The following is a 72,089-nucleotide window of genomic DNA, read 5'->3' on the forward strand; positions in this document are numbered from 1 at the left end:
CCATCTTGGATTTTGACAATTGAAGTTTGTTATCGCTATTTCTCAGAAAGTAATGAAGGGATCTTTCTCAAATTTCTTATGTAGGTTCCCCTCAGTGCCTTGTTATGCATATTGCATTTTGAGACCAATCGGAAAACAACTTGGCCGACAGGCAGCCATCTTGGATTTTGACAATTGAAGTTTGTTATCGCTATTTCTCATAAAGTACTGAAGGGATCTTTCTCAAATTTCATATGTAGGTTCCCTTTGGTGCCTAATTATGCATATTGCATTTTGAGAACAATCGGAAAACAACATGGCCGACAGGCAGCCATCTTGGATTTTGACAATTGAAGTTTGTTATCGCTATTTCTCAGAAAGTACTGAAGGGATCTTTCTCAAATTTCATATGTAGGTTCCCCTCAGTGCCTAGCTATATATAGTTTTGCATATTGGGACCAATCGGAAAACAACATGGCCAACAGACAGCCATTATCGCTAAATCTTAAATTTTATATATAGGTTCCCCTTGTTGGAAAAGTACTAGCTATAGAGGGCTGTTTCTGAATTTACACAGATTAGTAAGACTTAGAGGAAGGGAAAAGTAGAGAAAAGGTCAATCTGACATGGAACCTTTAAAGATCATTCAATGGTGGGCGCCAAGATCCCTCTGGTTGTTTTATATGTTCATTCTTCAAACCACATACGAGCCTATCAGGTTGAGAGTCTGACAAAGCTTCACCAAATTCACAGTGTCTAGTTAATTTTCTTATCGCAGCTAAGTATTCAGCTATGTTTTCGCCGTCTTTCTTCTCAACCTTGATGTCGTTACAAATGAAATATTGCACTAGTCTTTCACTGTAAGAGTCCCAGCTCTCCAGACTATGATCAAATGTGTCTAAATAATCCATTATGCCTGACATGTTGATATCCTAAAATCATATAAAAGTCTTGACAAAATCTTGACTGATATTTCAAACAAACTTGACTGTCTGGGTTCCACGTGTTTCAAACCTGTGTGTCATGTGGTTGTAGAAACAATAATTTGCCGTCACCTTTGCCAATTAACTTTCCAAACTCAATTCAATAAATTGGACTGTTCATTAGTGTCACTACTAATTGTAGAACGTACTTGCATCAGGCTTTTACTCTGACAAGTCGTCCTTGTCTCCATAATGTTGTGTTTGTAGTTCACCTGACAGAGACTTTGGAAGTGAACTTTATTACCTTATTGATTGAAGAGCTTCAATGCAAGGTGTGATTAATATCAAACTCTCTGAAACCAGACAAGGACTAGAGAAATACATCTAGTTTTCTTTTTCTGTACTCAGCAGCATACAGTACCCTGATACATGTAACTTTGACAAGAAAGCCAAGTCACAGATCTACCGCGGTTACATCCAGAAGGTAGCAGAGTTAGTCGGCAGTGATGAGGTCAGCTCTGCAGGGAGGGTGTTGATCAATATGGCCAACACAACACTGAACGGTAAAGTCTCAGCACTGTTTCATCACAAACCCTAACAATGGCATACAATGATTTACAAAAGACCCATACAAGTATATACTGCATTACATAATTGGACAACCAAACCTAAAAATTGTTTTAAAGTGATTGTACAACCAAACCTATTGTTTTAGAGTGATTGGACAACCAAACCTATTGTTTTAGAATGATCAGACAACCAAACCTATTGTTCTTAATTGATTGGATAATCAAACTTAATCTTTTAGTATGATTGGTTCTATGTTCATGTACAGTGGAATGAATTTAATTCACCAATTTTTTATTAGGTGAGAGCCTCAAGTGACATTTTCTAATCGACTTTTGTCTGTCGTCTTGCGTCTTCCATCGTCCATTCATAAACAATTTACATTTTCAACTTCTTTTCAATAACCAAGAGGCCTAGAGACCTGATATTGGGCATGAAGCATGCTGAGGTGAAGGGCTATCAAGATTGTTCAAATAAATAACCTTGACCTTCATTCAAGGTCACAGGGATCAAATATGCTAAAATCTTTAAACAACTTCTCAATAACCATGAGGCTCAGAGACCTGATATTGGCCTCTAGCATACGGAGATAAAGGGCTATTAAGATTGTTCAAATTAATAACCTTGACCTTCATTTAAATTCACAGGGGTCAAATATGCTAAAATATTTAAATTATTTAAATTGATTACCCATGAGGCCTAGAGACCTGATATTAGACATAAAGCATGCTGTAGTAAAGGGCTATCAAGGTTGTTGAAACGAATGACCTTGACCTTCATTTAAGGTCACAGGGGTAAAATATGCTTAAATCATCAAACAACTTCTCATTAACCAAGATGCCAAGAGATCTGATTAAAGACCTACAGCATGCTGGGGTAAAGGAGCATGACCTTTACCTTCATTTAAGGCCACCAGACTCACAAAAAATGCTTAAATCTTCAAACAACATCTTCTGGAGGACCAACACATAGAAATGATATATTTTGCCTGCAGCATGCTGAAGTGCACACATTGACTTCATATTCAAGGTCACAGGAATCAAATCTACTAAAATATGTTAAAATTCAGGTGACTGTTAAGGCCCATGGGCCTCTTGTTTGAATTGCTCCCTTGCATATTCATTTTCCCTGTAACCTCTGTATATAGTATTTACACTGGTGATAAAATAAAAGTATCTCTAAGGTCATTGACAGTTAAAAATATGTTTTCTTTTGTAATTTGATAAAGCGTCCTTAACATTTATTTGTGTGTACAGAAATCAGCACCCAGAGACCTTCAGCGTGTTTGAACAGACTGTTCCATGACATAGAGCGACTCTTTACCTGTTTTATCCCCAGTTTTAAAGGGCAGATCAGGGAGGAACTGATCCAAACTGCCGTTGATATTAACAGGTCTGTATATAAACCCAACACTTTTGTCATTAACACCTTACCACTTGTTTTACACCCATCAAATTTCATTGAACATATTATGATAACTCACCTGTGTCCATCCTTCTGTCCATTCATTGGTCATTAATAATTGATTGAAGTTTTGCTGCAAGTTTCATCAGTGGTCAGTTAAATCAGATAATGTTTTGTTAGGTTTTATGTCTCAAGTGACCTATTCTAATCGCCTTTTGTCCATCATCGTTCGTCCGTAAACAATTTACATTTTTGACTTCTTCTCCAAAACCACTTAACCAAATTCAATAAAATTTAGCAGAAAGCTTCTATGGCTGAAGGTCAACCAAAACTGTGAATTATATGGTCCACACCCCCCAGGGGCCTGACGGGTTGGGGCTTATAAAAAGGGTCAAATTGACTGAGATTTCAAAAATCTTCTTCTCTACTCTCAGATATGGTAGAATTAAACACTCTTCATAGATGGAAGGGTCTTATGGTGCTTTACTTAAATTATGAATTTCATAACCCTGGGATCTCACGTTTGCCTCTGGGGAGGGGGTAAACTTTACTATAGTTTATATAGGGAAATCACATTTTTGACTATATTTTGTTGGATTTGTATTAGAATTCATTTTAACCTGGTTAACATTATCAGCCTGGGATAACAGTTTAATGATATGCACATGTTGGCCCTGAATGACCCCCAGGGGCTGATGGGTGGGGCTAAAAAGGGTCAAATTGACTGAAATTTCAAAAATCTTCTTCTCTACTCTAAGATATGGTAGAATCAAATACTTTTCATAGATGGAAGGGTCTTATGGTGCTTTACTTAAATTATAAATTTCATGACCCTGGGGTCACACGTTTGCCCCTGGGGAGGGGGTAAACTTTACTATAGTTTATATAGGGAAATCACATTTTTGACAATTGTTTGTTTTATTTCTATTGGAATTCATTCTAACTTTCTTAAAATTATCAGCATGGGATGACAGCTTAATGATATGCACATGTTGGCCCTGACCGGCCCCTTGGACTGATGGGTTGGGCCAAAAGGGTTAATTAGATTAACTGAAATATTTCAAATCTCAGGTGACCATTAAGGCCCATGGGCCTCTTGTTGTCTCAAGTTTTGTCCTGAATGTTCTTATTGGGCCTACCTATGATAATTTGAGGATAAGAGGCCTACCTATGGTAATTTGAGGATAGGAGGATCACAGTGTGGATTCAATGTCTGAAAATGATTTCTATTTTTAGCTTGTCTCTTCGGAGAAGAGGAAGAGCTTATGTTGTCACCCCAGCGTCGGCGTTGGGTTTTATAATGTTAAGTTTTTGGTGCAAGTGTTGAAATGCATAGTAATTTATCATAATATGGTCCCTGTGGGGGTTAAACTATCCCCTGCTGGAGTCAAACTAAAAGATTTTTTCGGGAAAAAAACAGATTTTTGGATATTTTTTAAGTTAAGTTTTTGGTGCAAGTGTTGGAAGGTATTTATGCATCATCTTATAATTGTACTTGGGTGCTGATATTTGGTAATAGGGTCCCTCTGGAGTCACATGCTGATATTTGGTAATAGGGTCCCTCTGGAGTCACATGCTGATATTTGGTAATAGGGTCCCTCTGGAGTCACACTAGTGAAAATGCTCACATGAGACAATTTATACGGTTCCACATTTTTCAAGGGAGACTACTCTCATTAGGATCTGGTCTGCCAGTGGCCTGAGGGATGGGCCCAATAAGGCATATAGCGTTATCTTTAAAACCCCTCTAAGAGAACTAAACAAGGCGTCAACTGACCGAAGGTCAAGGTCACAGGGTCCAATGGTTCAAAGTCAATGACAGGTTCAGTATTTTTTCACTGATGAACATTTTCTTATGACACTTTGAGACAAGATAAGTCTGCTTTAAAGGATAAGTCACCTGACCAAAGATCAATGTCATTAGATATACCCGGGTAGTTTGTTTGTTGGGTTTATTGTCCTGGGAACAGTTAGGGGTATGTTGTGGCGGGGTCTCCTTGTAATAGATTGTTGCTAACTCACTACACAGCATAAGGGAGGCCCTTGAGAAGGCCTAGGGTATGAGCACCTATATAGTTACTGTATAATGTGACCTTTATAGTGCCAGCTTGGACAGATACAACCTGAGGCACGTTATCAGTACAATTTGTGTTTGTTTTCCAGCATCACTCAGAACATAGACAATCCTGATAGGTTTATAACTGCCTCCGAGTGGTCGGATTTAGATTCCATCCCACTGGAAAACTACATATCAAGTTCTTCCATGAATTGTGATGACAGCAGTTCTCAGGGCATCTTGGGGGCTTCAAGACGGGCACCTTTCTACCAGTCTTTGTGTGCCAGTCTTTTACCCGATCCTCCTGATTCACTGGATGAACTGCTGTGTGGGAGACAGAAACCTCTTACCACGTACGTACATTGTAACATCTTGTGACAGTTTAGTAACTTAAGAAGCTGATGACCTATTAGATATCTGGTATTCCATCGTACAGTAGTCATGTTTTTGTTTGTGGTATTTCCAGAATATTTGAGTCTTTGTCTACATTTGTTCGTTTCCCACAAACTTACATTTTCATTAGCCTAGCAACAAATTAAGGAGGGGGAAAGAAACAAGATTCATATCAAAGTAATGTATGTTTTGCTTCCTTGCGATTGTATTTGAAGTCCAAATGTCAAACATCAGCCTTTGGATAGGGGAAGATGGCTCAATGATTATGGGGGATATATAGCCACATCACAGGCTGATCTGTCAGTATTCTAGTTGTTTTTGTCTTATGATGAGAAATGGTTAAGACCAATTAATGGGCATAATTATCTACATACCGTAAATATTCGGGTATAGTGCGCACTCGCATATAGTGCGCAGGTACGTTTTTGAGGTTCATTTTCAAAAAAAAAAAATTAACAATTTTTTTTTTTCAATTTTCAACTGAGCGGTAGATGAATTCTAAAGCATAAGATGATAGGAATTTGTAAGCTAATTTTCACGCAGGTATGGTCTCTTGTGGTATCTTTCCACGAACATACAAAGCTAATTAAGCTCAATTATAACAAGATTGACTAGTAAGCTGACTGCTACGTAATGTAACACAGGCCGCCATTTTGTATACAGTACAGTACAGAAACAAGTCTGCAGTCGTCATGCTGGTCACAACTTTTATATCAATGAATTAACATGTGTAATGAATAAATCTACAGTGCAGACGATAAATAAGAGTACCCCGGTAGTTTTCACAGTCATATCGTATTTTATAAGGCCAGTTGGTCAGTGACTGCCGCACGAGATCAAGGCATTAGTGTTACCCGTGCCTAATTGCGCATGCGTGCTGTTACAGCTTCCGTAAATAAACAAGTTGAACGTTATCAGTTTCTGGCAACATTCTGGATTTATAAGGTGATTAATTTAGAAGTATGAAATAACTAAGTACTGCTATATCATTTCAAGTTTTGTTTGATGTTAATTGAGATGTTATACATCGTTTTGGACCTGAATACGGGAACATGCTCAAGTGAGATCGTATGTGTACGGAACATGTGGCTCACGATCGACTTAGATAAATCCACGTAATTGCTGATAAATACACAATTTCAAGGAATTAAACATTAAAATAACTATTCATTTCTTTGATTATTTGTTAACTATTACTTTCTTAATGCTTTATATATGTTATATATAAGTATTAAATCAATCCTGCTGTGAAAGGAAACGATCACAAATCTCAGTCAAATCACATCCATTCTGACTGGGAAAAGGCTTGTACTTGCGTATAGTGCGCAGTGGTCTTTTTCACTTGTCAATTTTTTAAAAAAAGTGCGCACTATACGCGAATATTTACGGTACTTACCAAACTGAAGATAATGTTTCAGTGTGAAGATTTGATTTGAATATACTTCCTACGTCTTACTGAATTTTAACTTGGGCAATTATAATACATTTATACAATTCCTGTTTCAGATCTTATGAGGAACAGCTTCCTGTGATGTTGTTGAGGTTTGAGACATTGATGCACTTCGGAACGAAGAAAATAGACAAAAAGCTGTACAATTTAGGGGTGGTCATATTGAGGAAACTATTATGTTTATCTAGAAAGGTATTGTGATTAATATAGTGTACAACTTGAAATGTTTATGTGTTCTTTTTTTTTTTAGCTCACCTGGACCGAGGTTCCGGTGAGCTTGTCATGGTGCGGCGTCAGTCGTCCATTCATCAACATTTGCTTCAAAACGCATTCGCTACAATTTACAAACAGACTTTCGCATAAATGGTGCCTCTGACCCCAAGGGGCCGGAGGGGCGGGGCCCAATCGGGGAAATTGAGGCAATTCCTTTAAATCGCTATTTGTCATAAAGTTATGGATGGATATGAACCAAATTTAGTCTAAAAGATCCTTGGGGGAAAGGAAACAGATTTTGCATTAATGATGATTCTGACTCCAAAGGGGCCAGAGGGGTGGGGTCCAATAGTGGAAACAGGTAATTACTTTTAATCACTACTAGTCATAAAGTTATGGATAGATTTGAACCCAATATGGTCAGAAACATCCTTAGGAAGTTTATACACAAGGAATGTTTCATGATAAACGGTAGTGTGTTATCAGCTGCAGTAGGATTGGTGTGGCTTGTTATCAAATATAGGGTTATAGATACCAGTAGGAATGGTGTGGTTAGTTATCAAATATAGGGTTATAGATATCAGTAGGATTGGTGTGGCTTGTTATCATATATAGGGTTATAGATATCAGTAGGATTGGTGTGGCTTGTTATCAAATATAGGGTTATAGATATCAGTAGGATTGGTGTGGCTTGTTATCAAATACAGGGTTATAGATATCAGTAGGATTGGTGTGGCTTGTTATCAAATACAGGGTTATAGATATCAGTAGGATTGGTGTGGCTTGTTATCAAATATATGGTTATATATATCAGTAGGATTGGTGTGGCTTGTTATCAAATATAGGGTTATATATATCAGTAGGATTGGTGTGGCTTGTTATCAAATATAGGGTTATAGATATCAGTAGGATTGGTGTGGCTTGTTATCAAATATAGGGTTATATATATCAGTAGGATTGGTGTGGCTTGTTATCAAATACAGGGTTATAGATATCAGTAGGATTGGGGTGGCTTGTTATCAAATATAGGGTTATAGATATCAGTAGGATTGGTGTGGCTTGTTATCAAATATATGGTTATATATATCAGTAGGATTGGTGTGGCTTGTTATCAAATATAGGGTTATATATATCAGTAGGATTGGGGTGGCTTGTTATCAAATATGGGGTTATAGATATCAGTAGGATTGGTGTGGCTTGTTATCAAATATAGGGTTATATATATCAGTAGGATTGGTGTGGCTTGTTATCAAATATAGGGTTATAGATATCAGTAGGATTGGTGTGGCTTGTTATCAAATATAGGGTTATAGATATCAGTAGGATTGGTGTGGCTTGTTATCAAATATAGGGTTATAGATATCAGTAGGATTGGTGTGGCTTGTTATCAAATATAGGGTTATAGATATCAGTAGGATTGGGGTGGCTTGTTATCAAATATAGGGTTATAGATATCAGTAGGATTGGTGTGGCTTGTTATCAAATATAGGGTTATAGATATCAGTAGGATTGGTGTGGCTTGTTATCAAATATAGGGTTATAGATATCAGTAGGATTGGGGTGGCTTGTTATCAAATATAGGGTTATAGATATCAGTAGGATTGGTGTGGCTTGTTATCAAATATAGGGTTATAGATATCAGTAGGATTGGTGTGGCTTGTTATCAAATATAGGGTTATGTATATCAGTAGGATTGGTGTGGCTTGTTATCAAATATAGGGTTATAGATATCAGTAGGATTGGTGTGGCTTGTTATCAAATATAGGGTTATAGATATCAGTAGGATTGGTGTGGCTTGTTATCAAATATAGGGTTATATATATCAGTAGGATTGGTGTGGCTTGTTATCAAATATAGGGTTATAGATATCAGTAGGATTAAGATAAATGTTGGTGTGGCTTATTTGTTATCAAAGAGAAGGTTATATATATCAGATAAAGAATAAATTCACAATGTGGCTAGGTGAATACTGCCTTTAAGATTTAAACAGTATTAAGAGATGATTCTTAAATAAATTGTAACATTTTAATACAGAGATCTACAAATTGTTGTTTCAGTACTCCGTCATTGGTTGTAACAAGGTCCTGGACAGTGAAGGTAGCTATGTGTTTTATTGTTCTATGTGTTTTATTGTTTTTATTATGCCTCAAAATATGTATGTTTTTGTGTGCGAGTTTTCAGCATACTTTTACTTTTGAGTATCTTATGAGAGTCTTTGCAATGGGCCGTTATCATTTATCACAGTCCAAACAGTTGGTTCCGTTAGACCCAGGTTGTTCCCGACATAAGGACAGACCTGGTGATGGTATGTTGTTTTCAGATGAACTTTGACAAAGATTTTCAATTCCTATGTTATCATCGACAGGTACATCAAGATCTTTGCCTGAAATAATACACTTTAAGAAAGATAAAAAAATTAATCCACATCAGCAAAAAGGCCTACAGTTTAGCTTTTTTTCACATATAATTTAATGGATTCAATGTAAATGAAATATTCTATTTCAATGTCACAAACCACATATACAATAAGAAAATAGTAATGTTCTACTTCAATGTTACAAACCACATATACAATAAGAAAATAGTAATGTTCTACTTCAATGTTACAAACCACATATACAATAAGAAAATAGTAATGTTCTATTTCAATGTCACAAACCACATATACAATAAGAAAATAGTAATGTTCTATTTCAATGTCACAAACCACATATACAATAAGAAAATAGTAATGTTCTTTTTGTAAAATATTTTAGTAGATACCATCACCTTGTAAAAAGAGAAACAAGAGGACCATGGCCCCTAATGATCATTTGAATCATTACACATGTATATTGAAAGCAAAGTCTCAGCAAAGTTTTCCTTTTAGGACCCAGTTCCTTTGTCCCCAGGTGTTGGACCAGCCTAATTTACATAAATATGATTGCCCTTCCTGACGATGTTTCACACCAAATTTGGTTGTAATCCACCCAAGGATTAATTAGGAATAGAGTTTTAAAGCAAACATTCAGCAAAGTTCCCCTTTTGGAGCCCGCCGGTCTGTCCCTAGTGGTTAAACCAGCCTCATTTATATAAAATTTGATTGCCCTCCCCAAATGATGTTTCACAACAAATTTTCACCCAAGGGTTAAGAAAGAGTAGAGTTTTAAAGCAAAATATCCAGTATTCCCCAATTAAAGCCCCGCACGTCCGGCCCTATGGGTCACACCAGTATCATTTATATAAAATATGATTGACCTTCCTAAAGGATGTTTCACATCAAATTTAGGTGTAATCCACTCCAAAGTGAAAAGTGAAAGCAAAATGACACCACTCAGGCCCCATGGGTCACACCAACCTCTTTTATATAAAATATGATTCTTATGAAATATGAATGGATGTTTCACACCAAATTTGGTTGTGATCTACTCAAAAGTGTAGGAGGAATAGGGTTTTAAAGCAAAATTTCAGCAAAGTTTTCATTTTGGAGCCTTTCCCTTCTATCCACAGGGGTCAGATCAGCCTCATTTATATAATATATGATTGCCCTCCCCCAATGATGTTTTACACCAAATTTGGTAGTAATCTGTTTTGGAGTTAAGGAGGAGTAGCATTTTGAAAGTAAAAGTTTAATGGTGCATAACGCACGGCGCATGACAGATAGTGCACGACAGGCAGAGCATGATGCCTATAGATCATCGAGACCCTTTGGGTCAGATGACCTAAAAAATGAATGATTTAATGAGATGAATTCAGACCTTGTTAAGATTCATCGATTACGCATTTCGCGATTACATGAGTTTTCAAAAGTAATTGATGGTACCTTATAAAAATCTAAATTTGTTTTTCAATTTTCTTGTTAATGATTGTTTTTATAAAAACAAATGCACATGGAATGATTGTTTTTTCCTTAGAAGTGTTGATGTACAAAAATAAATCACTTCAATTGATTTATTCTAATGTTAATCCTGAATTACTACTGTTGGTTTCAGCCTCATCCTCAGAGAGTGACGAATCAGAGAACGACTGTGTTTCCAGTGCAGTGCCCATGAAGCGATCACGTAAACAGAAAAACAGACCAAAGAAGAAACCCTGCTCTGTGCCTCGTCTAGAAACCATAGAGGTCGATATGGAGGGCATGTCTAAGGTGGTGTTCTAGATTTAATATGTCAGGTCAAAGGTCATGTAAGATTTGTCACTGTTCAAAATTATCAACATAGCATATTGGAATACTGTAAATCATGATACTTTGATATGGGGAAAATTTGGCGGTTTTTGGTCAAAATAGAATGGTTTAATTTTGGTCTAATTTTGGCGTTTTTGTCATCCTTTAATTTTGGCGTTTCTGTCACCCTTGTGTCATTTTTGAAGCCATGTTTATGTAAGTATCCACTCGGAGATCTACAAGAACTAAGACACGTACAATGGACCAACTCCTTTTGTATAAACTACAAAGAAGTGATTACTTTTCACCTTTATTAGACACCGTCATACTGGTACACGTAGATACCAGACATACCTACGTCTGTATCGAACAAGGAATGGTACATGTAGATACCAGACATACCTACGTCTGTATCGAACAAGGAATGGTACACGTAGATACCAGACATACCTACGTCTGTATCGAACAAGGAATCAATACGGGGGCAGGTGAACTTACCTGGATTTCCAATATACTCTATAACTTTAGTTAGTTGCATTTTCCAGGCAAGTTTTTGCTTCACCTCTGACAAAGCAGTGAAAGTTTTAGTGTTACTTTTCTTTTAGCAGCAGTGATGTTGTTGTCATCAACATTTCACTTTTTATCTCACCTGCTTGAAGGGCAAGTGAGCTTATTTAAACGGCTTCTTCTCAATAACCAAGGAGCCCAGGAATTTGATATTAGGTGTGTAACATGCTCAATTGAAGGGTGATCAAGTTTGTTCAAATGAATGACCTTGACCCACATTCGAGGTCACAGAGGTCAAATAGGCTAAAACCTTTTAAACGACTTCCTCTAAATAACCAAAAGTCTCATGGAGTTAATATTGGGCCTATAGCCATCAGCCACTGAACTTTTATTTTCAAAACGCTGCTCCTTTATCAATAACGCTATTACTTTAACATTAAAGGAGACTTCAACAGAATTTGGTGTGAAGCATTCTTAGAGGGAGGGAAATCATATTTTATGTAAATGAGGCTGGTGTGATCCCTGTAGCTAGAGGGGCAGGGCCTCAAACAAGGAGTTTTGGTGATTGTTTGCTTCAAACCTCTACTCCATCTTAACCCTTGGTTGGATCACAACCAAATTTGATGTGAAACATCATTGGGGGAAGGGTGGTTATATTTGATATAAATGAGACTGGTGTGACCCATGGGCTTGAGTGGCGGGGGACTTTGGTGACCTCTTAATTGCTCTAGTACATGATGTAATGGAGGATACTGATTTCCTATGTTGTGTTCTACAGGCCCAGATTTCCTATGGTCTACTGTACGTCTGCTACACACTCTACGAGATAGAAGACCTAGTCAGTTTAGGGCCTGATGGATTTCCAGTAATCCTGGAGGCTACTTTCCGTGCCATGGAGCTTGGCAGGTTCAGAGCAATTGCCCCAGAAGACACAATTTCAGTGGTAGAATACAGCTGGCTTATAAACCTAGACGACGATATACGGGAGTCGTACTTCAAGCTTGTGGACACCAATAATACCATACGTACCTTACAGGAACAGATCATTCCGAAGTACACCTCAGCACTACAGGAACATCAGGGTAGTTTCTATGGTGATAATTACCCTGTTGGTTTGCTCAGCCTCTTTTTGCATAAATCCCTAATAAGTGACAAAGTTGCACAGACCTTATCATTGGAGGCTGCTTGTCTCAGTACCTGTCCACTGAAGAACCTGACAATACCGACACATCATTTATGTAAGTATATCCGTTAAAGCAGTGTTCACTAATTGACTGTAAAGTCTTTGGTTGTTATGTAGCTTATTTACCGGTATATATTCAGCCTCTCATCATCAGATAGTTCACATGTTATTACATGTAATCTCCTGGGTCCCTAGTTGTGCCCATTCAATTTTGAGTCTGATCAAGAAAGCAAAATGGCCAGTAGGCAGCCATCTTGGATTCTGAGAATTGGAGATTGTAATTGCTATTTCTTGAAAAGTACTGGAGGGATATTTCTCAAACTTCCATGTAGGTTCCCCTTGGTCCCTAGTTGTGCCCATTTAATTTTGGGTCTGATCAGGAAAACAAAATGACTGACAGGTGGCCATCTTGGATTTTTAGGTCATCTGACCCGTGCTCCGTCGGTAAACTTTTCACATTTCAATCTTCTTCTCAAGTTCCACCGGTGGGATTAAAGCGAAACTTGCCAGAAATGATCCTGATATGATCACGACCAAGTGTTGTTATTTTTCGGGTCGGTCAGAAATCCAAGATGGCCGCCGTGGCCGCCATCTTGAAAAAAAACATTTAAACTTCTTCTCAAGTTCCACCAGTGCTGTTGGGCTGAAACTTGCCAGAAATGATCCTGATATGATCCTGACCAAGTGTTGTTATTTTTCAGGTCGGTCCAAAATCCAAGATGGCCGCCATGGCCGCCATCTTGAAAACACATTTTAAACTTCATCTCAAGTTCCACCTGTGCTTTTGAGCTGAAACTTGCCTGAAATGATCCTGATATTATCTCGACCAAGTGTTGTTATTTTTCGGGTCGGTCCGAAATCCAAGATGGCCGCCATAGCCGCCATCTTGAAAAACACATTTTAAACTTCTTCTCAAGTTCCACCAGTGCTGTTGGGCTGAAACTTGCCAGAAATGATCCTGATATGATCTTGACCAAGTGTTGTTATTTTTCAGGTCGGTCCAAAATCCAAGATGGCCGCCATGGCCGCCATCTAAAAAACACATTTTAAACTTCATCTCAAGTTCCACCTGTGCTTCTGAGCTGAAACTTGCCTGAAATGATCCTGATATGATCCCGACCAAGAGTTGTTATTTTTCGGGTCGGACCGATATCCAAGATGGCCGCCATAGCCGCCATCTTGAAAAACACATTTTAAACGTCTTCTCGAGTTTCACCAGTGCTATTGAGCTGAAACTTGCCTGAAATTTTCCTGAGAGGATCCTGACCAAGTGTTGTTACTTTTTGGATTGGTCTGAAATCCAAGATGGCCGCCAGGGCCTCCATCTTGAAAAACACATTTTAAACTTCTTCTCAAGTTCCATTGGTGCCATTGAGCTGAAAATTGGTGAGGATGTCAAGGAAGGCGAGCCAACATAGTGTTGTTATTTTTATGGCCTAGTAAAAACTTTGAAATGGCAGCAATGGCGGCCATTTTGTAACATGATTGCGCAATCATGGTTTTCCTGAACAACACCTATTTCAAACTTCTTCTCAAATTCCACCGGTGGGATTCAGCTCTAACTTACCAGAATTTATCCTTAGATAGTCCAGACCAAGTGTTGTTATTTATTGGGTCGGTCAGAAATCCAAGATGGCCACCATGGCCAACAGTGCCACTATATACTTGCTACAGAGAATGCATACTACAATAATATAAGGGTTTTAATTTAGAGTCAGATGACCGTTAAGGCCCCTGGGCCTCTTGTTGTTGAATGGCTTTCCAACAATGTACTGATCTTGCCATACTGAAAAAAAATAAAAAAAATAATGTTACTTTATTTCTAATATCTTTTGACATTCCTCATTTCAGACCCAAGCAACAAAAATCACGCAGAGATATGCTGGAAATTGATCATCAGGAAAATATTTTCTGGTTTTCTTGTTGACAAAGTAAACAACAACGATGTCATATCAAAGGTAACTAATACCAACACTGTCATATCAAAGGTAACTAACACCAACATTGTCATATCAAAGGTAACTAACACCGTCATATCAAAGGTAACTAACACCAATACGTCATATCAAAGGTCACTAACACCAACACTGTCATATCAAAGGTAACTTACACCAACACTGTCATATCAAAGGTAACTAACACCAACACTGTCATATCAAAGGTAACTAACACAGACACTGTCATATCAAAGGTAACTAACACCAACACTGTCATAGCAAAGGTAACTAAAAGCAACACTGTCATATCAAAGGTAACTAACACAAACACTGTCATATCAAAGGTAACTAACACCAACACTGTCATATCAAAGGTAACTAACACCAACACTGTCATATCAAAGGTAACTAACACCAACACTGTCATATCAAAGGTAACTAACACCAACACTGTCATATCAAAGGTAACTAACACCAACACTGTCATATCAAAGGTAACTAACACCAACACTGTCATATCAAAGGTAACTAACACCAACACTGTCATATCAAAGGTAACTAACACAGACACTGTCATATCAAAGGTAACTAACACCAACACTGTCATATCAAAGGTAACACCAACACTGTCATATCAAAGGTAACTTACACCAATACTGTCATATCAAAGGTAACTTACACCAACACTGTCATAAAGGTAACTAATACCAACACTGTCATATCAAAGGTAACTTAACACCAACACTGTCATATCAAAGGTAACTAACACCAACACTGTCATATCAAAGGTAACTTACACCAATACTGTCATATCAAAGGTAACTTACACCAACACTGTCATAAAGGTAACTAATACCAACACTGTCATATCAAAGGTAACTAACACCAACACTGTCATATCAAAGGTAACTAACACCAACACTTTCATATCAAAGGTAACTTACACCAACACTGTCATAAAGGTAACTAACACCAACACTGTCATATCAAAGGTAACTAACACCAACACTGTCATATCAAAGGTAACTAACACAGACACCGTCATATCAAAGGTAACTAACACCAACACTGTCTTATCAAAGGTAACACCAACACTGTCATATCAAAGGTAACTAACACCAACACTGTCATATCAAAGGTAACTAACACCAACACTGTCATATCAAAGGTAACTAACACCAACACTGTCATATCAAAGGTAACTAACACCAACACTGTCATATCAAAGGTAACTAACACCAACACTGTCATATCAAAGGTAACCAATACCAACACTGTCATATCAAAGGTAACTAACACCAACACTGTCATATCAAAGGTAACTAACACCAACACTGTCATATCAAAGGTAACTAACACCAACATTGTCATATCAAAGGTAACTAACACCAACACTGTCATATCAAAGGTAACCAATACCAACACTGTCATATCAAAGGTAACTAACACCAACATTGTCATATCAAAGGTAACTAACACCAACACTGTCATATCAAAGGTAACGAACACCAACACTGTCATATCAAAGGTAACTAACACCAACACTGTCATATCAAAGGTAACTAACACCAACACTGTCATATCAAAGGTAACTTAACACCAACACTGTCATATCAAAGGTAACTAACACCAACACTGTCATATCAAAGGTAACTAACAACACTGTCATATCAAAGGTAACTAACACCAACACTGTCATATCAAAGGTAACTAACACCAACACTGTCATATCAAAGGTAACTAACACAGACACTGTCATATCAAAGGTAACTAACACCAACACTGTCATATCAAAGGTAACTAACACCAACACTGTCATATCAAAGGTAACTTAACACCAACACTGTCATATCAAAGGTTACTAACACCAACACTGTCATATCAAAGGTAACTAACACCAACACTGTCATATCAAAGGTAACTAACACCAACACTGTCATATCAAAGGTAACTAACACCAACACTGTCATATCAAAGGTAACTAACACAGACACTGTCATATCAAAGGTAACTAACACAGACACTGTCATATCAAAGGTAACTAACACCAACACTGTCCTATCAAAGGTAACTAACACCACTACTGTCATATCAAAGGTAACTAACACAGACACTGTCATATCAAAGGTAACTAACACCAACACTGTCATATCAAAGGTAACGAACACCAACACTGTCATATCAAAGGTAACTAACACCAACACTGTCATATAATAGGTAACTTACACCAACACTGTCATATCAAAGGTAACTAACACCAACACTGTCATATCAAAGGTAACTAACACCAACACTGTCATATCAAAGGTAACTAACACCAACACTGTCATATCAAAGGTAACTAACACCAACACTGTCATATCAAAGGTAACTAACACCAACACTGTCATATCAAAGGTAACTAACACCAACACTGTCATATCAAAGGTAACTAACACAGACACTGTCATATCAAAGGTAACTAACACCAACACTGTCATATCAAAGGTAACACCAACACTGTCATATCAAAGGTAACTTACACCAATACTGTCATATCAAAGGTAACTTACACCAACACTGTCATAAAGGTAACTAATACCAACACTGTCATATCAAAGGTAACTTAACACCAACACTGTCATATCAAAGGTAACTAACACCAACACTGTCATATCAAAGGTAACTTACACCAATACTGTCATATCAAAGGTAACTTACACCAACACTGTCATAAAGGTAACTAATACCAACACTGTCATATCAAAGGTAACTAACACCAACACTGTCATATCAAAGGTAACTAACACCAACACTTTCATATCAAAGGTAACTTACACCAACACTGTCATAAAGGTAACTAACACCAACACTGTCATATCAAAGGTAACTAACACCAACACTGTCATATCAAAGGTAACTAACACAGACACCGTCATATCAAAGGTAACTAACACCAACACTGTCTTATCAAAGGTAACACCAACACTGTCATATCAAAGGTAACTAACACCAACACTGTCATATCAAAGGTAACTAACACCAACACTGTCATATCAAAGGTAACTAACACCAACACTGTCATATCAAAGGTAACTAACACCAACATTGTCATATCAAAGGTAACTAACACCAACACTGTCATATCAAAGGTAACCAATACCAACACTGTCATATCAAAGGTAACTAACACCAACACTGTCATATCAAAGGTAACTAACACCAACACTGTCATATCAAAGGTAACTAACACCAACATTGTCATATCAAAGGTAACTAACACCAACACTGTCATATCAAAGGTAACCAATACCAACACTGTCATATCAAAGGTAACTAACACCAACATTGTCATATCAAAGGTAACTAACACCAACACTGTCATATCAAAGGTAACGAACACCAACACTGTCATATCAAAGGTAACTAACACCAACACTGTCATATCAAAGGTAACTAACACCAACACTGTCATATCAAAGGTAACTTAACACCAACACTGTCATATCAAAGGTAACTAACACCAACACTGTCATATCAAAGGTAACTAACAACACTGTCATATCAAAGGTAACTAACACCAACACTGTCATATCAAAGGTAACTAACACCAACACTGTCATATCAAAGGTAACTAACACAGACACTGTCATATCAAAGGTAACTAACACCAACACTGTCATATCAAAGGTAACTAACACCAACACTGTCATATCAAAGGTAACTTAACACCAACACTGTCATATCAAAGGTTACTAACACCAACACTGTCATATCAAAGGTAACTAACACCAACACTGTCATATCAAAGGTAACTAACACCAACACTGTCATATCAAAGGTAACTAACACCAACACTGTCATATCAAAGGTAACTAACACAGACACTGTCATATCAAAGGTAACTAACACAGACACTGTCATATCAAAGGTAACTAACACCAACACTGTCCTATCAAAGGTAACTAACACCACTACTGTCATATCAAAGGTAACTAACACAGACACTGTCATATCAAAGGTAACTAACACCAACACTGTCATATCAAAGGTAACGAACACCAACACTGTCATATCAAAGGTAACTAACACCAACACTGTCATATAATAGGTAACTTACACCAACACTGTCATATCAAAGGTAACTAACACAGACACTGTCATATCAAAGGTAACTAACACCAACACTGTCATATCAAAGGTAATTATGATTAGCAAAGTCGTCTAGGAATACCATTTATTAGCTCACCTGCCCAAAGGCAAGTAAGCTTATGCCGTGATGTGGCGTCCGTCGTCTGTTCGGCTGTCCGTGTGGTGTTATCCATAATATGTACCCCCGTACCAAAAGGTATCTGGATACTTTTTTATTTCTGCATAAAATGTAACCCCCTTGCATAAAAAGACTCCCTACCAAAAATCTCTGATTTTGACTTCATCAACCTGAAATTGTGAAGATATTAATAGACGACACAGGGGGTGTCATTTACAATGTTTCTGACCCCATCCCACCAAATCCAAATCCCGGGGCCAAAAGTGTTGTTGTTTTTTTTATTATTATTATTGTTTGCCCTAACCTTCAAATATGACTTATGTTCTAATTCACACGTTCAAACGAACATAAATCATTTATCAATTATAACTCAACACTGTTATATAACTAATAACTGACTGCAGCTAGCGCTTTATTGAGGTCGAATACAATAAAATAGACTGATTACCAGGCGTTTGGTCGAAACGTCTTCGTATCTAGCCTCGTCAAGGGATGTTATAGGCACTATCAATCATTCCAATCGCGGATCGTCGGTTGACAGGTGATTTCCAAAACATTTTCCATCGAGATCACTTCATATCAGCATCACCTATAATCCTGAAAACTTATCAGAAACATTCACCACTTTATCACATCAAGATGACACAAATCGGGGAGGGGGAAGGGGGGGGGGGGGTGTAAAAAGACCACAAGCGCACTGTCCGGCTGCAACAGCTCGAATAACGCTATCACCTATACACCGTGTATATGTCCACCCCTACCCTCAGGTAATTCACGTGCTATCCGTATTTCACCATATACGTCACTATGCACGCCTGCCACCCTAGCATACACAAGCACTTACTAACCCCAATGAACCCGTACCATTCATAAATATAATAGTGTTCTAATTCACACGTTCAAACGAACGAATAACTGCTCCTGCACCGAGAACATCTGTCGTACTTATAAGAATTCTGATAGTCATAAACTGATCCTCGAAAACAATGTCAGATCTTCTAATATTGACTAATTCCGAAAATCTAAGGAAACCAGCAAAACCCACCAAGCACATACATACGATCCTAAGATCCAAAAGCGAACTGGAATCTTTAGCAAAATGTGTCACTTATTGCCTTAATATGGCGTGAGTGAAAGGCTCCTTTTTAGAAGGTTGACACCCTAACAATCCCGACCCCCCTGATCTAATAATTTTTATGAATTTAGAGGAGCAAGGATTCGGGAAACCTGCCAAATGAAGAGCCCAAGCAATAGCATATATAGCCTGATCTAACTTAGCAACGCTACAACTAGATTTAATTACCGACACTATATATAAGGCAACAAAATGTTCTTAAGCTGGTGAGACATTAGCTTTGAAGGAATTCGCCCATGAACACCATTGTTTGAAACCTTGATCGTAACACTTCTGCGTATTAACAGTCTTAGAGGAAGTAACTACTCTCTCTAAATCGCTGACGAGAGGTAAAAGTCTGCTGTCTCCGGTAGTCATGTTGACTCATCGCCCGTGATTAGTTGTGTAGAAGAATAAACAATGAGTAACTAATTGCACATACAACAAGCATTATCGAAAGATACCGTTATAAAGGACCTATAACTCCCAGTACCGTTATTTAGCCTCAAGCGGATGATGACCCACGCACCCTACCACGTGCCTACCACTCTTGTCGCACACGCATAATTCCCCAACGGGATGACCTCGCACGCTAACTTCCAAAGTACCGGCCTCGTCATTAAACATGTATATTGAAGCGTCACCTACGTGACCTCCACGCACAATGTACATGTAACACACAAAGTGTCGTCAATCCCACCATGGGAAACAAGTCAAAATACTGCATCAAGACAAACGCTAGACACAAACAAAGAATGTACCACACGTGTACCGACAATAGTACCTCGTACTACAAATACTACGGAAAGTTACTCATGCGTAAAAGAAACAAGCACGTGATCAATGCAGGAATGAGCCTCGTACTACAAGGTTACTCATGCGTTACTACTGGCACCGCGTGACCCTCAAATGATGCGTATCTAGAACATAAACATATCTCATGTGCTTATTACTTCAAACAATAGAAACTCAAAATAGAAACAAAACGTAATATATTAGGAAACACTTTAATGAATAACAATGCAAATAGGAACTAAGATTTGTAATCTTACTGCTAAAATTGCACCAACAAATCTATCGGGGTTAAAATAGGAGTTGTTATCACCACCTTTCCCGAGAATGCGATCCGTTTCGCGAAATTCCAGGACATCCTTCACATAATCCCTATATAAACCATCGTGATTAAAAATGAATGGCCAAAACGGTGCTGACTGCCACTTAGGAACTATGAGAGTGCCACATGTCCGAGACACCAAGACGTGTTTGATACTCCGAATAACCAAGTTAATAGGAGGTACAAGCCAGTTATTCTCGCCTGTCCAATGTATGGAAAACGCATCTACACATTCCGTGCCCGGGTTCCAGAACTTGGAATTAAATCGTAGAAGTTTTGCATTGTCCACGCTAGCAAATCTGTCCACAGTATGAATTCCCCATAGCGAAACTATAAACTCAAAGAACTCCGAAGTAACACACCAATCATCAAAATCGAAAATCTTACTGATCTCATCAGCTTGAACATTACTGTCTCTAGGTATCCACTCGAGCTCGATAGTAATGCTACTCATGGAGCAATATTAAAAAATGTCTCTCGCGATCTCGTGCAGATCTGATTTCATTCTACCTTTAGTAACGATAGAAACACAGTTTTTACTGTCCGTAAACCACTTGACTCGTCTACCTATTAAGACGGATGCAAATGACTGTAGTGCTAATGAAATAGCTTTCATTTCCCTCCAAGAAGAACTACGTGTAACCTCTGTATCTGTCCACATTTTGTGAAAAACTTTATTATCGAGATCTACAGAGTATGCCACACACGCAAACGAACTAGCGTCAGAAAACATAATTTTTGGGACGTCATAGGTACATAAAAACCTAGCATTCAATGCACTCGCGTTATTACGCCAATACACTAATTCGTCAATGAAGGGATCGCTATTGACCTTGACCTTACCGTCCCAGGATGTCGACTTCGAAATAAACACCATAGATCGCTTAGTCATGAGACAACAGAGATTACCTAACACAGGCCTGAAAGACATAACTAACCCTGTAACCTTGGCCAGCTGTCTGGCAGATATGAAAGGTAAAGTGTGTAAAACGTCGTCTATACTGGTAACTAGTTTCTGCACCCTTGTGTCGGGCACGGAAATGCTGAAACTGGAAGAATTCCATGTAAGACCTAAGCATGAAAGGGTTTGACAAGGGGCCCAAATAGACTTTTCAATGTTGACAAAAAACCCTGCACGATGAAGCGAAACTCTAACAAAATCACTACTAAATCACTGCTTTTCTGACAGCTGACTTTATCCGAACTACAACCTAGACCATCGTCTATGTACAAAACTATGTTGATACCATTCCGTCTCCAGTGTTTAACGAGAGCCCCAAGGATTTTAGTGGAAATGTGCGGGGCTGATGACAACCCAAATGGCAGAACATTAAAACAGTAAAATTTCCAGTCCCATGAAAAACCCCAGAATGGCTGTTGATTACAGGAAATATCTATGTGGTGAAAACCTGATTTTAGATCAAATTTAAACAAAAGAGAGACGCGATCAAAATATTCCAAAGCGACGTTCCAATCTTCAAATTTTCTTTTTTTTTTCTTTCCAGACGTAAAAATTTACCGTCCTAAGATCTAAAATCAGGCGTCTCTTACCGAACTAATATAGGCAACACTTAAAGGATTGACTATATGAGGAAGAAATAGGACCTGAACAACACATTAGTTATTAACCAAATCATCGATAGCTTGCGTGAAAAACTCTGCCTCTCTTACTGCGGACATGCTATTTTTTGAAAATGTTTTAGGAGGGGTCGAAATGAAAGGTATTACATAACCGCCATTGATCGTGTCTACAATGAATTCTGAAGCACCAATATTTTTCCAGAACTGGATATGACTTCTTAATCTACCTTTAACAGAATTTCCAGGACACTTATCTTGATATTCAAAAAAATGTTTATGCGAGCACAGTTCGTCAGAGTCAAACAACGCTGGAGCAGTACATGTATACTTATCATGGATGTCTTCACTTTGGTCCGTTTGTCTGCTGCTGGGGCTGTCGGGATCCTCCCTGCCTGAATTTACCACAGTCTCTCATCCAGTGACCAAACCCGCGCACCCAAAACACTGGTCGGAAGGGGCGGCGCTACGGGGGGGCGTTGACACCAAAGGGACGAAAAGAAGCAGACCCCGCGGCTGCGGGGATAGGGGTGTTGCGTGGATTAGGGTTGTTGCCGTTACTAAACACAGCAGAGCTACGTTTCCGAGTGTCATTTTTCTGTTTGATAGTCCTCAATGCCCTCTGTTCCGCCTGTCGAATGCGTTTCTCGTCCTCGCTGTCTGAAGCCAAATCGTCGGATACGTATTCCTTGACTTTAAGGTTATTAGCCAAGTCAACACAACTGTCAATGTCACGCTTCTGGAGTTTTTAATAAGCCTCGAAACGTCCGCCTCTAATTGAACCTCGTTGAACTGGAATTCTATTCTGTTCCCTTGGGACTTGAATTTAACGGACGTGTCCGACCTAGGTTTTTTTCGGTACGGACTCTCCTTCTACCAGATCCGCCCTAAAGGAATCTTACTTATTGTCCAAGTATTGTCTGAACAAGGAAAAGGCCTCGAACGCCTCCATGCCTCCAGACTGCTGATTAACAATGGGGGAAGGGTTCCTAGTAGTACAGTTATCCTGAGGGAGAGTCGGTTCTTCACTCTTTGCTATCCGTATTTCACCATATACGTCACTATGCACGCCTGCCGCCCTAGCGTTCACAAACACTTGAGTAACCCCAGTGAACCCTGTACCATTGATAAATATAATTAAGATCAACAAAGGAAACCTTCATATACATATAAAAGACATCTTACAACTTCCCCAACCCCAGATACTTTGTATTCCCCTGCGTAAAATGTACCCCCAGAACTTCCCCCACTCCTCTTTATGAACTATATTAAAGTTAACTATAGTTTATATAAGGAAATCAAATTTTTGACTATCATTTGTTTGATTTCTATTGGAATTCATTCTAACTTTGTAAACATTGTCAGCATGGGATGACACTTCATGGTATGCAAATGTTGGCTCTGACTGACTCTCTGGACTGATGAGCGGGGCCAAAAAGTTAAATATTTCAAAACTCAAGTGACCATTAAGAACCATGGGCCTCTTGTTAATGCCATAACTCAAAGACTGTTTCTGGAATCTCGTTAAACTTGATATACATATGTACATTTCAGACACAACACTTCAATCATTTATAATTTACTGTGATGGGAAATGTTTGTCAACAAAATTAAAAACTCGCACAGCATATTAATCACAGGAATTGTTTTGTTGTAGTTTCTGACCTACACAGAAAGGATAGACGATGTGGAGTATGCCTTTCTTGTCTACGATGTACTGAAGCAATATCAGAAAGAATTTACCTTACTTGAGCAAAAAGTCTCCTGCATTAAATTTCTAATGCGGTTGGTCAAGTTTGGCAACAACTCATCCGATGTCATTAAGTCAAAGGACATGCTCTGTACCTCATTTGTAGAAATAGGCCTGCAAATTCAGATGGAGTTTCTTGGCTTGATTCTTCCCAACTGGCAGGAATTGTGTCTCTTCTTCTGCCCGAGGGACCTCACACGAATCATAAAGGTAATTAATGCTCTTTATGTGAATGCAGCCCCCAAATACATATATATATATGTAGTAGTTACCTTATCCATCCATTAATCCACATGATAACTTTTAAATTGATTTAAATTGATTTCCTTCAAACCATTGTAAGCATACTTATATTGGGGCACTTAAATTTTAGAGCATTCCCAAACATTAACAGATTAGCACGATGATAAAATTAAAGTGGCCAAATTAACTTTGATGTAAATAGTATTGCATGTATATAGTCATAATGTGATATGAAACACGACTCATAATGCCAAGAAAAAGACTTCCAATGAAACATCAGAACTATGTTTGAGTACAGTTTGTAAGAGATATCACCCTGTGATCACTGATAAATATATGCTTAAGTAGAAAGGGTCATTTTGGTCTGTGACACCAGGAAAACGTCAAAACAATGCGATGAAATATAAAGGGGAGATAACTCATCTTTATGTGATAAAAAGAAAAATGACAATAATGTGTTGTTTTATTTTAATGGTCAGGTAGTTTTCTTTGCTCTTCCATGATCTAATCATTGCAAGAAACTGTATATGATTCCATTCATGACAAAATAGTTTTATGAAAAAATGTTTTTGGTATAACAAAGTCTCCTTGTAAATGGTAAATATTTACAGAGAATTGTGGCATTTTTTTTCATTTATTTTAAAATAATCACTTTTGTGAAAAATTACATGTTTCCTCCAAAAAGTCAAGATATTGAGAAAATTAGCATGGACGGCCATAATATTTTTTTGCAACAAAGCAAATTTTGGCAGAAAGAGCTTTTGTGTCAGATTTTAAGACAATAAGTTCATTATTTCCTGACCTTGTCATATCCTCATAAATGTTTCTGGCAAGAAAAGTGTTAAAAAAAATATATTGTTAAAATTCATTCTGTTACATGATGTCATTATATTTAGCATGTGATGATCCTACCTTTTTATACACCATCAAATTGGGAGTTGTATGGAATCATCTGTCCATCAGGTGTAAACTTTTGTTTGTCCGGAGATCTCCTACACTTATAGACTGATCTCTTTGAAACTTGTTACGCATTATAATCATGATATATAGTTGTGTTTCCCATAGAGGCATTGTGATTCAGCTGTACACCACAAAAGTTATTAACCTTTGTTTACTTCAATATTACATTTTTTGCCTGTAGATCGGATACTACATTTTTTAAACCAATTTCTTTGAAACTTGGTAGGATTTTTAACCATAATATATAGCTGTTAGGCAATTTGATTTGACTTTTTTTTGTAAAAGTTATTGCCCTTAGTTTATATTGGTATTTGATTTTTGTTTGGTGATCTATATTTTTCAACTGCTTTCTTTGAAACTTGATAGGCTTTATAACCATGATATATAGTTGTGTTTCCCTGAATGACATTTTTATTTTACTTTTTTTTGTAAAAGTTATTGCCCTGTGTTTATTTGTTTATTTCAGTATTTTTGTATAGAGATCCTTAATTCATTTTTATTTCTTTTTTTGATTATTTTGATTATTTTATTTGGTAGGCTTTATAATTTTCAAACCTGCATTTATTGGACATATATTGATCCACCATGAAGTATTCTTGTTAGAAATATTGTTACGGGTGGGTTATGGTTCCTGATCATTAGGATAATCAGATACCATTGTGGCGGTTTTGTATCGACACCTTGGACCAAAGTTCGATTCATATGGTTGATTTTATGAATATCAACTTGTATTGCAATTTTATTTCTATTGTCGTTTAATAAATAAACGGCCAATTTCAATTCAATCTATGGTTTTAGTTGTTTGTCTTCTTTGGTCAACAAGCTTGTCATGTCCGAAGTCATGTATAATGTTATATTTATCATGCACAGTCTATTGTGTAGTATCTTTTATACAGATTGAATGCTTTACACTGTAACACAAACTGTGTAAAGATACGAACTAAGATTATCTATCTGTTCTGTGTAAATATATGAACTGTGATCATGTATTTGTTCTGTGTGTTTTAAGGTCATGGAAGACTATATGGTGAGTGATGTCACTTTACCAAAGGAGACGACTGACATGTTACTCCAGTACTTTGAGGCCCCCTTCAAGCATGGTGAGGAGTGCAGTGAATTCCTTAAAATTGTCCATGATGAGGTGCTAAGGCATGAGGCCCTACAGAAGGTCATCCACCACAACGAGAACTACACTACTGCTGCCCTCTTACTGTTGGCCAAAATCGAACATGACCAAATGGACTCATCCACATTACCATTTGGAGATATATTTTCCGAAAACGTATTCCTTCTGATACAACAGGCTTTCAGGAGGCTCAGAGAGTCAAATACATGTAACGATGCCAACGAGGAGACGGAGTCATCAATTTCAGCTGACCTAAGGGTCCATTTGCTATGGTTTTTTGAAAAAATTTCTGATTGTGACAAATGTGGTAACTATGGGAACGATATTGTCACAGGCTCACAATTCTCCTCTGTCATGGTTGACTTAGCAGCTACATGTACTATCAGACATGACTCCCAGCTACTGGTTTCTTTCTTGAGTGAAATGCAAAAATCTGAACCACTTTTTGCTTGTGCAAAACAAAACCTTGGCGAGCACTTGATTGGTAGCTACCTGAGAAGATTTCAGACACGCCTACGGACTTGTGGCAGAGGTTCATATGTATATGTTCTCCAAGAAATGAGAGGGGCAAGAAACCGCTGCATGCAATATGTTGACAATGGAAGTGCTTTGTTTAAAAAGAATGTAACTGACCCCATCAGACGACTTCATCGTGCCAAAAAGAAATTTCTAGGCCTGATGGATTCTAAATTCCCAGAGCTAGGCCAAGATACTAGTACATAAAGTAACGGGGATGTATAGGACAGTATGAAAGTGATGGTGCTTCATCCAACTAATACGGGACGATATGCTCTAATACAGGATGATATGCTCTAATATGGGATGATATGCTCTAATATGGGATGATATGATATAATACGGGATGATATGATCTAATACGGGATGATATGATCTAATATGGGATGATATGATCTAATATGGGATGATATGATCTAATATGGGATGATATGATCTAATATGGGATGATATGATCTAATACAGGATGATATGATATAATACGGGATGATATGATATAATATGGGATGATATGATATAATATGGGATGATATTCCGGTGGTCAACTAACATGGACGTTGATTAGCGTCAGAGGATAAAAAGCTATTTCTTCATGGATTAACGACCTTGTGGGGTTGCTAACATCACCCAATGATGCCAGTTAAGTAACTTTATTTTACCATAGTATGCAACCCGTTCATCCTTTGTGTATTTACAACGTACAGAGTTATTTCTGAAGTGAAGTGGACAATGGTCAATCTTCCCGCGGATTCCTTTGTTTACATTGTATGCTCCTAACAGACCACCTCAAACATCCTGTCTCTACTATTTATCATTGTACCTCATTCTACGAATTTGCAACCATTCAATATGTCTACTGAACTTTCTGGTAAAGTTAGGAAAGGCGTCCAAGCTATCAGTGAACTTCGTGACCCGGCATTAGTCAAACAAGTAGTGACCCAACTAATGGACAACGCCATGTTTAAAGACGCGCTAGTGGGTGCTTTGGGAATCCCTGCAATGTATCATAAAATTGAATCTCTTGAAAATAAAATAGACGATCTCGAACAATACTCTAGAAGGAATTGTTTGAAATTCAGAGGTATCCCGGAGTCCCAAGACGAGGACACTGACCAACTCATTATCAATGCGTGTAACAAGTACTTGGGGGGACTCATGGTCACCCAAAAGGACATTAGTCGTTCGCATCGAGTTGGGCCCAAAGTAAGGAATTATCCTAGGGACATTATTGTTAGATTTCTGTCATATAGAACACGAGCAGCAGTTTATGATGCCAGGTTCATTCTCTTCAAAAACAAACATGAATCTACTACCAACTCGGACCAGCCTACCCCAACTCGACCTACTCCGACTTCTTCGTTATATATAAACGAGGCGCTCACAAAAGCCAGGAGTCAAGTTTATGCTAAGGCGAGATTTCTTAAGTCCCAAAATCTCATCTCTGGTACATGGACAAATGACGGACGTATTGTTATCTGCAATTCGAGTGGCGAGAAATCTCAGGTTATCCGTCTTGACGAGCTATCGGCATATCCTGACCCCCCTCCCAAAACCCCTGGAATACGTACAGTCAAGAATTGGATTCCTGGTACACCTGATACCGGTGCACGTGCCAAACTGAGAACCCAACCTATTGAACCTAATAAATAAACTGTGTTCCTTGTCTGTATATTTTGTTTGTCCACTATATATAGCCCATGTGTGTTAAGTCTGATCACATGAAACCCACTACATTGTAATTCTAATGGGTTCTGCATTGCTAGCATAATGCGTACAGTGTATATGTATGGTTATTATCCTGATTATACTAATTACTTAGCATAGTCTTTACAAGAAATGATTAGCATGTATTCACACTCATGTACATGTATATATATATGGGAAGTAAATCAAGATCCCATATTTATTTCTATCTAATGCAACTCAATATAGTAATATTTCTATTTCTAAGTGGTATATACATGTATGCTTCCCATACTGATATGAATACTCAGGTAGAATTACTAAGATACACATGTACATTTAATCTAGTTAATCTTTTATTTATTTTTAAATGGTAGAGTTAGTATTACATATTATATTGTTGATATGTAGTTACATGCATTGTAACTTCATATCAAGTACTGTGCATTGTAATTAATCAGTGTCATCTAAACATCTAATAAAAAAAACATGTATTAATGTGAATGATTATATGAATGTACATGCACTTGATTTCTCCCGGAGTACTGCTTGAAATAATGTGTGTATCTACATGATTTTTTTAAGAAAATAAGTATACTTATTATAATAAGCTTGTTTTGTACTTTCCACACAAGGCAGGTCCTAGGTTGATGGTAATATTTAAATCAAAGTACTGGAAGTACTGTAAACGAACATTATTGTTTAATGCAAAATCAGTAATCTTCTACCTTTAAAGTCGATAAATTTACTGATATTGGTTTAGGAATTAATTGCCAATTATTTGAAATGTTTGCAGCTGTTCTGATATGATTGGACACATGCATATTTCTGTAAGGTCCTGATTAAAATTGGAAGTTTATTGATCTATCTTGGATGGATGAAAATAAAATATGTCTTCTTTCTTTCGGGAAGCCATCATCAGTTATAATACAGCCAGGACTCTGTGACCTTATTGATGCCAACTTCTAATATGCACTAAATTTAGGCTAGTTCCATCGTTAGTTTAGCATATTTCAACTTAATATGATGAAACACACATAAAGAACTACTGAAAACCAAAACCAGAGCTGCTAATCAAGGCCCGGATTAGGAATGTATCCTATTGAAACTGTACTCAAGCATGTATGGTACTTCAAAACAAAAAACTTCGACTCCTTTTGTTCAGGAATCATTTGATGTTAATAAATCTTTATATGAGAAGATATACTTCTGGTATAATTACAGCATTGTACACAATGTGATAAAGAATAACAACCATATAAAGACTATCTTCATCAAATAATTCAGCAAACAGGAAAAGAAAACTTCAAGCTTCATTTTCAACTTCAAACTGATAAAGGTTACAGTCCATTCGATGGGATGACACATTCCCTATTTATTGTCCCTTTCCAATGTTGACCATCCAATCATAGTCAACCACACAGTTCAGCAATGTAACTGCACAAATCACATCCTTTATGTGGAGAGAACAGTTTTTGGGGTGTTATAAGATTCCATAACTGTATGCAAATTTGTGAATAATTCCATATCTTTATCTATATATATACCGTTCGTGTATATATTTACACATATCAAAATTGGAATGACACAGGAGATTTGCAAGTTTAAGTTCACCATCAGTCATGGGAGGTTTAAGTAAAATGTTATATTTACCGGGGTAATTAGTAATTTTGATTATATATTTATCAAGCTCTTTTCTGTACTTTCTACCAGTGCTTATATTAGAGAATGGACACAATTATATGTTCTCCAATGTCAAAATTAATCATATGTAAAATATTAGGGGTTTATTTTACCGAGACGTATTTAAAATGTTTGTAATCATTCGCCATTCGAGGCCTGATTGCCGTCATATTTGAATTACCAAAATGGACCTGAAATCAATATTTTAAAAAAGAGAATGATCTGTGACTTGAATATTTCATAAAAATAATTTAATACATCGTTTATTCACTTCATTCAGATCTTCAGACACCACATAATTTGTGAAGTCATATATAGAAATATATGAACCATTTTGTTATTGATTAATAGTTCACACAAGTAAGCACTAGATGTAAGCAGAAAGTATATGTACCGCTATCTACTGGCATGACTTTGAGTACAGTAGACTACACTCGCTTTGTGGATATTGACAGGCTAACATATATTAATTTACATACTAATTCAATTTTAGAATTGTAACTGAAATCTTGTAACAGCAAATAGTCATCTGAACATTTGTTGTATATTGAAAAAATATTTAAGGTAAATATTAACTCATTTGCTTGACTTAAATTTTCAGTTTATCAATTCATCGATTACTCTGTGTTTGAAGTATGGTGTAGTGAGAATTTCAAGTCTTGATTATGACTTGATGAAAATTCCAAATTAACAAATTATTAAAATGAATTTGTTTGAAAAATAACACAAGTTCCACAGCAATATTATATAGAGTATCAATCACAAAATATCAGAAGTTATCAAACTACAGATAACAATTAACGACTGAATATCAAATTAAGTGAATATCACAAGTATTTTTGCATTTGTTTTTAGATAATCCGGATTTCCGTCTTTAAAAAAAAATACCTAGTAGACGTAGTGCATAGTAAACGTAGCCATGTAACAGCTGATTTTAATCAGATATAACTTAACATGAACTTAACACCGTCACAGAAGTTCGTCGCAATCGAAAATTTGGTCGTGAATTCGGTATTTTGCAAATTATTTCAAAATACTTTCAGGTAAAAGAAAACAAAAATTCTCGTAAAAATATCGATTTTGGGTCGACTATCGGCCATTTCGGTAATTCAACTCCAACGACAATCGGGCCGCGATTCGCAAATGAATAATTAATTTAAAATTCGGTCAAATAAACCTCTAATATTTTATATATGATACAATCAGGCATTGCAGAACATATATTTTGGTCAATCCTCTGAAAATAATGCCAATTTATATTATAATTAAGCCCGATTTTTCTTCGTTTCGGTATTTCCAAGTCTGCTTCACGTGTGGTCCGTTTCAGTAAATATTCTCGTCTTTGCCGAAATAAAAACAAGCTACAATGTATATAATTGTTCATTTTAAACATGACAACAACTGCCAACCACACGTATCCAAAAATGTTATTGTTGATATCATCTGAATATTGCCGTAGTTATCTGTCACTTCGATTGTACAAAGTGAAGGAAGAATCGACCAATCAAATTGGTTTATTTTTGATTTCCGTAAATCTTGCAGTTACCTCCCTTACAACAGTAAATACGTTCCAAGTATCGCCTACAACAAGCAATCCCGTGCACATAGCAAGATATTATCATTTGCATTTGATTTATTGGGTCATTTTCGTCAAAGGAAAATGGTATATGGAAATCGATGACAATTTTAACGCTATGACCAGTCACCCTGACCACAAATGCCACCTAATTGTAAGCCTGTACATATGTACAGTTCTTTCTCGCAAACACGTAACAGTTACAGTAACTACAGTGTAGTATGATACAATGTATCGTCTCGTATGCCGTCATTGATATATTTCTTTCTCTAAATTATAGAAATACACACCTAGTTGATAATGATGTAACATTCTAGAATATATATATTACACATTTAAGTAAATCGCGGACAAATTTGCAGACCTATGCTATAATGTCAGCCGTTTTGGAAAGAACACAGAAGAGCAAAACTTTCTAAACATCCGGAGACGAATGCGCCTGCGCAATAGTTGTTTACATAAATATATTGACCTGGACCGGAGTTATTCGCAAAGTTCAGGTTCATTTAGTCTTTTCATTTCGCTAGAGTTATGCATTTCTCAAATCGTATGCATCTTGAAAACACCTACTGAATACATTTCAACCTTTTCGGTAAAACTACTATATAAAACGAAGATGTTTTTGCAAGTAAATTATTTGAAGCGTAAGGCAATGGGGGCAGCTATATTTCATTGAAACAGACAGTAGATGGCGTATTGGTGAATGTGGCTACCATATATGGTTATATTTCTCAGTCCAGTTCTTGATCACAATAACCGAACATTAATGTTCGTTTAAAAATAATATGACGCAATGTTTGTATCTCCACCTTTACAATCAGAGATGTAAAATTGTAGATCCAAATTATACACGTGTATACGTACGTGTCTCGTATATATACATGAACATACTATACCTCTTCTCCATATAAATAATACTTGTAGCAAAATATATATGAAATGACACTCATATTGTATACCTCACTGCGTCTCCTGAGGTTTCTTATTAATTATTTTTCTATTTAATGTATTCCAAAAGTAATGATAGTTATATCCAATGTAAATCCACGTGCACACTCAATGTTACAAATCGGCGTGCCTGCTTTTATGCGTATGGCTATCATAATACTCTTATGAAAGAGCACACCTCTCAACTGAATATGATTACACTTAGTTATGTATATAGTCTCTCAAATGTAAGTTTAATTATTTATGTCATGTATTCATTATTGCTAATCTCTTTACTCAAAAGGAATTATCTGACCCATTATTTGATACTTTGAAAATAATACAATCTAACTGTACTGAACAGTAAATGGTAAGTAAACTGAAACTTAGTTAAGTGTTTGAGAGACTATGATGAGAATATATGATCGTGATCACTAGAGTGCTTTCACGTTGTCTGTATATAAATAGTTGTACGTTTTGTTTAGTTTTTTTGAAGATGTCCATCCATGTAAATAGCGGGATGTCTTCTATGATTTTTCATCCATGTATGGTAATTACTTGTATATATGTATTACTTTTGTGGACTTTGCCCACAAATCGCTTATTTTTTCACATTTTGTTTTATTATAACAATTTTAAGACTTGCCCAGTCTCAATGTATACATTTTCACTCGTACAGGTACATACAAATACCAGCTGTATCACATGCCCTATCAAATATATTATAAAGATATGGTTATTTGATAATGACTAGTAGAGTAATATACTTGCTCTATGATAGGGCATGTAGATTCACTGGGGGCAACGTGTGCTTATTTGTGTTTAATTATAAATTAACTGTACAAAGTATTGCATACAATATAGCATATTATCTACCCGTGTATTCTACACCAATAGTTAACAACTTAATTTTTGTTCTATATATCATTTGTATGTTAATAATAATTAGGGCCCCGCATCGAGAGATGCGGGTGCCCTATAGTAATCAGGTTGTCCGTCTGTCCGTCCGTCCGTCCGTCTGTCCGTTTTTTTCTTCTGCACAAAAATGATTGAAGGAGATGAAGGATTTGTATCAAATTGGAACTGATGATTCCTCATGCATCCTAGATCAGATGTGTAGTATTTCATGCGGATTCAAAATGGCTGTTAGGTGGCCATATTGGATTTTAACATTAACATGAAAATACTGGATCTTTGTTGTTTTTAACTGTTCACTATTCGATTATGCAAAGTTGTCAAGAAATAAACCAAGAGTTAACTGACAGAATGATCAAACTCATAGTTCAAGGTCACAAGTTCAAAGGTCAACGGTCAAGGTCATCCTGGGTCGGCTTCAAAATGCCAGGTAATCGACCCTTTTGGATTTTAGCAGTCAAAACAATTTTGACATTTTCTTATCAATGAATGATCTTGTTTTTGATATGCTTTTATATAAATTTGAAACATTAGTTATAGCAGATTGCAGAATTGTTTATTAGGGCCCCGCATCAAAGATGCGGTGCCCTATAGTAATCAGGTTGTCCGTCTGTCCGTTTTTTTCTTTTGCGCCAAATTATTGACAAGAGTTGGAGGATTTCGGTGAAAATTGGTACATAGTGGTATTTAGGGAAGCCAAACACAATGGTACCACTTATGAGACCGTCTGTTACCATGGTAACAAATGGAGGTTTCTGATTGGTTGAAATTTCGATATTGTTCGATTTCGGTGAAAATTGGTACATAGTGGTATTTAGGGAAGCCAAACACAATGGTACCACTTACGAAACCGTCTGTTGCCATGGTAACAAATGGAGGTTTCTGATTGGTCAAAATTTAGTTATTGTTCGATTTTGGTGAGAGAATTGGTATATAGGGGTTTTGAGGGAACAATGGTTCACCTTTCCAAAACCTGTGTTGTCATGGGAATGAAACAGAGGCTTCTGATTGGTAGAAATTTTGATATTATTTGATTGCGGTGAAAATTGGTACATACAGGTATTGAGGGAAGCCGATTTTCGATGATGTAACATTTTACATATTGACATAAAACCACAATACACACATACATATACAATACTATTACAGTCTTCCATTAGCATAATTTATGACTTATGCAAAGTTGGTCACAATCAAACAAGATATCAACTGACCAAAGTTCAAAGTCAATGGGTCATATGTTAAGGTCGGATTGACATTTTTTAAATGGGAAATCTTAAGTTGGTCACAATCAAACAAGGTATCAACTGACCAAAGTTCAAAGTCAATGGGTCATATGTTAAGGTCAGATTGACATTTTTTAAATGGTATTAAAGATTTTGTTATGACATTATGAAGGTAAGTTGGTGTCAAGCGACCAAATTTTGAAGTTGATTGGGTCTAAATATAAAAAGTTTTAAAACAAAAAAGGTGAAAAAAGTACTGGTTTGGATTTCTTATACATTGTACCTCAAATGACAAAAAAAGGACATTATTAAAATATTTTAAAAAATCCTTTTTTTCTCCCCTTTTCTTCACATTTGGTATGTTTTGTTTTTCAGAAAACCCTCTCAAGTTTACCTTATTAGAATAACTGCATTGAGTTTATATCAGTTGGTGTGCTCCTTGATATTAGATTTGAAACAAATTTGAAAAGTGTAATGCTTGTAGAATTCTTTTAGCTAGCTTTTCCATACAATAATAATAAGCAGTATTGTCAGTGGCCCTATTAATGCTAACATTAATGAAACAATAGCAAAGGTTAATCAAAAACATATATCTAATAGTTTCATGTCAATATATTACAATCAGTGTTTTTCCTGGGTATTTTGGGAAAACTTCAATATGCCAAATTGGGAAAATTTGAGCGCAAACTGTAAATTACACCCAAACACACACATTGAATTTTCTATGCTAACCAATTTTACAGTGCACAGTGTATTCCTAAAAACGAAACTGGGAATTTTTTCATTGATTGTGAAAAGTCGTCATACCAATGTTATTTGGAATTTTCGAGTTGATTTTGGGAAAAAATCAGGCTAAAACGCATTGAGAATGGGGTCGTTTGGCGCACCCAGTTATATAGGCAGGAAAAACACTGACAATAATTATTACATTTACCCTGAAGTGTCAGACACATAGCGGGGCCCTTTCTGACGTGTCAGTGTTCTAGTTAGTTGTGATGTTGAACTAAATCCAGGTCCCTTACACAACCTTGATATTTCCCACCTAAATATAAGATCACTAAGACATAAAATAGATATTATTGAAGCTGAATTATATGATAGTGAAATTATCTGTCTAACGGAAACACATCTCACTCCTGCAATACCTGATTCTGAACTAATGATTCAATCTTATTCTGAAAATATTCACAGACTAGACAGGAAAACTGGCCCCGGTGGTGGAGTTTTAATATATCATAAAGATAATATTGTTACTAAAAGAAGACATGATCTTGAACAAGATGGAGTTGAAATGTTATGGGTAGAGGTCCACATTGAATCTCGAAAATTTGTATTGGCTTGTTTATATCGACCGGAATCACCAGTTAGATATTGGGACATTCTGGACACCATCATTGAAAAAGCCATTAACACACATCTTGACATAGTGATAACTGGTGATATCAATGTCAACATGCTTAATCTTCAACCTCATTCAAATCTGGCTAGAATGATGACTAAATTTAATCTTTCAAATCTCATAAAGGACCCTACTCGTATCACCCCAACTTCATCAACTTCAATTGATATTGTTTTTAGCTCACCTGCCCGAAGGGCAAGTGAGCTTATGCCGTGGCGCGGCGTCCGTCGTCCGTCCGTCTGTCCGTCCGGCGTCAACTTTTCCATTCAAGCAACTTCTTCTCAATAACCAAAAGGCCCAGAGACCTTATATTGGGCCTGTAGCATGCTGGAGTGAAGGGCTACCAAGTTTGTTCAAATGAATAACGTTGACCTTCATTCAAGGTCACAGGGGTCAAATATGCTAAAAAAAAATTAAACGACTTCTTCTCAATAACCAAGAGTCCCAGGGAGTTGATATTAGGTCTGTAGCATGCTGGGGTGAAGGGCTACCAAGTTTGTTCAAATGAATGACCTTGACTTTCATTCAAGGTCACAGGAGTCAAAAAGGCTAAAATCTTTGAACGACTTCTTCTCAATAACCAAGAGGCCCAGGGAGCTGATATTTGGCCTGTAGCATGCTAGGGTGAAGGGCTCCCAAGTTTGTTCAAATGAATGACCTTGACCTTCATTCAAGGTCACAGGAGTCAAAAAGGCTAAAATCTTTAAACAACTTCTTTTCAATAACCAAGAGTCTCAGAGACCTAATATTTGGCCTGTAGCATGCTCGGGTGAAGGGCTCCCAAGTTTGTTCAAATGAATGACCTTGATATTCATTCAAGGTCACAGGAGTCAAAAAGGCTAAAATCTTTAAACGAATTCTTCTCAATAACCAACAGTCCCAGGGAGTTGATATTGGGTCTGTAGCATGCTGGGGTGAAGGGCTACCTAGTTTGTTCAAATGAATGACCTTGACCTTCATTCAATGTCACAGGGACCAAACAGGCTAAAATCTTTTAACGACTTCTTCTCAATAACCAAGAGTCCCAGGGAGTTGATATTGGGTTTGTAGCATGCTGTGGTAAAGGGCTACCAAATTTGTTCAAATGAATGACCTTGGCCTTCATTCAAGGTCACAGGAGTCAAAAAGGCTAAAATATTTAAACGACTTCTTCTCAATAACCAACAGTCCCAGAGACCTAATATTTGGCCTGTAGCATGCTGGGGTAAAGGGCTACCAAGTTTTTTCAAATGAATGACCTTGACCTTCATTCAAGGTCACTGGAGTCAAAAAGGCTAACATTTTAAAACGACTTCTTCTCAATAACCAAGAGTCCCAGGGAGTTGATATTAGGTCTGTAGCATGCTTGGGTAAAGGGCTACCAAGTTTGTTCAATTGAATGACCTTGACCTTCATTCAAGGTCACAGGAGTCAAAAAGGCTAAAATCTTGAAACGACTTCTTCTCAATAACCAAGAGTCCCAGGGAGTTGATATTAGGTCTGTAGCATGCTTGGGTAAAGGGCTACCAAGTTTGTTGAAATGAATGACCTTGACCTTCATTCAAGGTCACAGGAGTCAAAAAGGCTAAAATCTTGAAACGACTTCTTCTCAATAACCAAGAGTCCCATGGAGTTAATATTGGGTCTGTAGCATGCTGGGGTAAAGGGCTACCAAGTTTGTTCAAATGAATGACCCTGACTCGCATTCAAGGTCACGTCGATCAAGTATGCTTAAATCTTTGAATGACTTTTAGTGAAAAGCCAAAGTGCAGAGAGACATTATTATATTGGTCCTGTAGCATGCTTTCAAATAACTGCAGGATCCATATATGAAAAGATCACTGCATTGCAGGTGAGCGATTTGGGCCCATTGGGCCCTTGTTACTAATAATACAAGTCTGATTAAAAATGCATCCGTACTTCCTCCAATATGTAGTGACCATTCACTGGTTCAATTCACTATCTCTTATTCAGTTTTCAAAAAACAATCTTATCGTAAAAAAATCATTATATATCAAGATGCTGATTTTGATAAGATGAACAGACATATTTTAGAGAAGGATTGGGATAATTTAATCAATATACATGATACGAATGAATTTAATAATATCTTATGTAATACTGTAAATGATTTAATCAGTGAATGTGTACCAAGTAAATATGTTACAGTTAGACCAAATGATAAGAAATGGATGACTAATGATATCAGATTACTTATAAGACAAAGAAATAGAGTTCATAGGAAAGCAAAAACTACTAATTCCATGCACCATTGGGAAAATTATAGAATTAAAAGAAATGAAATTAATACTAAGATAAGAGAAGCAAAAAACACATATATTGAAAATTTACAAAAGTCACTTTCTGATAAATCTATTCCCCCCAATGGTGGAAAATTGCAAGAAATGTCCTTGATATTAATAATAAATCTACATCTATTCCCCCACTATTAAACAACAACACTTTTATACAACATCCATTTGACAAAGCTGAGTGTTTAAATAAATATTTTGTTTCCATATCAATAACATCAGCAAATACTGATCCAATCCCAGAAATTATCCAGAATTCCCCCCCATTCCATTGACAACATTATTATAACACAGCAGGATGTAAAAGATCAGTTATTCCTCCTAAATAGTAACAAACCTGCTGGACCAGACAATATGATTCCTAAAGTCATAAAAATTCTACTATCATCTATATACAAATGTATGTACCTCTTACTCTTTTATTCAACAAAACTCTTGAAACAGGTGTAATCCCACTTAGCTGGAAAATGGCAAATATTAATGCTATCTTTAAAGGTAAAGGATTAGTCAATGAGGTATCTAACTATAGACCAATCTCTGTAACATCATGTTTTAGTGAAATGTTAGAAAAGATTATTTTTAAATACTTATAAAATTACCTCACCACTTATAAAATTATCACTAAACATCAGTCTGGCTTTACACCCAATGACTCTACTGTAAATCAATTATTGTCTATCTACCATACCATTGTTAAATGTCTTGATCAAAACAAAGAAATTAGATACATATTTTGCGATAGTAGTAAGGCATTTGACAGGGTTTGGCATGATGGTCTGGTTTACAAGCTGGAGTTATATGGTATTAAAGGTAATCTTTTAAACTGGTTTAAAAAAAAATTATTACACAGAAAACAGAGAGTTCAAACTGAAGGTTTTGTATCGACATTTGACCCTGTTCAAGCTGGGGTTCCTCAAGGCTCAGTCCTCGGACCACTGATGTTTTTAATCTATATTAATGATATTGTTGACTGTGTTTCTAATAAGATAAAACTATTTGCAGATGACACCTCTCTGTCATAGGTGTCAACCATCCCGGATTACGCGGGAAGTGCCCGGAAAATCATTAAAATTTCCCCTAAATCCCGATTTGGTACATTTCCCGAATCGGGGTTAAATTTCTCCCGGATTTGAGCAGTCTTCCCTCATAAAACCCCGTAAATCTCGGGGTGTGTTCTCCATTTGCCCACTTTTTTAGAACAAAGAAAAGTGTATACATAGGAGAACAATGGAAAACCAATTATAGTCAGTTCTATAATAATTTTACCTGTGTTTACCTGTATGATTTACCTGTGCTAAAAAGTGGGCAAAAAGAGAGGTATATTTATGTACCTGAGAAGTGGGGAAAATAACACTAAGTTATAGTCTAAGCTCAACAAATGTATTCCTACGCCGGACTTGATATAGTTCATTGAAAAATGACTCGAGTTAACTGTGGTAGGTTAATTGAGTCTGAATTGAGTGGAAATATAAATATATATATATATAAGAAAGAACACACATTAGATAGTTAACATATCCACAAATATTATACATAAGCACAGTGGTAATACATTATAATATATATACTAAAAACATTTTTCATACATTTTATATTACATTCTTCAGTTAAAAAAGGACATTATATTCAGACATATATATAATATTAGATACATAACATATTTACAAACATATATAGCACATTATACATTGAGCACTAGTAATACATTAGCAGTAACATATTGCATTTTTTCATTACACTTGCATAATATAATACAATTTACGTAACATTTCAGAAAAAAGATATATCTCTCTATCTTTATATGCATGTATCTGTACATGCATGTATATCAAGTACATAGAGTCAAAATCTACTCCAGGTGCAGAAGGTGTGAAGCTGCATCAGCATACTCCATCAGGCTCAATGTGTTGTTCTCCAGGCGTTCCTTCAGTTGCGTCAGTCGGCGGTCGATGTTTCTGTACTTCTTGCATCTTGGGTCTGGTTGGTCCTCCTGCGTCCTTCTGTATCCTGTCGATCTCGTTGCTCGCCTGAATCTCCTGGAACACTCTGATGATTGTGTATATGTTGGGGTGGGAATGACGGACTTTCTTCTTCAGCTTTCCGTGCCAAGCTTCCAGGTTGTTGGTGGTCCGGTGTCCTTCTGTTGCGTAGTGGTTTCAGGTCTGTCGGTCTCCTTCCATCCACTGGGATACAACATAGTCGGTGAAGGGTAGGGTGTCCACGGGTAGGTCAGCATCCTCCAGCTCCTCTAGCGCATTAAACCAGACGTCCTCCACTTAATCATCAGCAGCAGCTTGGATCATAATTGACCAATGGTCAACAACATAATAGAGACCTCTAATCATCAGCAGCAGCTTGGATCATAATTGACCAATGGTCACCTATAATCCTCCACCCTCCCCCCCATAGTAATTAATTAACATCAGCTTGGATAACGACCGGAATTCTCTTTACATAAACATAGATTAGATTAGATTTTATTGGTTCACTCATGACATATATACATATGTAACAAGAGGTCATAAAGGGGAAAAAGAGAACTATTGGATGGACAAAGTAATCAATAGACAAATAAAGATAAATCATACAAATCATGAATTATTCTAATGTTCTTTACACACTTAAAAGCTTAATTACTCTTTGGATAAAACGACTTACTTTACTTAACAAACCTGAATTACATATAGAGAACATTCCTTTCATTTTGTCACAATTAGGATTAATATAATAATATTTTGGTATATAAATTGCTCGTAGTGCTATAACAGAATCATTTTTACAGACATATAGATAGTGGTACTCATCACCAACACAGTTTGTACAGAGAGGACATAACCTTTCCTCGCGAGGAACGTTATTCCATCTCCCTGTCTCTATAGGAAATTTTAAATTAGAAGTTCTAAATTTACACAAATATCTTCGGTCGTTATGATTCAATTTCAATAGGTATGGTTCAAAATTAAACTGAGATTTATACAAAGAATATACTTGTCCTCGCGAGGAGCTATCAATTTCATTAAACCATTTTTGAACAAATTGATCTTGAAGTCTTTGTTTAATGATTATTTTAGATATTCTCTATTACTTGTACAAGAATGTTGAAGTAACCATATATCATTAAAACCAGTATTGTTCAATATGTCTCGTATATATAATAACCATCTAGAACTAAATACTGAATCCTGATGTAACTTGTACATTAATTTATACATTGTAGTAGATAATTTCATTTCGCCTGTTATGAGTTTATGCCAAAACATAATCATTCTTGTTTTTATTTCAATTTCTAAAGGGTACCTACCCAATTCACCATATACCATATAATTTGGCGTACTTGTGCGAACATTTAAAATCCTTTTACAAAACTGTAAGTGTATTTTTTCAATAATCTTAGTATTTTCGTAGCCCCAGATTTAATAACAAGTGCATCAAATAGTTTTAACTGCAGATCTATCGGTAATGAAATATTTCTAATTTTTGTATACAATGCGTACATGGCTTTCTTTGCTTGTTCCGATAATTTACTTCTGGCTTTTGTGAAAACACCATTATAATTTAACATTAATCCAAGATATGTATAGGAGTCTTGTATATCTAAACTCTCATTATTGAATAAAAAGTTGACGTTTCTTCGACTTTTTCTTTTTTCAAATATTATCACTTTTGTTTTTTGCGTGTTAACCGAAAGTTTCCATTCATCACAATAGTTTTGAAATTCGTTTAATGCATTCTGTAACCCATCTGGTGTTTCGGCCATAAGAACAGTATCATCAGCATATAATATAACAAACAGTTTTACATAGATAGTAGATAGGTAAACGAAATTTAAATGCTGACATATATTTTGAATTGTACAACATCAAATGAAAATACATCTTATTACTTTTAATATTAAACATTAATAGCTTTTAAACAATTTTTTTTTTTCATATAAAGTACTGTATATTTAAATATAAATACTTATAAACAGGTACATTGCGCATCATAAATAACAACAAAATAATAATACTGTAATCAATGTGTATTTTTTCCTATATAAAGTACTGCATAAAATTATACATGCAGCTACTTATATCTTATAGTTCCTTATCCTGCAACAGGGCCAAATCTATTGGACAATAAAAGTATAATCCACTTATTGGTAACATTTGAGTATGTTGTGTTTTATTAAACAATAGAAACAACAATGTCGAACGTACAGAACGTGCCTGCTCCAAATTAAAATGTGGTGCAATGTCCTTAATTCGTTCTGGAGCACACCAATGTGCCCTCAATCCTTTAACCATTGCTAAAATTATTAAATGTAAAGTATATCCTTCCGCACTCTATGGTTGCGAATTGTGGCAGTTAAAGAAAAATGAAATGTACATGCTTGAAAAAGCACAGAACTTCATTGTAAAATCAATTCAGGGTTTTAATGTAAGAACAAGAACAGACATGTGTACGTCATTGATCGGTTGGTTTTCAATAGAAGTATATATCAGTGTGAAAAAATTACTATTCCTTGGTAGAATATGTTCCATGGATGTTGGAGTTTTGACGTGCGAAATTTTTATAAAGCGCATATTTGATTACAAACTGTGTACTTTCTCCAGAGGTTTTATTCCCGACATTGTCAATATTTTGACAAAATATAATTTGAATTATGTTCTTGGTGAATTCTTGAAGAGTGGCTTGTTCCCAAACAGATGCCAATGGAAACGATTAGTGAATGACCATGTAAGAAATTGTGAGGAGTTTAATCTATGTGAAATAATGAAAACTGATAAAGAATTTTCTCGTTTCGGTCTCTTGCATAATAAAATACAACCATATTCAATATGGAAATTAGCTCTACATTTCCCCCAGTTCATGTTTTAAACAAATTGTTAAACTTTGTGTTGAAATGCGAGATGACGAAAATGTATTTTTGTGTCAATATTGTGGTTTAATTTACAATGATGTAATCTTACATAGCGTGCTTGAATGCTCTCATACAGAGTCTTTGCGTGACCAACTGTGGTGTGTTCCCTGTACTATAAAAGATGTCGATTTTGTATGTTACCTTAACACGTTGTCAAATTACCATCTTCTCCATGTTCTTCTTGGGGGTATCGTCAATTATGACTTATCCTCATACGAACTCGAGGACTTCAGAGTTAATTCAATCGTTATTGTATTCAAGATTCTTCAATGCAGTGGTATTTTGTAATTATTTCATATGAAAAAGAGAACTTGTAATTATTATTAATGTTGTTTTATAGATATTCATACATGTATATAAAATGCATTTGCAAGCCTACATAACACATGTAGGCACTTAAATTATATTATCTCACGTTAGACCACAGAATGAAATGACTGCTCATCATTTTAAAAATGAAGTACGTATATATGTGCTAATTAAGAATCCAATGTGTCTTAACTTAAGAAACATGCGAAGAAATTTCCTTTACTAACATCATGTAATCATTATTATATCTGTAGTTTATAGTGTAACGCGTGAATCCTTATGCGAGAGGTGATAATGAGCGTGAATGAATTTTGTTCTAATTTGTAAATTATTTCTGTATACTCTTCAAATCTTGGAGGAAATAAAGAAATAATAATAGTTCCTTATAGGTATGAGCCATGTAGCACAGGTAACACAGGTGAAAATCACAGGTAAATGACAGGTAAAAACAAGGTGAACTACTCTGAAATAGACTATAATCAATTTTCAATTTCTTTATTGACTGTAGGCCATACGGCCCATAAGTACATATTATAAATAAAACAATACATGATAATGGCATAGAACAGCAATGCTACAGTACAAATATAAAGTGGAGTACGGATTAAAGATATAAAGATCGGATTTTGTTTGCTTCAAATATAAATTTGCCTAAGCGACTTAATTCTTTGATATTTTGTACACTTAATAACTGTATTAATTTGTACATTGAAGGCTTTTGCCAATAGTATTTCTTAATCCCTATCACAACATTTCCCCCATATTGTGATTTTAAAAAGTGGGCAAATGGAGATACAGCCAATCTCGGACACTTTGACCCTGAACTGATTATGTAAACAAAACACCCCTACCACCTGTGTAGCTGCCCTAGCCTGGGGCTTGGTGAGAGAGGGGAGTCGGTCACCGGTCACCATGTATGCCTGGTGCCTGCCGACTGGTGTGTACATTATAACCCATGTGGCTTCATTTGACACGGTCAGTTAATTTTGTGATTACAACTAGGATACATCACTTCAAGAACAAATACTGATACTATCTGTCAACAAGATTTACTCACATGAAAGCCAATAATGCCTTTCTTAATCGTAGCTGTCAGTACCAGCGTTTGTACTGCCGCCATCTTTAATTGGTCAATACTAATATAAAGTCGTAAACTGCCACAAAAATCCGGATTTCAATTTGGGTCAGAAAAAAATAAAAAGACTTTTTAATAAGTTTGTTTTATGTCATAATAGAACTACTAGTAAAACAAAAATTAATAAATTACTGTGTAATTATTATTTGAGAAAGGAAGGGAGATAATTTGATAAATACATTTAGAAATATTTCAGAACAAAATAATAAAAAAAAATTCAGGAGATAAGTTGTTGCTTTGTATACTGGTTGCGAATTTCAAGTGACTACATCATTAATAATATAATTCACTAAATACAGTTTTTAACTGAATTAATCTTTTTTTTCTATTTTTTTTTAATTATTATTATTCTTTAAAATTAACCATTGTCAAATTTAAATATAAAAATGTATAGCCCGAGGTAATTTACACCTGCGCAAGCCCATGAGGAACATCACCTAAAGTAACAAAAATGTCGCGATTTTTTTCACGCACTTTCTCCCTCATTTTGGATGTGGAATGAGGGAGATCTCCCTCATTGGAGGTTTCAGAGGTTGACATGTATGCTCTGTATGGTATATGTGATAATAACCCCATTGAAATAGCTCAAAGTCTCACTAATGATCTAATAAATATCAAACAATGGGCTAATAAATGGGATATTAAATTTAATCCTGCTAAGACAGAATCAGTTATATTTTCTAGAAAAAATAATAAAGATCACCCTGCTGTAAATTTTTATGATGAACCAGTTGCTGAAAATAAATTACATACACACCTTGGTCTAACATGTACACTCAGTGATGATGCCAAGTGGAACGAACACATTTCTAATATATATGATAAAGCTTCAAAAAGAATAAACATTTTAAGATTATTAAAAACTAAAATTGATAGGAAGTCTCTAACAACCATATATACATCCTACATTAGGCCAATTATTGAATATGCCGATGTTGTTTGGGATAACTGTTCACAAATACAAAAAAAATTCTCTTAGAATCAATTCAATTAGATGCTACTAGATTAATTACTGGTTTACGCAAAGGTACTTCACATGAAAAACTATATACAGAATTAGGGTGGGAATCATTGAGTTGCAGAAGGCAAAACACAAACTTATCTTAATGTTCAAAATATTAAATAATGAAACCCCAGATTACTTAAGAGAAATTATTGAACCATATATTCATGATGAAACTTTAGTTAGATATCCACTCCGTACAGTTCGATTATTTGACCCCCCTTTATGTCGTACAGTAACTTATTTGAAAGTTTTTTCCCATCTGTGTTAAATGAAATGAATAGACTCGCTCCTGAAATCAGTAATATTCACTCCACTAATCAATTTAAAAAACTTTTAAATAACAATCACCATATTATATTCACTACAACTGATGTATTTAAATATTCTGGCCGGCGTGATATAAACATTATTCTATGCCAATTAAGAAACAACGTAAGTAATCTAAATTACGACCGTTTTAATGATCATCTAATTGAATCTCCAATGTGTCAATGCAATCAATCTGTTGAAACTATATCACATTATTTCTTTGAATGTAATTTATATCAAAATCCTCGTCTAGTACTTATACAACATTTAAATCATCCACATCATAATCATTTATGTACCAATGTCATTGTCAATGGATGTACTCTTTGTAGTAATATTCAAAATTTTAGCATCTTGACACATGTCTCAAATTTCATCCTGCAATCAAAGAGATTTTGACATCATGTCTGATGTATAATAATCTAACATTTTTAATATTTCTTTTTAACCCCTGGTGACTCCAATTATATAGCAATATGATTAAATAATTAAATAGACATCTAAATTCATGTTTAGAATATGTAATATGAAATTGAGTGAACAATGTCTATTTATTCTTGATTACAAAATACTAGTATACTTGATTAATGTAATAATGAACTCTGGGCAGTCTATTAACAATTTATCTTCTGTTAATCTATTTTATCTATAACCTTATTTGTTTGTGCTTATATGTAAGTGAGGTAATTCCTATAAAGGTCTTTTTGAAACAATCATTTTATTTTCAAGAGTTGGTGTAACTCTACTAACTTAATATGTTTCTATGGGATGAAATTGAATTTTGATCCTCTTCAGTGGATGGCTTGTGTGTTAAACATATGGACTTTGTGGCCTGTATCTGTTGGGGGAATAAACTCAATATCATCATATAGATACACCTACTTTACAAAATACACTATGTTTGAATATTCATTTACTAGTAGTAAATAATAAAGCAATTAGCTAAACTAAATATCCTAAGGGTTACTATTTAATGTTAAAATTAATAAATCCTTGTAATTATTAAGGAATTACCTCCCCTGATACCCTCACCAACCTTCCATATATGTATATAGGTCTGTGTTTGTTTACCATCTGTTAATTATAAGGAAAGGACTAAGATAGGCTATGCCTGATGTCCAATCCTATTGACTTAACATCCTGTCAATAAAATATGTTGAAATTGAAATGATATAATGTGGGATGATATGCTCTACTACGGGATGATATGATATAATATGGGATGATATGATATAATATGGGATGATATGATCTAATACGGGATGATATGATCTAATACGGGATGATATGATCTAATATGGGATGATATGATCTAATACGAGATGATATGATATAATATGGGATGATATGATCTACTACGGGATGATATGATATAATATGGGATGATATGATCTAATACGGGATGATATGATCTAATACGGGATGATATGCTCTTATATGGGATGATATGATATAATACGGAATGATATGATATAATATGGGATGATATGATCTAATACGGGATGATATGATCTAATATGGGATGATATGCTCTTATATGGGATGATATGATCTAATATGGGATGATATGATCTAATATGGGATGGATGATATGATCTAATATGGGATGGATGATATGATCTAATACGGGATGATATGATATAATATGGGATGATATGATAATCTAATATGGGATGATATGATCTAATATGGAATGGATGATATGATCTAATACGGGATGATATGATCTAATATGGGATGGATGATATGATCTAATACGGGATGATATGATATAATATGGGATGATATGATATAATATGGGATGATATGATATAATATGGGATGATATGATATAATATGGGATGATATGTTCTAATGCGGGATGATATGATCTAATATGGGATGATATGATCTAATATGGGATGATATGATCTAATATGGGATGATATGATATAATATGGGATGATATGATCTAATATGGGATGGATGATATGATCTAATATGGGATGGATGATATGATCTAATATGGGATGGATGATATGATCTATTAAGGGATGATATGATATAATATGGGATGATGTGATCTAATATGGGATGGATGATATGATCTAATATGGGATGGATGATATGATCTAATACGGGATGATGTGCTCTAATATGGGATGATATGATCTAATATGGGATGATATGATCTAATATGGGATGGATGATATGATCTAATATGGGATGATATGATATAATATGGGATGATATGATCTAATATGGGATGATATGATATAATACGGGATGATATGATCTAATACGGAATGATATGATATAGTATGGGATGATATGATCTAATACGGGATGATATGATCTAATACGGGATGATATGCTCTAATATGGGATGATATGATCTAATATGGGATGATATGATCTAATATGGGATGACATGATCTAATACGGGATGATATGATCTAATATGGGATGATATGATCTAATACGGGATGATATGATCTAATACGGGATGATATGATCTAATATGGGAGGATATGATCTAATACGGGATGATATGATCTAATATGGGATGATATGCTCTTATATGGGATGATATGATCTAATATGGGATGATATGATATAATATGGGATGATATGATATGATCTAATATGGGATGATATGATCTAATATGGAATGGATGATATGATCTAATACGGGATGATATGATCTAATATGGGATGGATGATATGATCTAATACGGGATGATATGATATAATATGGGATGATATGATATAATATGGGATGATATGATATAATATGGGATGATATGATATAATATGGGATGATATGTTCTAATGCGGGATGATATGATCTAATATGGGATGATATGATCTAATATGGGATGATATGATCTAATATGGGATGATATGATATAATATGGGATGATATGATCTAATATGGGATGGATGATATGATCTAATATGGGATGGATGATATGATCTATTAAGGGATGATATGATATAATATGGGATGATGTGATCTAATATGGGATGGATGATATGATCTAATACGGGATGATGTGCTCTAATATGGGATGATATGATCTAATATGGGATGATATGATCTAATATGGGATGGATGATATGATCTAATATGGGATGATATGATATAATATGGGATGATATGATCTAATATGGGATGATATGATATAATACGGGATGATATGATCTAATACGGAATGATATGATATAATATGGGATGGATGATATGATCTAATACGGGATGATATGATATAATATGGGATGATATGATATGATCTAATATGGGATGGATGATATGATCTAATACGGGATGATATGATCTAATATGGGATGGATGATATGATCTAATACGGGATGATATGATATAATATGGGATGATATGATATAATATGGGATGATATGATATAATATGGGATGATATGATATAATATGGGATGATATGTTCTAATGCGGGATGATATGATCTAATATGGGATGATATGATCTAATATGGGATGATATGATCTAATATGGGATGATATGATCTAATATGGGATGATATGATATAATATGGGATGATATGATCTAATATGGGATGGATGATATGATCTAATATGGGATGGATGATATGATCTAATATGGGATGATATGATCTAATATGGGATGATATGATATAATATGGGATGATATGATCTAATATGGGATGGATGATATGATCTAATATGGGATGGATGATATGCTATAATACGGGATGATATGATCTAATATGGGAGGATATGATCTAATACGGGATGATATGATCTAATATGGGATGATATGCTCTTATATGGGATGATATGATCTAATATGGGATGATATGATATAATATGGGATGATATGATATGATCTAATATGGGATTATATGATCTAATATGGAATGGATGATATGATCTAATACGGGATGATATGATCTAATATGGGATGGATGATATGATCTAATACGGGATGATATGATATAATATGGGATGATATGATATAATATGGGATGATATGATATAATATGGGATGATATGATATAATATGGGATGATATGTTCTTATGCGGGATGATATGATCTAATATGGGATGATATGATCTAATATGGGATGATATGATCTAATATGGGATGATATGATATAATATGGGATGATATGATCTAATATGGGATGGATGATATGATCTAATATGGGATGGATGATATGATCTATTAAGGGATGATATGATATAATATGGGATGATGTGATCTAATATGGGATGGATGATATGATCTAATACGGGATGATGTGCTCTAATATGGGATGATATGATCTAATATGGGATGATATGATCTAATATGGGATGGATGATATGATCTAATATGGGATGATATGATATAATATGGGATGATATGATCTAATATGGGATGATATGATATAATATGGGATGGATGATATGATCTAATATGGGATGATATGATATAATACGGGATGATATGATCTAATACGGAATGATATGATATAATATGGGATGGATGATATGATCTAATACGGGATGATATGATATAATATGGGATGATATGATCTAATATGGGATGATATGATATAATATGGGATGGATGATATGATCTAATATGGGATGATATGATATAATACGGGATGATATGATCTAATACGGGATGATATGATCTAATATGGAATGGATGATATGATCTAATACGGGATGATATGATCTAATATGGGATGGATGATATGATCTAATACGGGATGATATGATATAATATGGGATGATATGATATAATATGGGATGATATGATATAATATGGGATGATATGTTCTAATGCGGGATGATATGATCTAATATGGGATGATATGATCTAATATGGGATGATATGATCTAATATGGGATGATATGATATAATATGGGATGATATGATCTAATATGGGATGGATGATATGATCTAATATGGGATGGATGATATGATCTAATATGGGATGGATGATATGATCTATTAAGGGATGATATGATATAATATGGGATGATGTGATCTAATATGGGATGGATGATATGATCTAATATGGGATGGATGATATGATCTAATACGGGATGATGTGCTCTAATATGGGATGATATGATCTAATATGGGATTATATGATCTAATATGGGATGGATGATATGATCTAATATGGGATGATATGATATAATATGGGATGATATGATCTAATATGGGATGATATGATATAATACGGGATGATATGATCTAATACGGAATGATATGATATAATATGGGATGATATGATCTAATACGGGATGATATGATCTTATACGGGATGATATGCTCTAATATGGGATGATATGATCTAATATGGGATGATATGATCTAATATGGGATGACATGATCTAATACGGGATGATATGATCTAATATGGGATGATATGATCTAATACGGGATGATATGATCTAATACGGGATGATATGATCTAATATGGGATGATATGATATAATATGGGATGATATGATCTAATACGGGATGATATGATCTAATATGGGATGATATGCTCTAACACGGGATGATATGCTCTAATACGGGATGATATGATCTAATATGGGATGGATGATATGATCTAATATTATACCTCATTCATTTAAGTGCCTATTTGAGTCTAGTAGTTGCTCCGGTCCATATATAGTATATGGCCCGGAGTCAAGGGCCGAAGTCCTTGACTCCGGGCCGACGCTATATGAAAATGACGTCATAATACCAAGTTGACGTCGTCATATTATGACGTCATCATTTCAGACATTTCAGACGCTATATGATTAAGAACAACTTGTTGTTTATTTTTTCCATGTCATGTTGGTCATATTCGGTATAATATAACAAATATTGCATGTCACTTCGGCAATATGGGAGTTTATGGACTGGTCAGTCACCCAAATATATGTATATGGACCTCAGCTTCGCTTCGGTCCATATACATATATTTGGGTGACTGACCAGTCCATAAACTCCCATATTGCCCTCAGTGCCATGCAATATTTGTTAAATATGGGATGATATGATCTAATATGGGATGATATGATATAATACTGGATGATATGTTCTATATACATTATCCAACTAATACGGGATGATATGATCTAATATGGGATGATATGATCTAATATGGGATATGTTTTTTGTTACCAGCTTTAATTACGGTCGATTATTGGCGCTTTGCTAGATCTAATTATTTTTCTAGGGATTCTTGTCATGGCTATCCAATTACATTTCTATTATCATATTTTAACAATATATCATATTTCCTTGTATCACTTTTTATATTTTTATCCTGTTGTAATGATATCGAAAGAAATCCTGGACCTCCACATAACTTAAACCTAGTTTACTTAAATGTGCGTTCTCTCAGTAATAAGATATCAATTATTGAAGCTGAATTTGAAAATATTGATATTGTATGTATAACTGAATCTCATCTAAATCAACAGATATCTGATGTCGACATTCGATTACAAACCTTTAGTAATAAACTTTTTAGGAAAGATAGAAGTACAGGTCCTGGTGGTGGAATTATAGTTTATCATAAAGATGATGTCGTTATAAACAGAAGATTGGAATTAGAGCGAGATGATATTGAATTACTCTGGCTCGAGGTTCGTGTAGATAATCATAAATTTCTTCTTGGTTGTATCTATAGACCTGATAATAATGTTGATTACTGGGTCAAATTAGATGACTCATTAACTAGAGCTACTGATACTTCATTGGATGTTATACTAACAGGTGATATTAATATAGACATGTTGAATATTCCATTAAACGATCACTTGTCAAGACTACTTATTAAACATAACTTATCTAGCCTTATTAGTGAACCTACAAGAATAACGCCTGATAGTGCCACATCCATTGATGTAATCTTTACTAATAATCTGAACCTAATTAAAAACACTCATGTAAGTCCACCATTCTGCAGTGACCACTCTCCAGTCCATAAAATTTCTTTTACTTTATTCAAACAAGCAAGCTATAAAAAAAACCCTATTAAAATATGATGAGGCTGACTTTGACAGTATAAATAATGCTCTCCTCAATATTGATTGGTTGAACATTTCATCAAATCAAGACTCTAACACATTCAACTCCTTTATACTTGATTCAATTACTAAGCAAGTCAATACTTTCATTCCTTCAAAAGTTATAACTATACGTCCAAATGATAAGCCTTGGTTGAATAACATTATCAGACTGAAAATTAGACAACGTAATAGAATACATAAAAATGCAAAACTAACAAATAAGTAACCCCCACTTTTGGGAGAGATTTAGATTTTTAAGGAATGAAACGATTGACTTAATTCGTGAAGCAAAGGGGAATTATATTAAAACTCTTGAAAACTCTTTAAATGAAAACACATTCCCTTCAGACAAGTGGTGGAAGATAGCAAAGTCTATTACTAACTTCTCAAATAAATCTACATCGATTCCTCCTCTTGAATCCAATGAACAACTTATCTCTCATCCTATTGATAAAGCAGAGCTCCTCAACAATCACTTTACTAATATTTCAACATCATCACCTGATCTTGAGTTGCCCCAGACAGCACAACCATATGCTCTCCACTCCTTAACTAATATTCATGTCACTGAGCAAGATGTAATTGACCAACTTAGTATCCTCAATGTAAACAAACCACTTGGCCTGATGGTATTGTTCCTAAAATTGTAAAAAAAGCTTAGTAACTCTCTTATTCTACATCTTAGTATTCTTTTCAACAAAACCCTAGAATCAGGAGTACTGCCATATAGTTGGAAACAATCAAACATAAATGCTATATATAAAGGAAGTGGGTCATCTAATGATGTTTTAAACTATAGGCCAATATCTATAACTTCATGTTTCAGTAAAATAATGGAAAAAATTATATTTAAATATCTTTTTAATTATTCAATTGAAAATTCAATCTTAACAAAACACCAGTCTGGTTTTATACCAGGGGATTCCACAGTTAATCAATTGTTGTTTATTTATAATGAGATATCTAGTAATGTGGACAAAGGAAAAGAGCTCAGGTTTATTTTCTGTGATGTAAGTAAAGCATTTGACAGAGTCTGGCATGAAGGTCTTATACAGAAGCTTAAAATGTATGGAATTGATGGAAATTTACTTTTATGGTTTCAAAATTATCTCTCAGACAGAATGCAAAGAGTCTCTACCGAAGGCTATCACTCTCAATTCAAAGTTGTAAATGCAGGGGTACCTCAAGGATCAGTTCTTGGACCTCTTCTCTTTCTCCTCTATATAAATATAAATGACATCACTGATAATGTTTAAACTAATATCAAACTTTTTGCTGATGATACTTCTTTGTATGTAATAATAGATGATAATCCAGCACAAGCAGCACAAGCTCTAGCAGATGATCTCTCTAATATTAATGAATGGGCAGGTATTTGGGACATTAATTTTAACCCTAACAAAACTAAATCAGTTATCTTTTCAAGAAAACACAACAAAGATCACCCTCCAATAACTTTCCAAAATAGACAAATTACAGACACAACAGTTCACAAACATCTTGGACTTAAACTACAAGAAGACGCAACATGGAAAGAACATATCCTTAATATATATAGAAAAGCATACAGTAGATTAAATATTCTTCGATACATAAAATTTAAAGTGAATCGTAAGTCTTTAATCAAAATATATACAGCATTTATAAGACCAATTTTAGAATATGCAGACATAATCTGGGATAACTGCACTCACCAATCAAAACAATTATTAGAATCTGTTCAGTTAGAAGCAGCCAGAATCATTACAGGTCTCAGATCAGGAACATCACACAATAAATTATATGAAGAAATTGGCTGGGAATCTCTATCAGATAGAAGAAATAAACACAAACATATAATGATGTACAAAAATAATTCATGGACTATCACCACAATACTTACAAGATATCCTTATTCCTTTTATTAACAACCAAAATGATAACCCGTATTCCCTAAGACAATCACGACTCTTCAATCCTCCTCTATGCAGAACTAACAATTACTTTGACAGTTTCTTCCCACAAATGTGCCGCATAACTAACAATGCTAATCCTGACCTCTTCAACTCTTCTTCTCTAGCAGCTTTTAAATGCAAACTTAATAATAATATTAATGCTGAATGCGAATCACTGCAAATTTTCAAATTTGAAGGAAATAGAAAGGCTAATATCATTATTTGTCAGCTTAGAAATTCATGTAGCAATTTAAATTTTGATTTGTTTAATGATCATTTGTTAAACTCTCCCACCTGTGCCTGTGATATTGAAAATGAAACTGTTTCACATTATTTCTTTGATTGTCCTAGGTATAATGCTATTAGACATTCTCTGTTTACCTCAGTAGATAGTTATGCAAATCATAACCATTCTAACATCAGCACTTTCTTACAAGGTTGCCCTGACTGTGATAAGTTTGTAAATATACAAATACTAAATGATGTTCAATTGTTCATTGGGAAATCGAGACGCTTTAATTTTAATTTCAAAATATTTTATTAACAATACACATATAAAATACAGTATTGTCAAAAGAATAAGACAACAGGCTAGGCCTATATAAGTCTTCTTCTGAAGATATTCCGGTTGGACCTGGCAGAAAGATGTTATGTTCCATATTTAGATACTAAAATTAATGATATATTGCTAGAAAAAGCACTATTGGTTACTGAATAGACGGTAGTATAGTATTAGTTATATCAAAATAGAAATAATTACAATTAATGGAATAATTCTCCAAAATAGAATTGGTAAATAGTTGAGTGGAAACATAACATATCAATGCCAGACCCAAAAATGAAAACTAGTATGTAATATATAGATACATATATGTACACACTAAGAACTCACTCACACATTCATTCACACATTTGTACTAGAGTGGTATAATGTTACAGTATTAAAATATAAGGATAAGAAACTTGCTGCAAATTTTATATGCATAATAACGTCAGAATTTTTACTACATGTAGTTTATCATGTATACATAGAAAAACGCTTTGAAGATTTAATATATAGATTAACATGATAAAGAATAGAATTATTTAAATGATAAGGTGCATTGATGATACCAGATACTAAACAGTGAAGATTTACATAACCTAACAAATTATAAATGGATGTAATATGATGTCTTGAATTGGAATATAAAGAACATTGAAAGAAAAAATGCACTGTATCCTCTTTAGGAGCACCACATGGACAGGAAGCATTATCAATCAGGTGATCTTGGAACCTATCATAATTAAGATCACTTTTAAAATTTCTAAGCTGGCATAAGATTATGTTAAGTTTTCTCGGAACAGAATTAATAAAAAAATCAGATACAGTAATATCAATAGTTGTTTTTAGTTTACGTTTAAAGGAAGAAATTGAGACAGAGTCCCTTAGGGAACTATCAAGTGCATTCCACATAGTCATAGTTGCTGGAAAGAAGCTTTTCATATAGCTATTAGTTCGTGCTTGAGGTACATTAAAGACTCTGTTATTTCTGAAGGTATATACATGTATATTGTTTACATTTAGAAATGGTTGTATTATATTGAAAAGATATGATGGAGTGTAATTATTAATAATTTTAAACATAAGCATTAGTTTATGGTTTCGTCTTCTTGTACTTAAAGACTCGAGTTGCGTTTCATTGTATAGAATGTGATGAGAAGTACCTCTTCTGAGACCCGTTATAATGCGCATAGCTTCAAGTTGGACAGATTCAAGAAGGTCAGATTCAGTTTGAGAACAATTGTCCCACACAACATCAGAGTATTCTAAAACTGGTCGTATATATGAAGTATATAAAGTTTTTAAGGTTTTCCTATCAACTAAATTTTTAAGAACACGAAGTATACTTAGCCTAGAGTTAGCTTTATGATAAATATTAGAAATATGATCTGCCCACGTACCTTTACTATTAAAGGTTAGACCTAAGTGGTTGTGATTATCATTTTGTACAATTGGGTTATTGTTAAAAAAAAGATGAGGGTGGTCAATGTTCAACCTACGACTGAAATTCATAGATATTGTTTTATTAGGATTGAAGAGAATTTGCCATTTATCAGCCCATTCAGAAATTGAAACTAAATCATCATTAAGCATTTTAGTAGGTGTATCTAGGTCATTATTATTGTGTACTATAACATAGAGGGAGGTGTCGTCAGCAAAGAGTTTTATATTAGAAGTTATATTATTGTTATCGAGACGCTTTAATCTCTATATGCTTTAAATATATAAGTCATGATATTATATATTATATATTATATTGTATTGTACTATGTTATATTATTTATACTTTAAATTTTAATGAATATGGAGTATATATGATTATAAATGTCCTGAAATATCCCTTCATCTTCATTGGTCACATGTGTCAGCAGTTGAGTTAGTTAAGTCTTGTATATATATGAAGTATAGCGTTTGCTAAACATTTTGAGTGATAGTAATTTTTTCTGACAATTTTTGATATAATATTTTACATTTATTTATATTATTTTCGCTTAATTATTGACAGGCACGACCTGTGCATACATGCACATGGACTTTTGGTCAATGCCTGTCAATAAATAATTCTTCTAGATAAAGTTCATCTTAAATATTATCAAATATTATGTATACATGTATATATAAGCAAAATGTATGAATGATGTGTGAATGTTTATGTTTGAGTTATCTCCCTTAAATGATAGTTATACATGTAATTTTTTCATTTCATAGTAAATTTATATTTTATTTTTATATTTATACATTACAATTGCCACCATAGGAGAGAATTTATATAGGCTTGGCCTGTTATTTTATCCTTTTGACAAATAACATCAAATGTCAATAAAATTTGTTGAAATGAAAAAAAAAAAGATCTAATACGGGATGATATGATATAATATGGGATGATATGATCTAATTTAGTTTAAACATATTTTATTGACATATAATAATGACAAAGGGATTAGTCAGCAAGTTTTTCCAACTTATAAACGACTTCTCCCATAATAATAACAAAATAATAAACAATAACAGTCACATGATTGCATATACAAATATTCCGAAATTCGATAAAGAAACGAAAATATAATGAGGAGAGAGAGAGAGAGAGAGAGAGAGAGGGGGGGGGGGGGGCGGCGGGAAGGAGGAGGAGATAGGTACATATAAAGTTAAATGACTGCATCGGGAAAGATCACGACATATAAATGTTTGGAATGAATTCAAATATACTTAATCGATAAGAAGAAAAAACATTTATATAGTATATGGATAAATGGAGCATTTTGGATTAAGTTTTTTTATTATAGGAAAGTAGTATGAAAAGAAGGGGGGGGGGGGGGGTAGGAAGTGATGATTAGTCGAATCTTCCCGACCTACTCAAGAAGTTTTGCACAACTTTGGCGATTTTTATATTGTCAGTTGAGGAGATATTCGTGTCACCATTGCAAAGTATATTTACATTAACAGGACCGTACCAGGTTAAATCAGCAATAAGAGTTCCTCTTAAGTTGTTATACAGGGGACAGTTAAAGAAAAAATGATAGGAATCTTCACAGGGATGTCCACATTGACAAGCAGGTGAATCAACGAGATTGGCTCTAAAAAGATCATAGCTTAGTGCACTTGCTCGATTTCTTATTCTGTTGTGTAGAATATTTAGTTTTCGAGGACCATAACTGATAAAATGCTTGTCATATATATTGTTTACTGTCATAGATTTTTTTAGATTAGATTTGAAGGAACTTAAGGTAGGCGAGTTTCTGATAGTGTTATGTAAATCATTCCAAAGTTTTGAAGTAGAAGGAAAGAAGGAGTTATTTGATAGTTGTAGACGAAAGTGTTGTTCCCTAAATAAATCTGCATTTCGTAAATTATAAGGAGCTATGTTGCCAATATACATTGGTAGTAGGTCGATAAGAAAAGTAGGTGCCAGATTATTTACTATAGAATAGAATAAGGAAAGTTTCCGAGCATCTCTTCTCTTCGAAAGGGGTAACCAACCGGTTTCCAGATATAAGAACTCTTTTTTTGTGAATATGGGCAGCCCTGTGACTATTCTTGCGGCCTCTAGATTTATCTTTTCTAATAACAATGAGTTTGTTGTACCGCAGTTGTCCCATACTTCACATGCATATTCAAGTAATGGTCGTATATATGTAAGGTACATTTTTTCTAATGTGTTCCTGTTTAAGATAAGTTTTAATTTACGGAGGGTGGCTATATATTTAGTTACTTTATTGACTATAGATTCTACATGTACGTTCCACTTACAATCATCAGAAAGAATGACTCCTAGGTGTTTATGGTGGTTTGTTATTTTAATCGGGGTATTGTCGAATGTAAAGGACGGAACAAAAGGAAGTTGTCTAGTTGATATTACGAGGGCCTCGGTTTTATTAGGATTAAAGGACATAAGCCATTCATTGGACCAAATTTCAAGTTTTAATAAGTCCCGTTTAGCCTCCATTTCTAAAAAAGGTTGAGGTCATATGACGCGTAGGATAGAGAAGTATCGTCAGCGAAAAGCCTAGATAGAGATGAAAGATTACAGGAAATATCATTTATGTATAGTAGAAAGAAAAGTGGACCAAGAACTGACCCTTGGAGGACACCAGCATTTATAGGCTTAAGAGAGGAAAGTGAATCATTGATAAATACAGCTTGTTTTCTTTTTTAAAGATAACTAGCCACCCAACGAAGAAGAGGTCCAGAGATACCATAATTGTCGAGTTTATGTAAGAGGCCTTTGTGCCACACGCGGTCAAATGCCTTAGAAAAATCACAAAAAATTAAGATAGAATGTTCATAATTTTCTAAGGAAGAAATGACTGAATGATATATTTCAATAAGTTGATGTGTTGTGGAGTGATTTGGTAGGAATCCAGACTGATACTTATAAATAAGGTCGTTTTCGATTAAAAAATTGTAGATATGCTTATATACTACACGCTCAAAAAGTTTACCTATACAACTTAGCAGCGAGATAGGTCTGTAATTGGAGACAATGCTTGCATCATTGGCCTTAAATATAGGCATGACATGAGCAATTTTCCAGCTCTCAGGAAATATACAAGATGACAAAGAATAATTGAATATAAAAGAAAGTGGTATAGAAATTTCACTTGAAAGTAATTGTAGCATTCTGTGGCTAATACCGTCAGGACCTGACGCTTTTTTAACATCTAGAATTTTTATAATGTCTTCAACTTCACTGGAAACTATATGTATTTCTGATAAAATAGAATCTGTCCTCTTTTCAAAAAAGGGTAATTCTTTATCTATGACATTTTCTGACTGGGTACACACAGAGCTAAAATAATTATTCAACAGTTCACATTTCCTATTGTTGTCATATATAATTTCATTTGTAGTACTATCAAGTAGGGGAGATATATCTGTGTTTTTTTTTTACCTCTGATAAGGTTTCCCAGAAGTTTCCAATACACTTTTGGGTTGTTATTACTATTGTCTATAACTGTGTTAATGTTTTCATAAAATATTTCTTTAGCGCCTTTATCATATTATTTACTTTATTCCTCATATGTTTGTATTTATTCTTATTGGACTCTGAATTATTATTAAACATTATTTTTTTAAGTCTGTCTCTTTTCCTTATATTACGTCTAACCATTCCATTCATCCACGGTTTATCACTGTCGCGTACTAGTATTTCTTTGGATGGTATACATTTATCAATAGCATCATGGAATTTTTCAGTAAAGAAATTACACATTTCATTAACATTTGAAAGATTGGTAAAAGTGTCAATCCAGGGAATACTGTTTATCATTCCTTTTAACTTATTAATATCAGTTTTATCATACAGCCACACTTTTCTTTTAAAATAATGTTTGATTTTAACAGGAATATTTATAATTGCGAAAACGGCATCATGGTCACTTATAGTTCGCTCAATGTCAATAACATCGGAAAAAATTACATTTACAGTATCACTTACAATGATAGGGTCAAGAAGGGTTGAGGAGGTATCGGTTTGTCTAGTGGGTTCGCTAATGACGTTGGTTAAATTATAATTGGACAAAACATCACATAGATCACCTCTGATGGGTTTAAGAAAATCAATATTTAAATCACCTGTAATTAATAGATTGGGCGTTTCTTCGAGTGCTGTTTCAATGGAATGTCGTAAATGATGCCACAAACCAGCGCCACTATAAGAGGGTGGCCTGTATACGTTACAGATTAGATACAAAGTATTACGTAATTTGATTTGAGACCATATCATTTCATCATGACCAAATTCGAGATCAATTCTCCGTTTAGCTACAAGTGTTTCAGAAAAGTATAGGGCAACACCTCCCCCAAACATGTTACGATCTTTGCGAAAGGGTTCCGAAAAACCATCGATTTGTATTGCATATGATCTAATATGGGATGATATGCTCTAATACGGGATGATATGATCTAATACGGGATGATATGATATAATACGGGATGATATGATCTAATACAGGATGATATGATTTAACACGGGATGATATGATCTAATACGGGATGATATGATCTAATATGGGATGATATGATCTGATATGGGATGATATGATCTGATATGGGATGATATGATCTAATATGGGATGATATGATCTAATATGGGATGATATGATCTAATACAGGATGATATGATTTAACACGGGATGATATGATCTAATACGGGATGATATGATATAATATGGGATGATATGATCTAATGTGGGATGATATGATCTAATACGAGATGATATGATCTAATACGGGATGATATGATCTAATACGGGATGATATGATCTAATATGGGATGATATGTTCCATATACATTATCCAACTAATACGGGATGATATGATATATATACATTATCCAACTAATACAGGATGATATGATCTAATGCGGGATGATATGATCTAATACAGGATGATATGATCTAATACGGGATGATATGATATAATGCGGGATGATATGATATAATACGGGATGATATGATATAATATGGGATGATATGATATAATACGGGATGATATGATCTGATATGGGATGATATGATCTAATATGGGATGATATGATATAATACGGGATGATATGATATAATACGGGATGATATGATCTAATACGGGATGATATGATATAATATGGGATGATATGATCTAATATGGGATGATATGTTCTATATACATTATCCAACTAATACAGGATGATATGATCTAATACGGGATGATATGATATAATACGGGATGATATGATATAATGCGGGATGATATGATCTAATATGGGATGATATGATATAATATGGGATGATATGATATAATATGGGATGATATGATCTAATATGGGATGATATGATCTAATACGGGATGATATGATCTAATATGGGATGATATGTTCTGATGCGGGATGATATGCTCTATATACAGGTATATTTGATGTTCCTAATACAGGAGTTGCCACAGGATGGTACTATAATTAATTATTTCTGGTAGAATGAAATTATTTACACATGTGAACAAAGAACTCAGCAAAACAAAATCTTTACCAAAGAAATCCTGAACTTTCAAAGAATTATATACATTCTGGTAAATTTTGATTTAATCTCAAATGAATCATATTGTAAACTTTCAATTCAATATTTCCACAGGGTACCGAAATATCATCAGGTTGCATATTGATAAGTGGCATTTCACTGCAGGTCACAGCCTTACACCTCAACTGATATTCTGATAAGAAAACACATTGACACAAACAGGTCAATTTGTCCTCAGAATAGCTTTTCTGTTTTAGTAGAAATAGGTCACACAAACTCATGGTTGTGCTTCAAAATAAGTGCTGCAAGCTCCATCCACTTCTTATACAGTATATTGATCTGAAGGTTTAAAATGTGCCATATTTGTACTTTGATATATAATTGTTTTCCTTTGATTTATTAATAAATATACTACTAGTAATTGATCACATAGAAAATATTCATTTATTGATGTTTGTTTACCAGTGAAATGTAACATGACATTGAGCATGTCTATTATCATGTCCAAACAGTGCTAACATTTTTTAGCTCACCTGGCTCGAAGGGCCGGTGAGTCTATGCCATGGTGCGGTGTCCATTGCCTGTTCGTCCGTCGTACGTTAACATTTGCTTGAAAGCGCTACTAGTCATAAAATACTGAATGGATTTTTACCACATTTGGTCAGAAAGGTCCCCAAGGGGCCATATGGGCAGGCCTATTTGCGGAAATTTCTTTAAATCGCTACTAGTCACAAAGTCATCGATGGATTTCAACTAATTTTGGTCAGAAACATCCTAGGGGGAAGGGAATATATTTTGCATAAATGGTGACTGACCCCCAAGGGGCCAAATGGGCAGGGCCCGATAGGGGAATTAGAGAGAAATTCCTTTAAATCGCTATTGTCATAAAATTATGAATGGATTGGAGCCCAATTTGGTCATTTGGTCAGAAATATCCTTGGTGGAAGGGGAACAGATTTTGAATAAATGGTGACACTGGCCCCAAGAGGGGCATGGCCCGATAGGGGAATTTGAGAGAAATTCCTTGAAATCGCTACTAGTCATAAAGTTATGAATGGGCTTGGGCCCAATTTTGTCAGAAACATCCTTGGGAGAAGGGGGGGGGGGGGGGGGGGGGGGGGGGGTGGATTTAGCATTAACGGTGACTCTGACACCAAGGGGTGAGAGGGGCAAGACCAAATAGGGAAAATAGAGTGGAAGTCCTTTAAATCACTACTAGTCATAAATGTTATGACTGGATTTGAACCCAATATGATCAGAAATATCCTAGGGGGAAGGGAAACAGATTTCGCATAAATGATGACACTGGCCCCAAGGAGCCAGAGGGTATGGGCCCGATAGGGGAAATAAATGTTAGTCTTAAATCACACGTAGTCATAAAGTACTGAATTGATTTTAACCAAATATAGTCAGAAATATCCTTGATGGAAAGGGAACAGATTTTGCATAAATGATGACTCTGACCCCCACAATGATATGAATATGATTCTGACTTCTATGTCATGATGATTTATTAGGTCATCTGACCCGAAGGGTCAGGATGACCTATGGTCATCATGTTTCGTCCGCCGTCCGCTGTTCGCCGTCCGCCGTGCGTAAACTTTTCACATTTCAAACTTCTTCTCAAGTTCCACCAGTGGGATTGAGCTGAAACTTGCCTGAAATGATGCTGGGATGGTCCCGACCAAGTGTTGTTATTTTTCGGGTCAGTCTGAAATCCAAGATGGCCGCCACAGCCGCAATTTTGAAAACACATTTGAAACTTCTTCTCGAGTTCCACCAGTGGGATTGAGCTGAAACTTGCCTGAAATGATCCTGAGATGATCCCGACCAAGTGTTGTTATTTTTCAGGTCGGTCAGATATTCAAGATGGCTGCCATGGCAACCATCTTGAAAAACACATTTTAAACTTCTCCAGTTCCACTGGTGCCATTGAGTTGGAAATTGTTGAAGATGTTAAGGAGGGAGAGCCAACAAAGTGTTGTTATTTTTCGGCTTCGTAAAAACTTTGACACGGCAGCCACGTCGGCCATTTTGTAACATGATTGCGCAATCACGGTTCTTCTGAACAACACCTATTTGAAACTTCTTTTCAAATTCCACCAGTGGGATTCACTTCTTACTTACCAAAAATGATCCTGAGATGGTCCTGACCAAGTGTTGTTATTTTTTAGGTCAGTCAGAAATCCAAGATGGCCGCCATGGCAACCGTCTTGAAAAAACCAATTTAAAACTTCTTCTTCAGTTCCACTGGTGCGATTGAGCTGGAAGTTGGTGAGGATGTTAAGGAGGGAGAGTCACCAAAGTGTTGTTATTTTTTGGCTTTGTAAAAACTTTGACATGGCAGCCACGTCGGCCATTTTGTAACATGATTGCGCAATCATGGTTCTTCTGAACAACACCTATTTGAAACTTCTTCTCAAATTCCGCCGATGGGATTCAGTTCTTACTTACCAAAAATGATCCTGAGATGGTCCTGACCAAGTGTTGTTATTTTTCAGGTCAGTCAGTAATCCAAGATGGCCGCCATGGCAACCATCTTGAAAAACACATTTTAAACTTCTTCTCCAGTTCCAATGGTGCAATTGAGCTGGAAACTGGTGAGGACGTTAAGGAAAGATAGTGAACAAAGTGTTGTTATTTTTTGGCATCGTTAAAACTTTGATATGGCAGCTAAGGTGGCCATTTTGTAACATGATTACGCAATCACGGTTTTCCTGAACTATTTGAAACTTCTTCTCAAATTCCACCAGGGGGATTCAGCTCTAACATACCAGAAATGATCTTTAGATGATCCTGGCTAAGTGTTGTTATTTATGGGTCAGTCAGAAATCCAAGATGGCCGCCATGGCAACCATCTTGAAAAACACATTTTAAACTTCTTCTCCAGTTCCACTGGTGCGATTGAGCTTGAAATTGGTGAGGATGTTAAGGAAGCAGAGCCAACAAAGTGTTGTTATTTTTTTGCCTCTGCCACGGCAGCCATTTTGTAACATGATTGCGCAATCATGGTTTTCCTGAACAACACCTATTTCAAACTTTTTTTCAAATTCGACCGGTGGGATTCAGCTCTTACTTACCAGAAATGATCCTGAGATAGTCTTGATCAAGTGCTATTTTTCGTGTTTATCCAAATTCCAAAATGGCCATCATGGCCATCAGTGCCACTATACCTGCTACAGAGAATACATACTACAATAGTATAATGTTCTTTAATTTAGAGTCAGATGACGGTTAAGGCCCTTGGGCCTCTTGTTTGATATGGTACAGTCTGATGTTTTTATTATAATTTATCACTTTGATAGTATTAATACATTTTACATATTATTGTATTGATGTGACAATGTACTATTGTCGGGAGAGGGCTTGTATAGACTATGCCTATTGCCTAATTCCCATTGTAGCAAAGATCTGCACAATAAAATATTCTGAAATGAAAAAAGTGGTACATTAGTAATACGTAGCTTGACTTGATTTGGAGGGAGAATTATTTCAATAAAGTGAGATTTTGTGGCATGAGAGAGGTCTTCGTGGAAGAAAGCTTTAAATATTGTCAGTCTCCTACCGAGGACGTGAAAGGTGACAACCTGCTAAGTATTGAATAGCACTATACATGTCGGAGTGTTGAAATTGAGGCAATCGCTTTCTTAAGGGCATCTTGGTTGAGCATACCCAGAGCTGTCAACATAAATAACAATAAATGATGGACTTTTTGTATCCTATCAACAATATAAGTCATAAATGAATTATCAAAGTACTCATTTAACTTTTTGAGAATTTCAAACATGATTGTGGGAGGCTGTACTTCCTGAAATCTACTTTTCAAAAAAGTTTTCAAAATTCCTAAAAATCAAAATAAGATTAACATTCCCTATGCAAGGGAGAGAATTGTAATTTATTTCACAATGAATATTAGCCACCTTTTCACTATTTTTTTTTTAAATATTAGACTTAAAATCATACATCTAATTGAATGTTAAATTATTGTGAATATATCTCATTATACATTTAGAAATAAGATACATTGTATATGCATTAAAACCTTGCCTTATCCTAACTGTAGTTTAGGGACACAATAGAAATACTTGACTTATGTCTTGTAGCATTATCCAAATAGAAAAGTTCCACAATGAAAACAGAGGATGTCGGCCGATATACACTGTCTGAAGTAGATACAAGAAACGTAAATTTGTTCAAAACAGCCAATCTTAAACTACAATATTTTATCTATTTTTAACCACTTAAAACAGTATATATCATTACCGGATCTTGCCATAATGACAATGTCGTTGATGATCGAGGGTTTAGGGGTGTTGTGCCAGATTTGGCAATCACGTGGTTTGACAACAAAGATGTCATCTTATCTAAGAGCTGGACAGGCTCAACATGACGACCTGAAACCTAATAGTTATAGATCCATAACTAAATCCGGATGGGTAGTGGAGCAAGGATGAAGACTAAAGCAGAGGCAGCTAAAGCAAGGCTTGTTTTTGTCCAGAAAGAGGCGGAACTCAAACGAAAAAAAGCGCTCTTAGCTGAGAGAGATTCCTAGGCTCGTGCCAAAACAGAGAGGGAGCGAGAAGAAATCGATGTAAATTTTTTTATTTATTTTTTTTTTTTTTTTTTTTTTTGATTAAAATTTTTTTTCAGGCAAAACAAGTTGATATTACAAATATGTCCTCTCACAGGAGGGCTTGCACACTTCATTCATATATTTCCACGCTACTTTTTTTCATATTCATTCTACTTGCCTATTATGTCTTTAAATCTGAAGCAGAAGCCACTGTATATGGTAACTTGATAATCAAGGATGAATGGAGGGCGTCAAGAGAATCTCTCAAGGTACCAGAGGGAGATCCAGTTGAAAGGACTAGACAATATGTGATTGAGAACAATGGCAACTTCGAGACTTATATAGAACAAGCGAAAGATTTCCAGCCCCCTGATCGGAATCATAGTCACGCACATTCTCATTCGTATGTAGACAGTGTGTATACATTGGTTTCCCAATGCATGATCAGGGCCTAGCCTGTTCACGTGTACATGTACATGTTATTGTCATCTGAATGAGAGTAGAATGTATATCATAAAGCCCCTGTGTCTGAGCATTCATCTCGAGGATTCTCGTAGGCGCATGCGCGGCCACATCGGCTCGCACACCCCAATCCCTCGCACGTTCATTCCTAACTATGACATGGACCAGGATGCATGAGTCCCCACTGATGGTTCCCAACTACCTGGTAAGACAGCACAACATATAAATATATATATATAATGCGTTTCTATTATATAGTATCATATATGCGTATTATATAAATTATATAAAGAACCTACTTTTATATCAATAATGTCCATTGGACTTATATTTGTCATATTTATTTGTAGGCTCTATATTTACCAGAAATATATAAGAAAACCCAACTACAGAGTTTGTGTTGTGAATACAAGTCTAAATATGGCGCCCAACGTGGGAGAATGATATAAAATTAACTAGAAAGCCAGTTTTAGTAAGTTCTAGTAAAGGCTTTTGTTTAAAACACCGTCACGACCTGCTCCAGCAGTTTGGTTTGAGTATAGATTTTTGTTGCAAAGCTGGGGGCACGTTTGATTACGGTTTAGATTTCCTACGAAAAATCTAAATTATATAGTAGGTAAATACAAGTCAATTGTTTTGTATATTTGGCTTGGTACTTGTGACCTCACTAACAAGAGGGGCAAGTTTATTTATTTGTCACATCCTACTGATGATGAATGTTCTGCTTTTATTCAGACAAAGTTGGATCAATTTGTGGAACTTTGTATTAGAAATCCTCAAGTAAAACTAGTGTTTCTTGAGATTCCACCTTATTCTATTAAGGACTGGAATTTGGCTAAGGGGTATTTAGACTCCAAGGCTTTAGTACTAGCTGAACAGGATATAGTCCTGGCCAGGAGAATTGACATTCTAAATAACACAATAAAGTTTGTTAACACCAATATTAACCCTGAGGGTAATGTGTATTCCCTGAATTTCAAATCAGATCTTCTTCTTTACAAACGAGCGGGTAAAGCCCCTACTGTCAATTTTCGTTTGTTCAGGGACGGTGTACATCCTGTAGAACTGTTAGCTCGTTCTTGGATGAAGAGGTTCGTTAGTAAAATTATCATTGATTGTCAGTAATAAATCATGTCTGAGGTTGAACATTCAGAGGGGGAGGTGGTCAAATCTAAGGTTAGAGATCAAGCGGATGACAGTGCTGACAAGGGCAATCCGATCAGCCAATAAATGGGAAAGCTAATCTTAAAGATGAGGTAGATGATCAGACTAGTCCTTTCCTGAAAGGCAGTACCAGTGCTCTATCTGAGGAGGACATGGTAAAACTGCTTATTGCCTCTGGCAAATACCGGTTGATGCCGGTGAAGGAGGAAATAAGTTTCAGAGCTGATAAGGCTCCAAAGCCTAAACCCTCTGCCTCTGCTAGTATACCTCTGTTACCGAGAGGTAGGACCAGTTCATTTTTTGCTGATAATTCTGGTATAGACGATACCACTATGGGTAGAGTTTCAAGTCACAATTTTCCCAAGATACCCCTGTTCTCTGGTAGTGACCCTACACCTAAAGGCGAGGTGAATTACCAGGAATGGCGATATGAGATCCGTTGCTTACACGGGGATGATGAAATCACCGCAAGTACTTTAGTGCAAGCAATACGTCGCTCATTAAGGGGAACTGCCAGGAGAATGCTAATTTCCCTGGGAGAGAGGCCTACCATTGCTGATATACTCCGCAAGTTGGATACCCTATTTGGGGATATATCAACCCATGGTATGTTAATGCAGGAGTTTTTCAACTCGTCGCAAAGACAGGGTGAGTCTGTAACTGATTTTGGTTGCAGATTAGAAACCCTGTTACAGACTGCAATTGACAATGGGTCTCTACAGCAATCATCTAAAAATGATATGCTGAGGGACAAATTCTGGACATCCCTACGTTCAGAAAAGCTAAAGAGCCAGACACGTCATAAGTATGACTCATTACAAGATTATGATGAGCTTTTACGTGAGATACGTGTTGTAGAGAAGGAAATTTCTTTGTCGGAGTCTGGCGTAGCAGGTAAGAGTGATACTGACAAACAGGGTAAAAAAGGTCAAAGTCATGCTGTCACTTGTGAAGTAGACCAACAGTATGCTTCAAGTTCCAACATAGGAAAAGAGGAGCAGAAATTTAAGGACCTTGAGGAAAATCTTCTTTCCAAACTTAGTAGTGTTACATCCAACAAAGATGAGCAGAAGTCAAAGAACAGCTATAGGGGTCGAGGTCGTGGCAAAGATTACAAAGGTTACAAAGGTAACAAAGGTCACAAAAACAAAGATCAAAAGTCTGACCCAAAAGAGTAGCGGTCTCTGCATGTGGTCAAACAGAGGCCGGTGATGTAGCCAAGGGCCACAATATTGAAGTTTTGGATATACTTTTGGGACCCTCTAATGAGGCTCTCATATGTATTGAAGGTCAAAAGGTCAAAGGTCTAATTGACAGTGGTTCAATGATTTCTACTATATCAAGGACATTCTATGATAGTCTTTCAGATAAACCTCAATTACAGGAACTTACTTCCTTAAGCTTAGAGGTTAGAGTGGCTAATGGGTCACTGTTAAATTATCTAGGCTATATTGAGTGTACTGTCAGTCTACCATTTTTGTCGCAAGCTACATTCGACGTTTTATTACTTGTCGTACCAGATACCGATTACAACCATGAGTGTCCAGAGCTGTTGGGTACTAATGTAATACGTGTTGTAAAATCTTTAGCTTCAGATGATGCCGTTTTACCATCGGAATGGGAAACAGCTGTGTCCAGTATAACTTGTTCCTACTCTGTTAAAACTTTGAGCAGGAAACCAATTACTTTGGCTCCCTATGAGTCAATGGTTATTACTGGCATAGCAAGGGGACTTGACTCAAACATACAAAATTTTGTTACCGAAAATACCATTAACTCTGACCTGAAATATACAGTTTGTCCTCGTGTCATTAAGGTTCATAACAATGTGTCAAGTGTGAAAATTCCTGTAAAGGTATGTAATGTAACAGGTAAATCTGTTACTATTAAGCCAAAAAGTATAGTTTGCACTGCTAACCCAGTAAAAGTAGTGGATAATTTGGCTTCAGACCTACCAGCTGACACCAAACAAAATGTCAAATCTGTTCCTGAGGAACTAGGCATAGTAATTGACTATGAGAACCTTACTGACGAGCAACTGTTGAGGGCACGTCAAGTTCCTTTGACTTTGGTTGTACGGATCTTGTGAAACATCGCATTGACCTCATAGACGATAGACCATTTAAACAACCCTATCGCAAAATACCGCCTAGTATGTATGAGGAGGTCCGTCAGCATATCAAAGAAATGCATGATGCGGGGGTCATAAGAGAATCTAATAGTCCTTATAGTTCTAATGTTGTGTTAGTACGAAAAAAAGGATGGGTCATTACGATTCTGTATAGACTACCGTATGCTGAATTCTCGCACCCGCAAGGATGCTTATATGCTACCTCGCTTCGACGATACAGTCGACAGCCTGATCGGGTCACGTTTTTTTTCAAAACTTGACCTAAGATCGGGTTACTGGCAGGTCGAGGTCGAAGAATCCTCAAAACCGAAGACCGCGTTTTCTGTGGGTAACCTGGGTTTCTGGGAGACAAACAGAATGGGTTTTGGTTTGAGTTGTGCTCCAGCGTGTTTTCAGCGTCTCATGGAGAAATGCATGGGTGATATGCATCTTCAGGAGTGTCTAAACTTCTTGGATGATATTTTAATTTTTTCC

At 35.5% G+C, this 72,089-nt stretch overlaps 2 protein-coding genes across 2 annotated transcripts; both read left to right on the plus strand.

The window, feature by feature from the left end:
- Positions 1-1,270: 1,270 nt before the first annotated feature.
- LOC117318358 lies at positions 1,271-27,766 on the plus strand. The gene is made up of 10 exons (XM_033873361.1): positions 1,271-1,465; positions 2,726-2,861; positions 5,037-5,282; positions 6,829-6,964; positions 9,043-9,082; positions 10,957-11,111; positions 12,415-12,874; positions 14,671-14,777; positions 24,469-24,771; positions 26,774-27,766. Exons 1-10 carry the CDS (start codon positions 1,444-1,446, stop codon positions 27,611-27,613), a joined length of 2,445 nt encoding a protein of 814 aa, XP_033729252.1. The 5' UTR covers positions 1,271-1,443; the 3' UTR covers positions 27,614-27,766.
- Positions 27,767-69,636: 41,870 nt separating this feature from the next.
- On the plus strand, positions 69,637-70,662 carry LOC117318359 (zinc finger CCHC domain-containing protein 12-like). The gene has a single exon (XM_033873362.1). It carries the CDS (start codon positions 69,637-69,639, stop codon positions 70,660-70,662), a length of 1,026 nt encoding a protein of 341 aa, XP_033729253.1.
- Positions 70,663-72,089: the final 1,427 nt, after the last annotated feature.

Source organism: Pecten maximus, unplaced genomic scaffold (genome assembly GCF_902652985.1).
Source record: "Pecten maximus unplaced genomic scaffold, xPecMax1.1, whole genome shotgun sequence".
Lineage (NCBI taxonomy): Eukaryota > Metazoa > Mollusca > Bivalvia > Pectinida > Pectinidae > Pecten > Pecten maximus.

Bases quoted from the DNA above. Each gene is read 5' to 3' on its own strand.
- LOC117318358 (XM_033873361.1), top strand. From the start codon at position 1,444: ATGGCCAACACAACACTGAACG. The intron at 1,466-2,725 runs GTAAAGTCTCAG...TTGTGTGTACAG, and splicing joins GGCCAACACAACACTGAACG to AAATCAGCACCCAGAGACCT. The intron at 9,083-10,956 runs GTAGCTATGTGT...TGTTGGTTTCAG, and splicing joins CAAGGTCCTGGACAGTGAAG to CCTCATCCTCAGAGAGTGAC.
- LOC117318359 (XM_033873362.1), top strand. From the start codon at position 69,637: ATGGTAAAACTGCTTATTGCCTCTGGCAAATACCGGTTGATGCCGGTG.